The following is a 72,089-nucleotide window of genomic DNA, read 5'->3' on the forward strand; positions in this document are numbered from 1 at the left end:
TTCACTTGTTTTCGAGCTTAGGTGAAGCGTTGTTGAGCAAGTAACACACACACAATAACGGGGGTTCGCATGCACACTCTCAAAAGAACATGCTCGTACACATGCAGTCCAATACCGCACGGAATAAGAGCCTTACGCTTACAAAAAAAAAAAAAAAAAGTATCAGTGGAAGCGCGGGCCGGTGGTGGTGACAAACATTTATTTGTATAGGGAAGTGTTTGGACCGAGGCCCTTTTGAGGCCCTCACAAATCTAGGTGGAGCTTCTATTCCGGAGCCCCAATGGCGTCTAACGCCGCTCGCGCCCTGGTGACCAAGGTCCGCTGGGACTGTAGGGCCGTCAAGCAGTTCTAGCACCTGCCATCGCGTAAATTCAGCACTGCCTTTTCGATCAGACTGCACTCGCTAATTATCTGCACAGGGACCACAGTGCGACGGCTTTCTCGTCACAAGTATAAATGCATGTGGATGTTTCAGTCGTCGGCATTAAGGCGTGGAACCCCTTTCACAGAAATGATTTTACATAATACACTGCCTAAACGTTCGTGCTGGCCATTCTTGGCGACCAACGGGAAAGGCGCCTGTCAACGCGGAATTACGCCATTCCGAAGAGCCCTTGCAAACATTAGAGGCTGCGAATTCGGTTCTTGATCTTGAAAAACAATTCATCAATTAAATTTTATGAAAAATATTTAGAAGTAGAAATTGTGGTAGACATAGTATATTTTCGTGACTGCTCTGAAATCAGCAGGGGCCGAGAGAAGAGCACAAGAAGCTGTTGTCACTTTCTTAAGGGCGTTTGCATGTGTTTGGCAGCAAGCTCTGCCGAGTGTAATTGGCGACGCTGCCCCCCCCCCCCCCCCCCCATCCTAATTTTGAAACGGCGTACAATCTTGGAGAGTGCGAAAAACACCTCTTTCGATCGAATCTAACAGTGTACCGCCTCTACTGAACTGAACAGGAATGACATAACTCCGTTAGTGAATCAGACACGAATCAACTAGAGAACGCACCGAACGAAATATAAATCGGATATTCGCCATTTCTTCGAATAATTATACGAAACAAGCAATAGGGCGAAGCACTGAAATGCCAGAGACGGTGCTGGGGTACGATGTTATATCTTGTGTAGTTAAGAACATAAATTTTAAAAGGCTCATCACTAGTGCCCATTAAGAGGCGGCAACCCAAATTCAAACGTTAACTCTGTGACTGCCAAGCTATCCGTGAAAAAAATATGTATATCTTTTCCTGTTGATAACGGAAGTAAATAAACTTGAGTCAGACTTCAAAACACGAGACAGGTAAGATCTAGGTACGAGCATTGGGCTTCGAAATCGGGCCTCAAGCTAAAGTTTGTTGAAATTACCCTATACTTTCCGCTTCCTACAGGCTTAGCGGCTAATGTGAGTTTTACGAACGCTGCCTCACGGATGGATGGCGTAGCGGCATTGAACTCTTCCTGCCGCACATACTGATCGCTGCAGTGTGGTACGCAGCGTCGGCCTGGGCCCCGTTTTTTGAGCAGTCCTGGAGGTAAACTGGCTTTACTCGAAACTTGCGCAAATATTCGAAGAGTATTCGACAACATCAATACCAGATCTATTCGGTTTCAGTACATTTCAGCATACACGTTTTCACTAGTTCCGGTAATTGAACGCAAGGATATTCCATTCGCTTTTCGAAATTTTTTAGCATTAGCACACCTCTAATACACTACACTGCGTTCTTCTAACTCGGCCAGTGAGTTCAATGTATTTTTCAATTTTAAAGCGCAGAATCTAGAGAGGGGGATAGGGAGCACCACTGAAGTAGCCAATTGTATATTTGTTTTGTGATCAGCTATGGGGGGTTCTCACTTCTGGCTCTCAAAGCCAGTACTAGAAGTCATATGTACAATACTTAATCGTCAGATATGCCATTTGCCGTCATTATCTCAGCGTAAAGTTTCAGGCCTTCTTAGCACGAAATGTCCCTGCAATAATTGATCACTCTATCAGGTTGCGCAGAAAAAAAAAAAAAAGAAACTTTAAGCATTTTCTTTTTCCACAGCTGATGCGTTGTCCTTGTTTCGGCATTATTATTTCTCACCTCAACTTTTCGAAGTAACGAATAAATGTGTCTTGACCATATTCCCGCGCTGCGCTTCACAGTTTACGTATACACATGGTTGTTATATAAACCATTTGGTACTTCGTGTGCCAAAAGCAACTGTGTCTTGAAGCACTGCACACAAGGTTTACTCTGGTTGGCTTGAAACTGTTTTGTTCTTATTTCTTAAGCCAGGTCGAGTCACGCGCATTATATCAAAACAGCTGAGGAGGGTAAAATATTGAGCATTGTTTCTTATGGGAAGAAACATGCGCGCTCCCTAAAGTTAATTATTTCAACGTAAAGCTCCTTACTGTCGACTGCGCGTGCTCTTTTTGTAGCAGTCTCTCCAGCACAAAATGCCTTCATATCCTGAAGGTGCGGGTGAGGAAAGGTCATACGGGTGTCGAGAACACGCAACCGAATGTTCCATTTTGCCTGCGCAGTTCGCCTCTTCTGTACTCTGCCTGGCAGCCACCGCCAGTGCCGGAATCATTGCCGCCAGTGGAGGGCACAGTGTGCAGCACCGGAAACAGGACGTGAGTGAAAATTTATCTTCAGTGCTCTCGGAACTCATACACGATAACGAGAAATGGCGAGACAGCTTGATAACTGCATGCCATCCGATGCTCCAGGCTCACAATGCAGCTTCAAGAGTTATCAGCTCGCAAATCAGCAGTAAAGCGATATTTTACAGTTACGTGGATAATGACAAGTCATGCGAATTTCTGGATCAACCAATGAGAGAAGATAGATAGTTGAAAGAAGGTAGTTGAGATCAGACTGGAATAGAACGGAGTATTCTTCTGCACCTGTGTTTTTTCGTTCAGAGCAATAAACGTGACAGAAGGAAACTACACTTACGCAACTAGATATAAATAAAAAATATCAAATTGATCTCCATGTTTGCCACATATCAAATGAAGTAGGCATTTCTTTTTTTTTTTTTTGTATGAAGTAGTGCTGTAAAAAGACTGCGGTCGTTTTGTCAAGAAAAGCGCCATCAGATAGTAACATCATTTAACAATACAAAAGTCATTTCAATATGAAATGGAAAAGCCAATTTACACAAAAATGCGAGTTTTTGGTTCATTTTTCTTCGAAAGTTGAAAATGGCTTTTCGGCATTATACGTCAATGGGAAAACTAGTACGGAAATAGAAAAGAACATGGTTGTAATGCATAATTTTGAAGTAATAATTAACTAAATACCTCGCCCTTTGTTTTCTTTCATGTTTGAGAGACCTGTACAAATAAAACGTGCTATACCCACCTTGGGCAGGGGAATTAAGCGACCTCAAGACTTCATTTGGTCAAAAAAAATCGCCTAAGAAAGTTAAACAGTTTGTGCATGACATTAACAACTTTTCTGTTATAGTTCTGCAATAAAGGTAATAAATATTAGTATCCGCAATAATTTACTAGGAATTATGCAGAATATTAAGATCTGTTTCACATTCGTATTGCTTTCGCGAAGGTACCAATGACTGCCTCGCAGAGATATAGTGCAGAGGGTAAATCTTTTCGAAGTAAACTCGCCCTTGAATATTCCAGCAATAATATGCCATCATATTCAACATAGCCGCCATATCGCTTTATCTGCTAATAGCTAAGTCGTAATACTGTATAAGCAGCACCATATTTTAAGATCTGCCCTCTTTTCCGAAACATTTGAAGGTAATCCGCACCTTTGAGAGCATTCCCTTGCAGTTGGTAGAAGTAAAGGTCGTTTGTAAATCCGCGTACGAGTGTTGTAATCGTGAAGATATCGGATCAACCAGAGCTTGTATAGATTCAAAATGTGAAAATATGGTAAGGCCTGAACATAAATTGGAGTTCATTTTCAACTACAGTAAGCGAATTTCAATTATTCAGATTTCACTGCACTCATAAAAAATCGGTATATAAATCTAACCATTGCATAATTCGAGTCGACGAAATATTAAAAGCAACTCGCCACTTTTGCAAACCAAGGTTGGCAATAACACCGTGCTATAATTGCGTCCTTGTTACGTGCCGAATCCTGAAACACGCCATTGCAATGTCACAACGTTCATCTATTATTTGCAACAGCAAATGTATGTTCCTCGCTCAGGATTATGGCAACTATCAGTTTGGCTACGACATCGTCAACGGCTACGGAGCAGTCAATGGCCGCCACGAAGCTGGTGGAGCGTATGGCCCCGTGCACGGATCCTACTACCTCGGTGATATTGATGGCCGCCACCGGCAGGTGCACTACGTGGCAGACAAACTCGGGTTCCGCGCCGTCGTCAAGACCAACGAGCCTGGTACCAAGACCAGCGCGCCTGCCTCTGCACCTTATGTGTCGGCAAATGGCAAGGCAGTGCCCGCGGCCTCGGTCCAACCTGCTCCAGTAGCTATTGTGAAGCCTGTGATTGCTGCCTACGGCGGACATCTTGGCTACGGAGGTGGCTACGGCGGAGGCTACGGAGGCGGCTACGGTCATGGACCCGTCGCTGCTGCTGTAGTCGCAAAAGCTGCCGTTCCAGTTGCTGCGTACGCAGCTGCACCCCACTACGGCTATGGAGCTCTCGGAGCTCTCGGTCACGGCTATGGTCTCGGCTACGGCGGATACGGAGGTTACGGTGGCTACGGGCATGGTTATGGCCACGGCTATTTGGGATAAATGGTCACTTGCAAGCAAGCTTATTTATTGGGATAAAGGTGAGATGATCTGTATATTGACTTCTAGAATGTAGTGACCCCTATAGGACGTAGCGAAAAAAGGGATACGTACGTACATTTGGCCACCGAGTTCCGAACTGCAATTTGTCCATGTGATGGAGCATGCGAATTCAGATATAAGAAAAACCGTGAACCTACTTTTCAAATTTGTTCGTAAGTTTCCTTCCATGCGCTTACTCTAAACACGCACAATACAAGATTATTTGAGTTTTACGCTGGTCTTTCGAATATGCCTGTCGTGCTCTTGAACTGAGATAGTACTTTCGCTTGCAGAGACTACACAGACTTTAGTCTACACAACTGACGGGACGCTGGAAGCCTGAAACTTGAAGACGCGACAGATAATGTCGATTCTCTCGAAGCAGATAACGAGCGATGAGCACCAAGGCTGATTCTTTAGTAGGATGTCTCGAGTGCGCAATGCCGTTGCGAACGAAAAGTAGGGAAGAAGGATGCAAGGTTAAGCTTTATAGAAGCTAGGAAACACCTTGCTTAAATGCTGCCGTCTCCTTTGTCTCTGAGGCTTTTCGTTTCTACCCGGCAGTGTTAACACTGAGAGGTTGCCGCACGCATGTCCAGCTGCTCCCTTACCCCGTCGTTCAGGCGTCATAACGCTGCTTCTTCCTTCCCCCATTGCTTACTGATTGCCGGCAGGCATAGTTGGGCAGTAAAGCCAGTAACGCTACAGAACGGTGGCGCTCTCGCTTGTGCGCTTCATAATACGTCCTGGTCCCGGAGAAAGGGGACCAGCTAGAATGTGGCGCCTTCCCTATTTGCACCAGCGTGAATGCCACCTGGTTACGATGAGTAGCACTCGCAGATGTCCTTGGGTGCACGCGATTTACTTTTTCCGTTCGCACTGTCTCCAACAGTGGGGATATCTTCCCGCAAATGGGCGCAACACCGTAAGTAAGGTTCTAAGGCAGCTAAGATGGCGACGATGTGCTGAGCCTATTCACTGTCTCTGGCAACCTGTATCTAGCCCCAATTTATATCAAGTACGGTCCAATTGCATTTTCATGGTCTATTTTCAGGTGACGGCGTATTTGTCAGTGTATCAAGTGTTGCCAAAAGCAAGACTTCGTTGTTGTACATCTTCTGGTCCTGGTTCCTACATGGCTCCCTTGTGTGTGCCTTCACTTATCCTGTTCTGTTTGTCTACGTTTTGTGTAAATAAAACTGTTCTTTTGTTTCAAGTGCGTGCTTTATCCGAAGCTCTTTTAGTTGCCACAAAAATAAGGTACCTAGGTATGACTGGACGCAGCGATCATTAGTAAATAGAATCGGCGTTGGCGGTAGAGGGAATACGTGAGCTTAGAAACTGCGTCGAATGTGTGCAAATTACGAAGATGCTTCAGTAAGGCAGGCCCGAAGAACATAGCGACGGTGTCGTTCACCGCGACCTTAGCGATGCTATGTAGCGGGACTGATCGGTGGCGATAGTCACAAAAAATATTGTTCTGGTATCTTGCTAAGATTGGGAAGTGGGAGCTTTCAGCTTGAAGGAAGCAGCTTAGCAACGTTCAGTGCTTATTTGCTTTGCGGGGCCAGTGAGCATTCCATTTAATCATTTCATATGTCAAACGCCGCCCCATTTAGGGAAACTATTGAAAGCAGTGCAGTAGCGGTCGAAAGTTTTCATACAATGCACCGAATGAAATAAATAAGGTCAGGGACTTCAAAAGATGAGAAAATTGAGTCTGGGAATTTTGGTTTCCATGAGTGCATGTATATCTATCTGCGCGTCGGATTTTTTCGTTGCTTGAATAAATCGACTGCAGATTTTTTTTTATCTAATTGATGGTATGGGGCCATACTATTTAAAATATTTGTTTTCTCAAGCGTATTTCTCTCTGTGAAACAGGCAAACTGACGCCTGTTAGGTTTAATGCGCCAGAAGACATGCTATAATAAAAAGTTTATCTACGATGACATACAATGTGCTTCCATAAGTTGTACCTTTTGCACACTAAAACTATGCCGGAATGTAGAGCTAATGATGATGATACTTCGTGATTCAATCATGATTGTATGCACCGCTGAAACAGAGAACTATTATATGGTTCCAAAATTTTCGTTACAGCAATATTTGCCGAAATCCACGGAGATTTCCGAAGATGCATCTTTGCACATGGCTCCCATCGCTGGTGGTACAGCCACAATAGGAGCTTTGACACCATTTGTTGCCTTGTAATGCCTGCCATCACGAAAAGCTTCCATTAAGAGTAAACTTTAGTCATTCAGTAACTTTATGCTTACGAGCTTTTAAACTTAGTTTCCTTCTGATACATACTCACTTTGACTCTATCTGTATTACAGCGCTAGCGAATACCGGCGAACACTGTTGTTTTCAATTAATCATTTGCCCAATGTTAAAAAATGTCCACTAGAGGAAATTTTCTCTATTACATTCTTTGAAAAATAATATTTTGTGCACCTAATATGACAACAGCCCATTTTTTTTTTTTAATTCTTAATGCATTGTGGTCTTCGAAGTCAAACAGCAACTTAGCCTGGATCACATGGCCGCATTAACAGTACGGTTTCTGAGTTACAAGATCCCTTTTTACGGCGGCATAGCATTGTCAAGCAGTATAGCGCTGCACAATACACACAAAACGTGTAAACCAGTAGGCTGGCTAACTAATATCGATAGTTAACTTTTTAACTATTACCGTTAGGCTCATTATTTGAGAGACTTGTAACCTGCGTAATCAATATGCAAGTCAAATTTTGCAATTGCGAAAATGTTGTTGTCGTCGGCGCTGTAACGTGACCAATTTTGAGGCCTCTCTCGGGGAAAAGCCCAACTGAACAGTTGAAGGTAGCGCTCGCCTCCCCTAGGAGTGCGCATCGCATAGCGACACACCTGTAACGCGCTCGCCGCTACCAGCCAGGCACTGCGATAAGAGATTGAAGAATAGGTGCGCCAGCTTGCGACTCGGGCTCGTAGGAGTGGATAATTAACCTAATGAAAACGTATAAAAAAAATCGCGGATTGAAAAGGCGACGTTACGGGGGCTATCGCGGATACTCTCACAGTGTTCGCTCGTATCACTAGGTTCAAACCATGCTTCATCTTCCAGCACGCGGAAAGAAGTAAAATCTTATATCTTTGATCTGTATGTGTAATTTTGTTTCTTTCTTTCTTTGTTTTTTATTTTTTTTCTTCCCCGTCATTTCTTACTGCCTTTCTTTAGTTTTTAGTTTGAGTCTTGTGCAATTGACTTACTGTGCCGCCCCTGAGCTTGCTCCATTCTGCCGAGCGCTGCCCCACAAGCCCATTGTTGGCTTGGGCAGGCTCGTATTTGTATGTAATTTTTTGAAATAAATAAATAATTTATAAATACATAAAAACCGCCACCATTTTTCGTCCAGCAGCAGGCCGCTTTCAGTTTCTTTAGCTCCCTCATGCGCACCTCCGAGCCTGATAGCACAACATAGAGGGCCGTTCGGTTGCGCTTGCTCCCGAGAGAGACCCCGAAATTCGCCACGCTGCAGTGACGACGAGAATGACATCTTCGGAATTCCGAAAACTGATATAGATGTTACTTCCGGTGTACTAGAAGCTCCCCGGAAATAGCGAACCCAACAAAATAGTTACAGAGTTAACAACTACATGTTGATTAACCGGCCGCTAGTTAGAACGTCTTGCTTGCATTGTGTAGCACTATACCGCTGACAATCCTATGCCAAAGAAAGCGGTCTTCTAACCAAAAAACTTACTTTTCAAAATTGCGGAAAGTCCTAGGGGAAACCTTCTATCTTTATTGGTCCGAACGAGATCACATGATGCTGCGGGGGTGCCGTATTCGAGTTATCCTTATGACAAGGGGCTGCTACTGTCACCGCGACGCCCGAAACTCCACAAGGACCACCTGATGCAACATTTCTGCCTATGGGGTATAATATTTTAAATATGCAAACTGCATCATCTGCTATCTAACTCAAACTAAATCCAAATTTTTGGTGAGTAGTTCAGGCAAAAGTAAGACAACTTTAGGCGTACCTTTCGGTGACCCAAAAACCCCATTTAGCCGGATTTGTTGCTTTCTGAACTCAGCATCCGGCCTTCATGCGCCGTCATCTAAACAAAAGATGGCGCTGAAAATATTACGTTATTCTTGCAGCATCATGAATATATATATATATATATATATATATATATATATATATATATATATATATATATATATATATATATATATATATATATATATATATATATATATATATGTGTGTGTGTGTGTGGAAAGTTAAGAATTCTTATCATTAAAGCAACCATTAAGAATCTGCATTTTCTTCAAAGATTCTAGATAGCTATAAAATATTCAGTAATCTTCTGCACCGAAGGTGAGAAAGCTCGCGGCAATACTGGAGTGCTAAGATAAGGAAACATTTTGCTTAAAACAGAGAAGTTATGTTATTTCTGTCCAAACAATAGTAAATATTAATACGACACGAATAATATAATAGCGCTTGAACAGAGAGTGTGAATGTTCTACTGTTTGCCGACCGATCTGAGAGATTTCTTATTTGCTCTCCAGATCGGAGAAATTTATTGGTTATAACACGCTTCAGGGATTTGGAATTCTAAATTTGGAATTCTAAAAATGAAGAACTGCGCCTCTAGAACCAAAGTTATGGTTCCTAAATGAATAGTATTCTAATTACATCACTTTTAGAGCTGCATAATGGTGTGAATAATACATTGAACATATTTAGTCATAAAATAATCTTCTATCCGACGGGGCTCGCACTTTTTTCCAAAACATAAAATATTTCGTACGAAGCAAGGCTTATAATTTCTTAACTTAAGCTTAACTATAAGCAAGACATGCGCTGCAGTTAATTTGCAGTGAGTTGTAGCGCTTGTCTTTGACATTTTCAGGTTTCCAACCAAATAAACAAGCTATCACATCGGAAATCGCTATCTATCGGATGCAGTTTCTTTTCTCATTGTTGAGAAACCATGTGGCTGCTTTATTTTAGCGACATCGATATCTGGTTTATAGTAGTGAGCAGTTTACATTATTTGCTGCATCAGGTATGCTAAACAGGGCTTATTGTCCGTGACTGCGCGAATCAAGATTTAATGCTATAGAAACCATATGTGTGAAGCACCAAGTAATCTGGCATGTATTAAAAAGTTTGTTTATCCCCAATCTGCATATCAAAAGTAACGCGAAATAAATGAAAACGAAATTCAGGATAGCTATGGGAATGCTTTTCTGAGCATAAAATAGCCATAAAGTACTATATTGTGCAACGTAAAATGAAAGAACATGCCTATACTGAAGCTTAACGCAAAAATGTGCCAGAAGGCGTTTATTTCGTAGTATTAGTGCGTAATGCTCCACAAAAATTATAAATCACGTTTGGAACTACAAAGAAACATTAAAAGTGGCCCAGATACGTTCGCTGGGTGGTATATGGCGCTCGTCTGCTGATTATGAGGACGGGGGCGCGACAAAGCCGCGGCGGCTGAGTTTCGATAGAGCTGAAAAACACAGTGCCTTGTACTAGGCCGATATCGGTGCATTTTAATAAAAACCTAAGGTGGACGAAATTTCCGATGCCCTCCACCGCGGCTTCATCACAGCCGATGTCGCGAAATTACAAAAGACCGTGAATGTGACACTGGCTGAACTATGCGATATTTCGCCTTTGCCGCCCTTGGCTGCATACGGAGCGGGCATCAATGGCGGACGCCGTAGCAGACGACGCGGTTGTCTCCACCCTGCACGGCGGCGGTAGGAGCACGCGCGTATCAAGGCACACACACGTCCGCTCACTGCGTGTCGTCTGCTCGCCGCGCAGTTTGAGACATCGCTTCAAGATCCGATGCATACTTTCTGCTCTTACTGCGACCTCCACTTTTACACGGCATCTTTATTTGTCAACTATCTAAGTCATGCCGATGTAATTTTATTATTCTATGCAGCGGCCATTTTTAAGGGGAAGAATTACAACCAGCATTCTAAGCGGGATTTCGCCGGGGTGGCTTTAAAACCTCCTTTGAGCAATCACTCCAAGTAAAACTTGCCGCCAGTAACTGCCACCAGACACGGGCCGAGGTAAAAAGATTAACTTTGCTAGCCACAGTGCTAGATAGACCACTCCGCAATTTCGGTAGCCAGTTTTTTGGGTTTTTTTTTTTTCACGTATTAAGCTGCCAGTCTTTCAAGCTGCGCTTTGATCGAAGGTCGTTGGCTTCATCCTATATGACACAGTGGCACTAAAGACGTTAATGATGATGATGATGATGGATTTTAATGGCGCAAGGGCGACTCAGGCCAAAGAGCGCCAAACTCAAGGTTAATGGTGTACTCAAGTTTATATAATGGAATAGTTGATTTTTCATGAAGGGATAAAAAACAGTGGTGTATAGGGCCTAAAAATGTATTCGCTCTGTAATATCGCTAAAACAATGGTGCATAGGGCCTAAAATTCATTTCCGATATATCCTCCTGAGACCCGGCTATGGGGATTTGTCCAATATATTGGACATTAAGTAATCAGACAGTACTCCTATGCCAAGGCATTCATCCTCATAAAACCCTGCAGTCCAGTATATTGGACACCTGCTAGCGCCATCTATGCAACATAGATGAAAACGCATTGTTCAAATTCCCGCCAAAACTTTTCAAAAGGGCGACAATCAGCGGCGCGGCGTTTGATGGCACCTGTCGGCGAAGTAAGTCCTTTTTCTCGTATTTCTACCTGCTTTCAAAGCATATCTTTGATTTTATATTAAAGGTAATACAACAACGAATGTGCAGAATAAGAAATTTAAACTGTTCAAGCGCTTACTTTTATTCATGCGTCCTTTGATTTCGCGTGTCCACTGTGTTGGACGCTGGGACTCAACCCGGTCATTTTGACCGCGCTTTTGCCACGGCCTTGTTATGAATAGCAGACGAGTATTGTTGCTATTTAGCGGCTTGCGGACAAAATCGCCTCTATTTGTTGTGTAGCAGACCGGCCTCGCATGTCTGATGAGACAGGTGACGCAAGTTTATAATTTTATAATTTTAATTAAAAATTAAAATTTATAAATTATAGCATCATAAATTATAAAATTCAAAAGTTTATAATTGTGTAATATAAAACAATGTTCTTTTGCACCAAATGCCCGCTCTTCTGCATTACAAAGGACAGAAGATGTTTTGAAATTGCCCACAGAAAGTGAAGAAGCAAGCGAAAGTTTTTTTTTTTTTTTTTTTTTTGAGCAGACGAAGGCTCGCTTTTACGTTCTTTCTCACCATTTTACCTTAGAAGTTAATAAAAGAAATTGCACACGGGTTTGAGAGCATTATTTGCGGCATGTAAATACATACGCGTTTGGTGAAAAAAGAACGGGTAGAATCCCAGTGTCCAATATATTGGACATCGCACTGAGCCGATACTATCAGGGCTATTCAAAAAACGTTTAACACTTTTCACCTTCATAACCATACTGACTTATTCTGAAAGTTAAAGAAAAATCTGTGCACCCAATGCATTCCGGGTGTCGGGAGGATATAATGGATGCGCAATGTGTAAGTAGATGTGCCAAAAGATCTCATCCGTCCTCTCAAGGAGGAGCGGGCCGAGACCCACGTCGACAAGAAACCCCATGTAAAAAGCCCACCTGTGACAAAAATTTAAGCACCTGTTTTAAAAGAAACACCGGGCCGTCGCCAACAAAAATGGATGGGTGTGCAGGTATTTGATGAGTGAACAAGGAGGGAAAATGACGTCTTCTTTCTGGTTCCAGTTGTGCACATATGATTAAAACATGAATGACAGTGAGTCGATCACCACATCTCGAGCAGTGTGGTGCAGGAGAGTTCGTTAAAAGGTATGAGTGTGTAGTATGTGTATGACCTATTCTCAGCCTGCACAAGGCTACTTCTTTGAATCTGTCTCTTTTGTCTGTAGTGTACCTGCCTATGATAGGTTTTATAGTGTGTAGTTTATTTTCAGTCGTTGTGTCCCATTCCTCTTGCCACTGTTATCGAATTTTGTTTTTAATGTGTGGCTTGAGGTCCTGGTATATTATTTTGTCGATGTCTGTAGTATTTCGACAGGCAGCTGACACGGCAAGCCTATCAGCCGCCTCGTTACCTGGTATGCTACGGTGGCCTGGCACCCAGCAAAGTGTAATTTTAAGTTGTAATTTATGGGCAGTGATAAGGTTGTTAAATAGATTATTCAGGACTGGGTTCTTATTGTGCCATTTCCAAGAAGTTAGGGAGGTTAAAACATTAAGGGAGTCTGTGTAGATGACCGATGACTGCATTTTGTTTTCTATAATGTGTCTAACAGCTAACAGGATACCGTGGGATTCTGCAGTAAATATACTTGTATGTCTGTTCAGTGTTTTTGTTAGTGAAAATTGTGGTCCATGTGCGGTACATGAGACTTGAGTCGACTTTGAAGCATCAGTGTAATACTCATTACAAATGTATTTTGCCTGCAGAGACATGAAGTGCTGTTGTATGGCTATAGGAAGGGCATGTTTTCCGACTTGAAGGAATGTTAGGTCGCAATTAACAGCGTGCATTTCCCACGGAGCGATGAAGTCTTTTATGGAAGTTGTATGGAGGCTGCCAACCGGGATATCCAGATATTCAATATGAGTGGCTAGTCTTATTGGGTATGGTGGTGTTAGTGACGGTTTTCTTGTGAAAAGTTCTGTGTTAGCTGTGTCAAGCAGGAGCCGGCGACAAGGATGGTCCAGTTGAGACAATATTTTGGTAGCACATCTTACAGCAGTAAATTGTCTTCTTCGCTGTAATGACCATCGGTTAGCCTCAACATAGAGGCTAGCAATTGGGCTAGTTCGAAAAGCACCTGTTGCAAGGCGAAGGCCAAGGTGGTGCACTGGATCGAGCATTTTTAGGGCAGAAGGTGGTGCTGACCCGTAAACCATTGAGCCATAGTCAATACGAGACAAAACTACGCTATTCAGAAGGCTCAAGAGGCAGTCACGATCTGCGCCCCAGGACTGGTGGGACAGAATTTTTAGCAGGTTCATTGCCTTCAGACATTTTAATCTCAGCTGTCTTATGTGTGATATGAAGGAAAGCTTTTCATCAAAAACTACACCGAGAAATTTATGTTCTTTTTGAACTGCAAGGCTCTGACCACTCAGTGTAATGTTGGGCTCAGGTCTAATGCCACGCTGCTTAGTGAAAAGCACGCAGACGGTCTTTGCAGAGTTGAACTTAAACCCATTGTCGTTAGCCCATCTAGACAGTTTGTTGACGCCTAGTTGAATCTGGCGTTCACAGATGGCCAGGTTGCAAGATTTGAAACTTATCTGGACGTCATCGACATATAAAGAATAAGAGATGGTTCTTGGCAGCACGCCCTTTAGAGAGTTCATTTTCACAATAAAAAGCGTGCAGCTGAGGACACCACCTTGAGGGACACCATTTTCCTGTATAAACAGCTTCGAGTATGTATTGCCAACACGAACTTTGAAGGTTCGTTCAGACAAGTAGCTTTTTAACGTGTTCAACATGTTCCCTGTGATACCGAGAGAGAAGAGGTCGCGGATAATACCATAGCGCCATGTGGTATCATATGCTTTTTCAAGGTCGAAAAAGACAGATAGACAGTGTTTTTTGTGTACAAAAGCATCCCTTGCATAGGACTCAAATGCAATGAGCTGATCGTCTGTTGATCGCCCAGCCCTAAAACCAGCTTGGTTTGTGTCAAGAAGGCCATTGTATTCTAGGAAGTGAACAAGACGACGGTTTACCATTTTTTCGAAAAGCTTGCATAAGCAACTGGTTAGGGCGATGGGCCGATACCTCGCTGCAAGTGTGGGTTCTTTGCCAGATTTTAATATCGGGACAATGATTGCTTCCTTCCATGCTTGAGGAAAGCGTCCTGTGGTCCATATTTTATTATACAGGCAGAGTAGGGTTTCGAGGGTGTCCACATGGAGGTGCCTGAGCATTGCATATGTGATCCTGTCAGCACCAGCTGCTGTGTTCTTGCATGTGTCTAGTGCACTCTTCAGCTCCTGTAGTGTGAACGGGCTATTGTACCCTCCTGTGCATGGTCTCTTATCATGTATAGGTTTACTCTCTTCGGTCACCTTGTGCCGCAGAAAGGAATCCGTATAGTGTGCCGAGCTAAATATGTATTCAAAGTGTTTCCCTAGTGTGTCTGCTTGATGTTCTAGTGTGTCGCCACTAGTACTGACAACAGGTGTGAGAGTGTTATATCCTTTGAGTGCTCTTATTCTGTTGTAGACTTTGTGTGCGTCAGTATAAGAGTTCACAGACGAAAGGAACGAGGCCCAGCTTTCTCGCTTGGAGATGCGTCGAACACGTCTGCCATTTGCCTTTGCTCGCTTAAAGGTTATTAGGTTTTCGGCAGTGGGGTGTCGTCGCAAGTTCGACCATGCCTTGTTCTGAGCTTCACGAGCAGTCTTGCATTCTGCATTCCACCAGGGTCTTCGTTTGTTTCGTGGCTTACTTGACGTTTGTGGGATGCATTTTTCTGCAGCTTCTATAATGTGCAGTGTTATCAAGCGCTGAGTTTCATCTACATCTAGACCACTAATGGATGAACAAGGCAGTGATGAGTGTTCCCTGAACATCTTCCAGTTGGCTGCATTTTCTTTGAATTTTCTGGGATTCGACACATTTTCATTTCCGTTCCCAGTATATTTTATTAAGATCGGAAAATGATCACTTCCGTATAGGTTGTTAATGAGAGTCCACTCTGTAGCTGCCAGGAACATCGAGGAGCCAATGGCTAGATCTATGGATGTGTAAGAGTTATGTGCTATATTGTAGTAAGTTGGCTGTTTCGTGTTTAGTAAGCATGATCCCGAGGACAATAAGAATTTTTCGATTAGAACACCTCGGGAGTCCGTTCTTGTACATTCCCATAATGGGTGGTGAGCATTAAAGTCTCCGACCAGCAACCAAGGTTCCGGAAGTTGATCAATCAATTTTTCGAAACTTTCGCTACTTAGCTTATAAGTTGGAGCAATATACAGGGAACATACCGTTGTTATTTTACCATAAACTAAGCTTCTGATTGCCACTGCCTCTAAGTCTGTGTTGAGTGAGATGTTTCGAGAGGGGATTGATTTTTGTGTTACAATGGCAACGCCACCAGAGGAGTGAGAGCTGCCTTGCCTGTCGTTCCTGAATATATTATATTGCTTAAGGAAATTTGAGTCTGCTGGTTTTAAATGGGTTTCTTGCAGACAAAGTATGTTTGGTTGATAGTCCGCAAGAATTTCATATATATCATCTAAATTTTTAAAGAGTCCTCGACAGTTCCAATAAATGAGGAGCGCCATAATTAAAAGTTATTTAGGGGACAAGTTTAAACTTATGTTTGTAGGTCCTTGGGACCTGTTATTGGGATTTTTCCCCTTCTTTTTCGCTCCAGTGAGCTTTGCCGCCTAGGCAGCTGGGGTGAAGAAGTTGTGTCCATCGCATCTTCAGATGCGGTGGACGACTGTGCAGAAAGCACAGGATTGCCAGTTTTAGGCCTCGACTCATGGGTCGAGGCCTTTGGGCCGGCTGACCTGGGGGTCCGCGCAGCCAGCTTTGCGGGTGGTGGTGGAGTAGCGCTAGCTGACTCCACCGAGGGCGCAGGTGGCGCTGCCCTGGAAGAACTGTGTGCTTCCTGGGCAGGTGCCGACGACCGCTGTGATGCCGCGCCCTGCTGCGTCACAACGGAGTAGTGTGGCTTTTGAGGAAGAGAAAGCCGCTTTCGTGCCTCTCCGTAAGATATGTTTTCGGTGACTTTCAGTGTAATTATTTCTTTTTCTTTTTTCCAGTACGGGCATGAGCGTGAATAAGCTGGGTTGTTACCTTCACAGTTTGAGCAGAGAAGCGGCTGTTCTTCGCAGTTGTCTGTAGAGTGTTCGTGCGAGGCACACTTTGCACGTGTGAGTTGGCCACGGCAACTCTGAGAGCCATGGCCATATTTCTGACATTTGAAGCAACGGCGTGGGTTAGGGATGTAGGGCCTCAGTTTTATCTTTGTGTAGCCTACTTCGACAGATTCTGGGAGAGTGCTTGCAGCAAAGGTGAGTACAATGTGCTTTGTTTCTATCTCTTTGTTATCTCGTCTGATCTTTATCCGGTAAACATCTGTGACATTTTGTTCCTTCAGGCCTTCAAGAAGTTCTTGTTCACTCACGTACCTAAGGTCATCATCAGAGATGACTCCTCGGGCAGTGTTTAGTGATCGGTGTGGGCTAATCTGTACCGGTATTTCTCCAAATGATTCGACTGCACTTAGCTTCTGATACTGATGATTGTACATTAATTCTAGTAACAGGTCACCGTTTCCAAGTTTCTTTATCTTATAGCCCTGGCCAATGGCCTCAGTCAACGTTCGGGAAACAACAAATGGGGACACAAGTCGTGCAGTGATTTCCTCGTGGTCACTGTGGATCACGTGGAAACGAGGAAAGTTGTTTATGTTCTTTGAGAAGAACATGGTGGTCTCGGTGCGCCCCCTTTTAGAAGGAGGACGATCGGGGTTAAGGAGTTTAGATGCCATAAAAAAGTGTATTGTTCGGCTTCAGTGCCAGCCACCCACCATGGAGCCCAACGAGGGGACGGGACAGAAATTGTCAATTCCTGCCCACGCCAGCTGTACACCGTAACTATAACCCAATATGGCGTAACTCAGGGTAGCTGGCCACTCAAGGTTAACCCTCGCCGCCTGGAAGTAGGAAGAAATGAGGAAGGTAAGAGAGGACAGGACAGTTCTAAGAAAGAAAATAGGAAAGTGAAAGATGGAGGAGAGAACAGGAAAAGGCGACTGCCGATTTCCCCCGGGTGGGTCAGCCCGGAGGTGCCGTCTACGTGAAGCTGGGGCCAAAGTGGTGTGTTGCCTCCGCCGAGGGGCCTTAAAGGTCCGAACACTCGGCATCGGCTCAACCACCAGGATCCCCTTTTCCCCGGACACAGCGATGCCACGCACGGCTAAGCGTGGGTGCTGGGGTCCGTGGTGTCGCACGGTACACCAAACATCTGCTTTAGCAGATGCCCCCTGCGGGGTAAAGACGTTAATTAGGTCTCCTTAATCCTAATGAAAACCCAAGGAACTATTTAAGCACTTAGCTAAACGTGTCAAGGCATGGCATAACAAAGCTACAGGAGGCAATACTTTTCTAAACATGAGCTGTAAACATTGCATGTATATCCGTGCAGTAAACCACCCCTCACAGTGAAAACTTCTACACCCTTAAGGGTGCAATTGGCTTGTTGCGTGGGGAGCACTCTAAATATGTAAACTTTAACACCCTTCTGCTGCAGCACCCTTCCACGAAGGAAGGGTGCTGCAGCAGAAGGGTGTTGCAGCACCGTGTGCTACATCCTTCCCCAAGGAAGGGTGCAGCACGCGGTATACGTGCTCGTGCAGCAATCCCAACCTGAGCATTCCAAATGACTTTGTATGTCCCTCATAAAGCAAAACGTACGCTTGAGCACAGTATGCGTGCTTATGTCCATTATTGCGAAGAAATGAAGTAAATAAAAGTATAAATGGTGTATGGGTAACTTGACCCATATGCATGTAAAATGCAAACCTGTTTACATTCTACAAGCAAGAGCATTGGTCAGACATCATCTGCATCCAAGCACCAGACCAGCTTCTAGCACCAATGTGCTTACTCTATATGCTTAGTTGGCTGGACCTGAAGAATGTGCCTATGGAAAAAACATTTCTTTGAATAACCAGCCAGAAACAATGTACTTTCACACTTTCAACCCAAAAGAAAGTTAAGGAAACAACAAGGCTGTGGCAACTTCCTAAGCCAGAGTCCATTTGTAAAACACAGTAACAAAACGGCATTTGTAGAACCGTCAGAAATTTCATTTATTGACACTTAACAAATGTATCTCGCCCTTTCTTGCCCACACGCCATCAAGAAAACTAGTACACTTGGTTTGCATTGACTCAAATTAGAGTCCTCAGAACTAAGTAGTGCCCAGTACTTTAATATAAAGAAGAATGTATAAAAGTACCATAAAAATTTGCACTTATGAACACTGAAATCGCAACCACATCATGAATTTTTGTTTTCACAATCTTGTTCATGAATTTCATCACAACTGTTCCTGGTGTATAAAATTCATCTTCAAGAAGAGTTGCTCTAGGACAACAAACTCATTAAATGCTTAAGGTTAAAAACGCATTTTGAAGAGCCAATTTTCTCCTAGGAAACAATCTCCTTCTGCATTGCCTGTAGACAATAGGCGCTGGTGCTCAACGAAGAGGTAGAAAAAGTGTTTCTTCAATGCGCTCGCTACAGTAGACTACATAAATGTGAGGAGGTTCTTTAATAACCAGGAATTAAAGGGTTGATTTTGTGGGATTAAACAGACACACGACCAGACCGGTAAAACTAGGAACATCTTTTTATACAAACACATTAGACTAGACTAAAAAGCAACCTAGCAAATAACAACCTTAACAGGCAAAACAAATATGAATATGAACTGATAACAGTCACCGAACGCTAGAAGAAGGAAGTCCATGTGGACGTTCCCGGTTGCGTGGGCTCGGAGTGTGCGGAACGCCCAGTGTCCACAAACGCTTGGTTCAGGTCAGCGGGTGGCTTGGCGGAGGGAGACACTCGGTCGAGGCGAGAGGTCAAAGGTTGCCGTAATGCAGCAGACTCTCTAGATTTCCAAGTGCGTCAGTTAGCGCACGCAGCACGACGCTGAACGTCCGTGCTGGCTAAGTGCTCCAGGAGCACAACAGGAGTTGGCCACTCCCAGGTCTGGTCATCTGGATCATTGGACAGGTGGGATGCGATTCGCAGCTCCGCGGCAACTCCCAGGTCTGGTATCCCGTGTCGTAGGCCAGGCGGGACACGATCAGCCGCAGCTCCTTGACCACCCGTCCTGCTGCAACGCTGCTTCGCCGATCTTTCTCTATACGTGTCACTCTTCGTTGCGTGGCACCTCCCCGCACGCGCCACATCTTGCGTCGTCGTCTTCTCTTCCTCGTGCCGGGAGTTGTAGACATGCATGTGGCGCTATCATACAGTAAAGCGTGGCGAGAGCTGGGGAGTCTTGATCCTGCAGTAAAAAAAGGTAAATTTGTAATGTATAGGTGTTAATTGAATCAGTACTAAGCTGCTTTTACTTCGTTAAACTGAAAACATCTTTCGACAATATTTAGGTCTAGTCTGATAACAAAAATATCAGAACCAGCTAGTAAAAGGACTTACCTGATATTATGCAAACTGAATGCATAATGACATGGTAATACATTCCTATTCTTCAGGAAAGCTCTTATAGACTACAGTACAGTAATCAACTTTTTATGCGTGAATAACTAACAGCTGTGAGATGCGAAGTATATAAAAACGTTACTGGTGCCATTTTCTCCCAACCTTGTAAAGTTAAAGGTAAATTCCTCGGCTACAAACACATTGTTTAACTTTCCTCGTTGTACAGCACATATATCATGCGAGTCTAGTTGGTAGGACTTACGAACTCTTGTATGAAAATGGCTTGGAAAGCTGTGGATTTTCCGACGCTCAGCGCGGTTATCCTCATGACTGCGACATCCAGTCTGAAAAAGGATGCAAATATGCCACTTTCTGATTGAAAGCAAAATTTGTCTTTTAAGGAAAGGCAATCAAGTCCAGCGAGTAAGACTGTACTCACACCACACCAAGTTAATTATCATAAGAGCCCGAGAATCCCAGTTTATTTTTGAAAACTACTGCTTAATGTGGTATGCTGATAAATTACATCTCTCTTTTTGGCGAAAAGGACATTTTGGGTCCTGATTCAAACTAGGACTTGCAGTTGATGCCAACATATCGTGTAAGAAATGTGGGAAATAATTTTTATGCTTTTCAAAGAAATGTTCAGATAAATAAAGTAAATTCTGTGCAAAAGCTCACATTTTTATGCAAGCTCACAATTTTACTGCATAAAATTCGCAGGCAAATTCATGGGGTTTAGATTATATAGAAAATTTCTCTCTCACAATAATCAAACCAATAGTTTTTCTATACATTTTAAAAGCCCAATTAACATATAAAAAATCTTTGAGGCATTGTTTAGTGCAATAAATATAATAGCAAAATTAAAAACACAAGCCAATATGTTGAAAGTGAAAGCAAGGAACAAAAAATTCTGTTCGAGTGGCTTCAAATATTTTTATACTTATTCTGTTCTGTACTTGTGTCCTGCTTTGTGCAGCTCCATCCGCGGGGTCTTTGCTAAAAATTGCGGAATTGCTTCAGTACATGCAGTTTTCTATCTTCCCTTTCAAGACTAACTGTACTGTCACGTCATGACAAATGCAATCAGGTACATTTGACCTTGTGACCTTTGTGAAGTCTTTTCTAAACTAAGGGAAAGAAAAAATTCAAGCCTATTGGTCTTTGCAAGTGCGTGAACCAATAGCGCTATTATGAAATGGCCGCAATTTTTAACATACAAACCTTTTTCTGCAGCTGTCCTCGGTGATCAGTTATGCAATCATTTTTTTTCTTTAGTAGGATAGATATAGAGTCCATTTCAATGTAGTGTTTACATAATAACCTAGTTTTTCCAGATATTTTTGCCTTCATATTGTGTGATTATAAAAGCAATAAAATCAACATCTGTTTAAAAGTTACTTTGAAGACAACAACAACACAACAGACTTGATTAAATGTCATTCTGTGAGCAAAGAATAGTTTAAAAAAGTGCGCATTATGTGGTGTTACACACTCTACAAAGGCATGCGGGTACTTGCTGTCAGTTACGCACCAGAGGCAAAGGCTCAGATTAATGATTCGGGACTTGGGTGTCAGCAGGGTGTAATGCATTATTCGCCATGTCTGGAATTTCATCTCCTTCTGCCAGGTCAACACAGTCTTGAAAATGGGCATCAGCATCTGCATAAAACTTTCCTATAAGATTATAAAAACACTACAAATGGCCAAAAGATATTCAAGGGTGAGTTCAGACGAGAACTGCAATCGAGGTCCAATGACCATTTTTTGTTTGCAAGGAAATATTTATGTGTGGTGGACAAAGGTCTCAACACAAAGAAATGGGCTTTAGTTTTGCAAATTACGGCATAGTTTTCTCGCAAAGAAAATCGCATATAACTACAGGTGGAAAACGCTGTTTTTGCAATTTCATGAAGTTGCAGGTTTGAAGACCTGCTGCTAGCGTACTAACATTTTACCACTTATTTTTTTACCCATTGAATCTGTGTAACCTTTACTTTGTAGTTATTAAAAACATGTTTTGTTATTGCAGTCGATTGAGAAAAAGATCACAAACATTGCTCCAGAAGCAACTTGCTACACAAAAGTCAATTTTCAACTTTACATACGGGTATGGACAATGGACAATCGCTATACTGCCAACCTTCTCGAGTACATAAGCACAACTGGACTTCACTCCTTCTTTTAACTTTCTATCTCCTGCATCCCATTCCCCCTTTCTCAACTTATGCCTTGTGGCAAACTCTTCGAGAAAAAAAAAATACGGGTATGACGCGTGATTTTTCAGCATTGAGTCTCTTTCTCTTTATTATTCAGATAATTTTCTAAATTTCAGGTAAAATTGGGAGCTCTAAACTGCTAGGTGTGTTGTCCACAATGCATAAAATTCGACCAAGTTTTGTAAACAGTAATATTATTAAAAGGAGTAAATTTCATGCCAATTTAAAACAAATCATCGATATTTATGAAAATTCCTCTCAAGGCTCCTCAGTACCTCAAAAATATTACAGCCTGAAAAAGTGTTGCATTATATTGTTTAAAATTATAAAATCAAGTATAAAACTGAGGCTGATTTTGAAAATTGTTAATTTTCAGCCCTACATTCTGGCACGACTTAACAAAGTGCTGCAACTGAAACATTTCCCCTCTATTATCCCGGCCTGGTTGTCTATTTCTAGAAACATTGAAAGGTTTAGACGTGTTTGTTCTTTATCCACATTATTTTAAAATCGGCCAAAGTTCAAAATAAAAACCGAACAACATTGACTTGAATTAAAAACTGCCATATCTTCGATTTTTATCGAAGGCTCATGAAAGAATCGTAAGTACTTTATAAACATCATGTACTAAAATATACTGCAATATTTAAATTGAAATGTAAAAGTAAATATAAAACTGAGCGCTTGTTGTCATTCTATAAAAGTGCTTATGGTTTGCCCTTATGGTGTTGACGTCAAAAGTTCGATTTATTTGCTGAATTTAGCTATATTTTAACTAATGCAATATCCAAAGCCTTCTCAATGCTTGTAATGTCGTTTTCTGCTTGTTGGTAGTGTTGATGATTGCTTAATGTGGAATAAATTCGCTATTATGTGGTACAAAGCATGGCTAACAATGCATTACAGCCTGCCTACACCCAAGTCCCGAATCATTAATCTGAGCCTCTGCCTGTGATGCGAACTGACTGCAAGTAGCCGCATGCCTTTGTGGAGTGTGTAAGTGACGGCAGAAGTTTTCTCCATCCTGTGCACACACACACACACACACACACACACACACACACACACACACACACACACACACACACACACACACACACACACACACACACACACACACACACACACACGTATATATAGCGAGGTGATGTGCTATCCCCCCCCCCCCCTCTAGTTTATAATTATGCTATTTCAGTCCTCCATAATGACAAACGTTGAGAATACCCTATTTTTGCAGACCATCTTTCTAATCTGCACATAATTTGAATCATAATCAAAACACTTTGCGGCATGACAGTTTAGGTAGAATTTTATATTTCATTATAGCAGTAGCACAAATGAGCCGAGATGGCGAGCTTTCTAGTCGACAGAGGTATATAGCCCAGAAAAAGGCGAGCTAACGCAGAGCAAAACCGCCGTTCACCTAAACTACAGGTTACATACACTTTACAGGTTAGGTGGACAGGGGGTTCACTGCGTGTTGGTTCGTCTTTTTTCTGGGCTAGATGGCTCAGTCGTCAAGAATGCTCATCATCTCAGCTCATTCGTGTTGCTGCTATAAATAAATATAAAATTACAACTAAACTATCATACTGCAAAGATTGTTGCTTATGATTCTAATTATGTGCCCATTAGAAAGATGGTCTTCAAGAACAGAGTATTTTCAATTTTTCTCTAATAGGAGAAATGAAATAATGTAATTAGAAACCGGATGGATTAGCTCAGCTCTTCGCAAAAAAAATAGGATAGTGAAAAAGTTCATCACTGACGTTGTCCCACGAAATTGCTAGAAATAGCGAATTCATTCCACTTTAAGCAATCATAAGCACTGTCAGCAAGCAGAAAACGACTTTAGAGGCATTGAGAAGGCTTTGGATATTGCATAAGTTAAAATGTAATTAAATTCAGCAAATAATAAATCGAACGTTTGACGCCAACACTATTAGGGCAAGTCATAAGCACTTCTATAGAATGACAACATGCGTTTAGTTTTATATTTATTTTTACATTTTAATTTACATATTACGGTACAATTTAGTGCATGATGTTTATAAATTACTTAGGATTGTTTTCATGGACTTCGATACAAATTAAAAATGTGGCAGTTTTTCAAATTCGAGTCAAAGTTTGTTTTTTATAATTTTGAATTTCGGCCGATTTCAAAATAATATGGAGAAAGAACAAACACGTCTAGACCTTTCAATGTTTTTAGAAATAGACAACCAGGCCGGGATAATAGAGGGGAAATGTTTCAGTTGCAGCACTTTGTTAAGTCGTGCCAGAATGTAGGGCTGAAAATTCACAATTTTCAAAATCAGCCTTAGTGTTATACTTGATTTTATAATTTTAAACAATATAATGCAACACGTTTTCAGGCTGTAATATTTATGAGGTAGTGAGGATTATTGTGAGGGATGTTCTTAAATATTGATGACGTTTTTCTTTAAAGTTGAGTCTTTTTTGCTGTTTTCGAATCTTGGGCGAATTTTATGCGTTGTGGAGAACACACGTAGCAGTTTAGAGCTCCAAATTTTACCTGAAATTTAGGCAATTATCTGAATAAAGAACGGAAAAAAGACAATTTGCTAAAAACATAATGCATCATGCATGTATTTAAGGTTGAAAATGTACTTTTTTGCCGCGCGTTGCTTCTGCAGCAATGTTAGCGATTTTTTACTAAACCACCTGCAACAACAAAACCTGTTTTTAATAACTCCAATGCAAGTAAAAGTTACATAGATTTAGTGGGCAAAAAACAATAGATTACAAAATTTTAGTACGCTAGCCGCAGGTCTCCAAACTTACAACTTTTTGAAATGGCAAAAATTGCGTTTTTCCACCGTAGTGAACAGTGATATAGGATCTTTTTTTTCGAGAAAACTGCACCGTATCTTGCAAAACTAAAGCAAATTTCTTTGTGCAGAGACATTTGCCCACCACATACAAAAATTTGATTGAAAAAAAAGGGTCATAGAACTTTTCGTACTGTTCTTATCTGAACACACCCTTAAAGAAAAAATGCATAACGAAAAAATATTTGCATATTCGGCACGCACAAAGTTTCTTGCAATGAATCACGTGAAACTGCTGCAGTGTAAAGTTGTGCAAAAGTCACAATGATGTTCAGCCAGCAGAGAGACTCCACAAAAAAGGTCCAATCTCCGGGAATGATTCGCGGACATATCATGCGACTTTGGGATAGCGACTGGAAAAGGCTGTGTCGTGTTCGCTAGCGCTTTGTCGTCAAGGAGGGAACTCAGCGGGGGAAAGTGTTACTGATAGTGCCGAATGTTTAAGACAAACTTGCAGAGGTAAGCAAAGCGGCTTACAGCATTAACCTCTGTGAGCTATTAGGAACTCAAGGCAAATAGGTCTAGAGCCATAGAATTAGTCACTGGCCGCCTATTGCTAGTCGTAACCTAAACCAGAAACAAAAGCGGCAATTTTGTTTTTCTGCATGTAGTCACCGCAGAAAAGCAATCACGAAACGACAGGGCGCACTCGCCATAGAGATCAATGTGTCTGCTGCGCGGCACGCTGCCCGTGCGCCTCTATTTATGAGAACGGTCGGCTATTCGAAGCCCCGAATTGTAACTATAAGGCTGTGGCTAAAGGTACGTCCGACGGACCCGATCAGTGGTCTTAAAGGTACGTCCGACGGACCCGGTGCGTTTTTCTTCGGGATCCGTCGGACGGATCCGGGAAATATTTTTCAGAGGTACGGCGGACGGACCCGATCGGTAGGGTTCTTCCGACGGACCCAACGCATTTTTCTCCGATATGGGCCTTGGGATCCGTCGGGAAAGCCGGACGGATCCGAGATCCCCAGATGTGGTTGTAGCAACAACATGGTAGCCATATGTAGCCAAATCGAAGTTGGTATGAGGTGTACGCATGGTGTACATACGTACGAGGTGCAAGAAGTATGTATACATACTGCATGCGTGAAATGTGAAATTACAAAGAATAGTACAGTGGCAAGAATAGTGCCTAGAATGGGTGATATACTACGTGATGGCATGATGATAGGTTTAAGTGAGTTGGACCGCGGCAGGGTGGCAAGCACGACCAGAGCGCAAGCGCATGTAATCGCGGTGTTGACGGCCAGCCCGCGGCCCGCACGCCCGCTCATTTGGTCCTCGTTATCATGTGTATTAACGTCTACGACGGTCGTTATGTAATTATGTAGTTTTGATTCTTCAAAGTTTCCTCACTTCCATATGTGATGAGATGCGTCACGTAACGCATCGCTTTCTGCTCGCATTGAGGTTTGGTGCTGCAAGTTCTACGTAGTACAAGCGGCGCTGAAAAAGCTGGGCACCGCCGGCGTGTCTCTAGCCCAAGCATCGCGTCATTCGTGTTTGTTGTACAACTGGAGGTGTGGTTTGTGCTTACCGTGAGATGCTGTGATTACGGATTACGTCCTACTAGAGTGCTGTGTGAGACTACGAAGAGTGCTGTGATGAGTGCGCCGATGCCCGGACGGACATCAGTGTGTCCGTTTATGATCGGCGATGTTGCACGTGCATGTCAGTGTTTATTAGGTGCAGTAGTAATTTATTTACACGCGCTCTGCAACAGTCAGACGAAAATAAGTCATCGACAATTTGTTAGCCTGTACTACAGAGCTCAAAACTCGGAAAATGGGAATGCACATGATGCAGTTTTCGCATGTTGGAGTGGACCGAAAAATAAGTGCCCAGCCCACACCGCCGGAATGCGCATTCCTACAGGTGAAATGGTTCAGGTTTCTGTAAAATAGCTGCCTGGCACAGCACCTTTCGAAATTTTCAGGCTTTGTACTATTGTTGAAGGCCACTTTATCATTAATAAAGGAACGAATATGCTTTATGTGTTAATGACTAGTGTTTTTTCAACATATTATGTTCATTTTTTTTCGCTTTTCCTTAATTTTCTTTGTTTTTCATGCTAGAAAAACACAAATAGTACACTTTTAAACTTGTCAGTCCAAAGCTGAACATGAATATCTGCCATGCATGTGACAGCTTTAATGCTAGAAAGGTTGACATGTATAGCATGTACGTACACGCTGCGACATCTTAGTGGCACGTTCGGCTACTTGCCCCAAGGTCGTGATGTTTAATACCAGTGATGGCAGTCGCACTTTGGTGCAGGTGAAATGCAAATGCTTCTGTTTTCTGCAAGATGTCAATGCAAAGTACAAAGCCTGGGCAGTCAAATTAGTCTGGAGCTCTCCACTACGGTATTCTTCATAGCTACATATGTCACTTCAGGATGTGAAACCCTACATGCCACAGGTAGGCTGCATTGTTTTTTAGATTTTGTAACCTCTCATCTATGTTTTGCAACATTTGGCTAATTTTAGTTCCCAAACAGTTGCTAAAGATGAAACTGAAGCAGTTCTTGGCATGGTTTGCTGCTTAGATTAATTTTCTAATTGCAGTTCTTTGAAGGCTGTGGCTAAAGGTACGTCGGACGGACCCGATCGATGGTCTTAAAGGTACGTCCGACGGACCCGGTGCGTTTTTCTTCGGGATACGACGGACGGATCCGGGAAATATTTTTCAGAGGTACGGCGGACGGACCCGATCGGTAGGGTTCTTCCGACGGACCCAGCGCATTTTTCTCCGACATGGGCCTTGGGATCCGTCGGGAAAGCCGGACGGATCCGAGATCCCCAGATGTGGTTGTAGCAACCAGTAACGTTGGTAGCAACAACATGGTAGCCATATGTAGCCAAATCGAAGTTGGTATGAGGTGTACGTGCGAGGTGCAAGAAGTATGTACTACATACTGCATGCGTCAAATGTGAAATTACAAAGAATAGTGCCTAGAATGGGTGATATACTACGTGATGGCATGATGATAGGTTTACGTGAGTTGGACCGCGGCAGGGTGGCAAGCACGACCAGAGCACAAGCGCATGTAATCGCGGTGTTGACGGCCAGCCCGCGGCCCGCACGCCCGCTCATTTGGTCCTCGTTATCATGTGGATTAACATCTACGACGGTCGTTATGTAGTTATGTAGTTTTGATTCTTCAAAGTTTCGTCACTTCCATCTGTGATGAGATGCGTCACGTAACGCATCGCTTTCTGCTCGCATTGACGTTTGGTGGTGCAAGTTCTACGTAGTACATATACAAGCGGCGCTGAAAAAGCTGGGTGCCGCCGGCGTGTCTCTAGCCCAAGCATCGCGTCATTCGTGTTTGTTGGAGGTGTGGTTTGTGCTTACCGTGAGATGCTGTGATGTACGGATTACATCCTACTAGAGTGCTGTGTGAGACTACGAAGAGTGCTGTGATAAGTGCGCCGATGTCCGGACGGACATCAGTGTGTTCGTTTATGATCGGCGATGTTGAACGTGCATGTCAGTGTTTATTAGGTGCAGTGGTAATTTATTTACACGCACTGTGCAACAATCAGACGCAAATAAGTCATCGACAATTTGTTAGCCTGCACTACAGTGCTCAAAACTCGGAAAACGGGAATGCACATGATGCAGTTTTTGCATGTTGGAGTGGACCGAAAAATAAGTGCCCAGCCCACACCGCCGGGATGCGCATTATTACAGGCGAAATGGTTCAGGTTTCTGTAAAATAGCTGCCTGGCACAGCACCTTCCTAAATGTTCAGGCTTTGTACTATTGTTGAAGGCCACTTTATCATTAATAAAGGAACGAATATGCTTTATGTGTTAATGACTAGTGCTTTTTCAACATATGTTCTTTTTTTTTTTCGTTTTTCTTTAGTTTCCTTTGTTTTTCATGCTAGACAAACACAAATAGTACACTTTTAAACTTGTCAGTCCAAGGCTGAACATGAATATCTGCCATGCATGTGACAGCTTTAATGCTAGAAAGGTTGACGTGTATAGCATGTACGTAGACGCTGCGACATCTTAGTGGCACGTTCGGCTACTTGCCCCAAGGTGGTGATGTTTAATGCCAGTGATGGCAGTCACACTTTGGTGCAGGTGAAATGCAAATGCTTCTGTTTCCTGCAATATGTCAACGCAAAGTACAAAGCCCGGGCAGTCAAATTAGTCTGGAGCTCTCCACTACAGTATTTTTCATAGCTACATATGTCACTTTAGGATGTGGAACCCTACATGCCACAGGTAGGCTGCATTGTTTTTTAGATTTTGTAACCTCTCATCTATGTTTTGCAACATTTGGCTAATTTTAGTTCTCAAACAGTTGTTAAGGATGAAACCGAAGCAGTTCTTGGCATGGTTTCCTGCTTGGATTAATTTGCTAATTGCAGTTCTTTGAAACTTGCATCAATGCTGGACAGTTCAAATAGCAGGCAGTTAAATTACAGAAATGATGTGGATCGTGCATTTCACTTCTGACAAATGGAAAGTAACAGTCCCCTCCTTGCATGCATAGGTGCCCTTAGACAAATACATACTCGGGTGTGTGATTGTGACGCATATCAAGGGTCAACAGAAGGCCATGTGGAGCCAGTATGATATTCTTCATGAAGGCTCAAGTAAAATTGTACAACAGCTGCTGTACCATGCAGAAAAAAATTGATCATTTAGTGTATGATTAACTGACCATGAATAGCATCTTACTCAGAGTATGATGTGATATATATCTGGTTTAGCATCCCAAAATAACTATGGCTGTGAGGAACACAACAGTTGAGGGCTCCGGTATAATTTCGACCACCTGGGGTTTTTTTACATGCACTGACACCGCACGGTGCATGACGGCCTATTGTTTCGCCTCTATTGAAATGCCCCTGCTGTGGCTGGAACCAAATCTGCATCTTTCGGTTCAGCAGCCAAGCACTCTTAACTACTGAGCCAGCACAACGGGGCGAAGTATCAAAATGCATGCCATTACATTTCCTTCTAGCCAGTGGTTTTCTTCACAGAACTAATGTATACAAGGAAAAGTAAATAGCAAGAAAACACTAATTTTATTGCACATTATATTCACATTTCAGCAAACATTCTCTAGGAAAAAATTTCTCAATGTTTGCATGGAAACCATGAACATCTTACAAAAACAAAACAATGCACTTACTCCACTCCAATTATTAATGGGCAAGGTTGCATCTATGCTACTACACTGCACTTATCACAAAACCACAAGCCCCATCTGCTTTGGCCAATCACTTGATGAAACTAACGGAGCCAGATGTCGCACACCACAGACTGGTCGTTCTCGCAACATATCTCTGCATATGTTGCATTTCAATTTCATGCCTTTCCACTTAGCTTCAACTGTTGCCAGCATTACTAGTCACCCATCTTTTCTGAAGTTCCTTTTTACGCTGTTGGGATCAGCATCCTTGTTAACGATGGTCTCGGGAATTTTCGATGCTATCATTTTCAGATCTTCCTCATCTGGAAGAACAAAGGAAATGACAAGCTTTGAGCAGAAAAAAAAATTAGGGAGACTCCTAATCTCCACCTGTAAGGGTATGGTGTGCCAGCGTTAATGGTTCTTGTCTGCAGATCCCACTGTGGATTCCCGTTAATTTACATGCCCTTTGCTACAAACATAATTACTAATTCCTTAATTCAGGTCTCTGTTATCTCAGATATACTCATTAGCATACGGTCGTAGGCTGCCCTGTTAGGTGATAGACAACCTGGCATAGACCTCTGTAAGCCTCAACCTTTCTTAATTGGAGCTGAAACGTCCCAGAACATATTTCAAATATAACTTTGTAAGCTTGACTTAACAGCTCCTGCCATGTCGTGCGGCCTCGTAACATTTGGCTCGTGGCACTTTTGGCTTGTGCACAGGGGTCATCTGTTAAATACTGGTTAACATGCATGAAAAATACATTTTCACACAAACTGGTGGCAAATGGTCAAGTGGCGCACTGCAGATTCTGAAATGTATACCTATATGCATGCAAGGATCACATCATCATATAACATGATCAAGAGTTCTATCAGTACCTGTAGTTACATAGCATTTAAATGCCCATTAAAGGACCACCTCAGACAATGGTTGCTGTTACCACAAAGCCTGTTCTAACAGCATACTGATACCATTCCACTGAGCGATGGACATGTATATGCATACCCTAGATAGCTCATGATTGTGGATCTTATTTATTTCTATGACTTCCAAGGCGTTCCTGAAATCAGAAACCCTACACTTTATGAAATCGGGACAGCTGTCTTGAAAGGTGATGAAAAGAAATAACCAGGTTACCTTGACGCAATGCTAAATTACAGAGGGTGAATATGCTGCATGAAGATAACAAGCTTGTACAAAGAAAAGTGAGAGTGAAATGGCAGGATTTTTGAAACATTGAAATAAACTACAAACTATACTTGTCAAACCTGTCATTAAGGAATGGAAATCATGCAGTAATCAAAAACACAACATGGAGGCCATTAGGTCGTCTTCACAAAACACATACCCACACCTCACACACAGCTTCATACTTATGAAAGAGGACAAACCAATATGTAAGGAGTGTGGGGATGAACTAACAATAAACCATATCTTACACGTGCGCCAGAGTCGAGAAAAGAGGAAGCATTTTGTACAATTTTGCAACAGATCCCTTTCCATCCCAGCATGGTTCTAGGAGAGACGTGCAAATTTCCTGCATTTTTGGTTTCCTAAAATGTTCCTAAGCAAGCTACATCCTAAAGAACATTTTAGTCATTACACACAAAATAAATACAGTAAACCTTGTTCTTGGTGCATGGCAGCATTAGTCGCTTATGCACCATAAAAATCAACACAATGCTGTAAGGTTAGCTATGTTATATGACACAAGCTTTCGGTCTGGTGTGGTCCTTATTCACGTGACAGCGCTGTCATGAGGGTCTATGTCCCAGCGATCAGAAAGTGACCTATTCCAATAATTTTACAAACTGAAAGCGATTCTACAGATTTCTAAAGACTGGAGTGCTCAAATGTTTTATCAACGTCCGCCTGCTTTGACAGCCTGGAGTGAAACTGTTGAAGAGAATACATTTTTGTACATTTAACGTGTTTCTGAAGGCGTTGCTTTCAATTACGGGGCCCACAAAAAGCAGCTGAATGTCAAACGCCGCCTAGGTAGGCTTTCTAGCAAGACAGCGGTGTAGCGTGGAAAATCGCTCCGCCGGTCCATCGATGACGCCGCTAACTTGACAGGCGAACTGTTCAAACTGACCACACCTGAAACACTAAATTGCGCATGATCAAGGCAGAATTTCTCTAACACTGAGCACTGGTAGCTATCGATTTCGCGCCCAATATTGTGAAAATCTGTCCTCTCTTCGATCATTGATACGTCCACGGTTGAACATTTATGCGCCTCGGGGTAGGCCAGCCGTTGGAACATGGATGCGTGGTTGTAGCAACGATCACTTGCATGGCACACTCTGAAAAATTCCAAGAGTCAGCTTCTGCAACGAAATGTGCAGCGCACATTTTCTACCCCGTACCTAAGTCCGGCGATGCATGCATATCGATCCCGATCGTTTCAAAGCTGCGCGGCCGTTCAGTCGGGTCACGCTAACCTCGAGCATGCGGGGGTTTAAACTACGTGTACGCAAAATTCAACGACAAGAAAAAGATGCAGGCTAAGCACTTTAGTCTAGTCTTCCCCTAAATACCAAAGAACATTGCTGTTCACAGGGAATTCGGATCATTCGCGCTTCCGGCTTTCCGGTTGTGCACTTTTGCGGTGCGGTGCAGTAGGTCTTCCCCTCGACGAGTCGATGTGCAGCTCGCCGCAGTAGCAGCGCAGGCCTCTAGTAGATTCGGCATGTCTTCTGCCACGGCTCTGAGGTAGAATTTAAACGAAGAATTTAGCTAGGAACATCCTGTTTCCTCGGTCTGCATGTGAGGAACGAGCATAATGTCATTTCACATACATACTTCGGACTGCCGAATGTTCTGCACGGCGAGGTGTGTGTGTGTTGTGCCGGCGCTAGATCTTCGGAGGTCGATGCAGGACCTAAGACAGCGTAAATGCTAGGAATAGCTCGCTCGCATCACGGGCAGATCGAGGTGACAGTTTAGAGCGAAGCGCTGCTCGTGAATGTGCGTATCTCGATGCCAGCTGGTGGAGCTGGTGCAGTACGTAGCATCGCCTGCAGCTATGTGCGTGACAGCGATGCTTGCCGTACACAACCCTACGTGAAGACCGTGATCTATGTTAGAACGCGGATGCACTCTTCGTAGCACCTCATCGAGAGTTGCGGCTAGCTGATATATCATAGAGGATAAGATTCATTCACGCGTAGCAAGCGGAATGTGGCCGTGTTCGACGTGCATATAGCCATGAGCCTGTATATCGACGTCCGCCGTATCTTTACGAGAATCGAATGGATACGTCGGACGTACCTTTAGACACTTCGTTCTTTGAAACTTGCATCAATGCTGGACAGTTCAAATAGCAAGCAGTTGAATTACAGAAATGATGTGGATCATGCATTTCAGTTCTGACAAGTGGAAAGTAATGGTCCCCTCCTTGCATGCATAGGTGCCTTTAGACAAATACATACTCGGGTGTGTGATTGTGACGCATATCAAGGGTCAACAGAAAGCCATGTGGAGCCAGTGTGATATTCTTCATGAAGGCTAAAGTAAAATTGTACAACAGCTGCTGTACCATGCAGAAAAAAATTGATCATTTAGTGTATGATTAACTGACCATGAATAGCATCTTACTCAGAGTATGATGTGATATATATCTGGTTTAGCATCCCAAAATAACTACGGCTATGAGGAACACAATAGTTGAGGGCTCCGGTATAATTTCGACCACCTGGGGTTCTTTTATATGCACTGACACCGCACGGTGCATGACAGCCTATTGTTTCGCCTCTATTGAAATGCCTCTGCTGTGGCTGGAACCAAATCTGCATCTTTGGGTTCAGCAGCCAAGCACTCTAACTACTGAGCCAGCACAACGGGGGCCAAGTATCAAAATGCATGCCATTACATTTCCTTCTAGCCTGTGGTTTTCTTCACAGAACTAATGTATACAAGAAAAAGTAAATAGCAATAAAACATTAGTTTTATTGCACATTATATTCACATTTCAGCAAACATTCTCTAGGAAAAAATTTCTCATAATGTTTGCATGGAAACCATGAACATCTTACAAAAACAAAACAATGCACTTACTCCACTCCAATTATTAATGGGCAAGGTTGCATCTATGCTACTACACTGCACTTATCACAAAACCACAAGCCCCATCTGCTTTGGCCAATCACTTGATGAAACTAACGGAGACAGATGTCGCACACCACAGACTGGTCGTCTCGCAACATATCTCTGCATATGTTACATTTCAATTTCATGCCTTTCCACTTAGCTTCAACTGTTGCCAGCATTACTAGTTACCCATCTTTTCTGAAATTCCTTTTTTACGCTGTTGGGATCAGCATCCTTGTTAACGATGGTCTCTGGAATTTTCGATGCTATCATTTTCACATCTTCCTCATCTGGAAGAACGAAGGAAATGACAAGCGTTGAGCAGAAAAAAAATTAGGGAGACTCCTAATCTCCACCTTTAAAGGTATGGTGTGCCAGCATTAATGGTTCTTGTCTGCAGATCCCACTGTGGATTCCCGTTAATTTACATGCCCTTTGCTACAAACATAATTACTAATTCCTTAATTCATGTCTCTGTTATCTCAGATATACTCATTAGCATACGGTCGTAGGCTGCCCTGTTAGGTGATAGACAACCTGGCATAGACCTCTGTAAGCCTCAACCTTTCTTAATTGGAGCTGAAACGTCGCAGAACATATTTCAAATATAACTTTGTAAGCTTGACTTAACAGCTCCTGCCATGTCGTGTGGCCTCGTGACATTTGGCTCGTGGCACTTTTGGCTTGTGCACAGGGGTCATCTGTTAAATACTGGTTAACATGCATGACAAATACATTTTCACACAAACTGGTGGCAAATGGTCAAGTGGTGCACTGCAGATTCTGAAATGTATACCTAATATGCATGCAAGGATCGCACCATCACATAACATGATCAAGAGTTCTATCAGTACCTGTAGTTACATAGCATTTCAATGCCCATTAAAGGACCACCTCAGACAATGGTTGTTGTTACCACAAGACCTATTCTAGCAGCGTACTGACACCATTCCACTGAGCGATGGACATGTATATGCACACCCTAGATAGCTCATGATTGTGGATCTCATTTATTTCTACGACTTCCAAGGAGTTCCTGTCGTCAGAAACTCTACACTTTATGAAATCGGGACAGTTGTCTTGAAAGGTGATGAAAAGAAATAACTAGGTTACCTTGACGCAATGCTAAATTACAGAGGGTGACTATGCTGCATGAAGATACCAAGAAGCTTGTACAAAGAAAAGTGAGAGTGAAATGGCAGGATTTTTGAAACAATGAAATAAACTACAAACTATACTTGTCAAACCTGTCATTAAGGAATGGAAATCATGCAGTAATCAAAAACACAACATAGAGGCCATTTTAGGTCATCTTCACAAAACGCATATCCACACTCACACACACAGCTTCATACTTATGAAAGAGGACAAACCAATATGCAAGGAGTGTGAAGATGAACTAACAATAAACCATATCTTACACGTGCGCCAGAGTCGAGAAAATAAGAGGAAACATTTTGTACAATTTTGCAACAGATCCTTTTCCATACCAGCATGATTCTAGGAGAGACGTGAAAATTTCCTGCATTTTTGGTTTCCTAAAATGTTCCTAAACAAGCTACATCCTAAAGAACATTTTAGTCATTACACACAAAATAAATACATTACACCTTGTTCTTGGTGCATGGCAGCATTAGTTGCTTATGCACCATAAAAATCAATACAATGCTGTAAGGTATACCTTGGTTAGCTATGTTATATGAGACAAGCTTTCGGTCTGGTGTGGTCCTTATTCACGTGACAGCGCTGTCATGAGGGTCTATGTCCCAGCGATCGGAAAGTGACCTATTCCAATAATTCTACAAACTGAAGACGATTCTACAGATTTCTAAAGACTGGAGTGCTCAACTGTTTTATCAACGTCCGCCTGCTTTGACAGCCTGGAGTGAAACTGTTGAAGAGAATACATTTTTTAACATTTAACGCGTTTCTGAAGGCGTTGCTTTCAATTACGGGGCCCACAAAAAGCAGCTGAATGTCAAACGCCGCCTAGGTAGGCTTTCTAGCAAGACAGCGGTGTAGCGTGGAAAATCGCTCCGCCGGTCCATCGCTGGCGCAGCTGACTTGACAGGCGAACTGTTCAAACTTACAGCTACTGACCACACCTGAAACACTGAATTGCGCATGATCAAGGCAGAATTTCTCTAGCACTGGTAGCTATCGATTTCACGCCCAATATTGTGAAAATCTGTCCTCTCTTCGATCATTGATACGTCCACGGTTGAACATTTATGCGCCTCGGGGTAGGCCAGCCGTTGGAATATGGATGCGTGGTTGTAGCAACGATCACTTGCGTGGCGCACTCTGCAAAATTCCAAGAGTCAGCTTCTGCAACGAAATGTGCAGCGCACATTTTCTAACGCGTACCCAAGTCCGCCGATGCATGCATATCGATCCCGATCGTTTCAAAGCTGCGCGGCCGTTCAGTCGGGTCATGCTAACCTCGAGCATGCGGGGGTTTAAACTACATGTACGCAAAATTCAACGACAAGAAAAAGATGCAGGCTAAGCACAAAGAACATTGCTGTTCACATGGAAATCGGGTCATTCGCGCTTCCGTCTTTCCGGTTGTGCACTCTTGCGGTGCGGTGCAGTAGGTCTTCGCCTCGACGAGTCGATGTGCAGCTCGCCGCAGTAGCAGCGCAGGCCTCTAGTAGATTCGGCATGTCTTCTGCCACGACTCTGAGGTAGAATTTAAACGAAGAATTTAGCTAGAAACATCCTGTTTCCTCGGTCTGCATGTGAGGAACAAGCATAATGCCATTTCACATACATACTTTGGACTGCTGAATGTTCTGCACGGCGAGGTGCGTGTGTGTTGTGCCAGCGCTAGATCTTCGGAGGTCGATGCACGACCTAAGACAGCGTAAATGCTAGGAATAGCTCGCTCGCATTACGGGCAGATCGAGGTGATAGTTTAGTGCGAAGCGAAAGCTGCTCGTGAATGTGCGTATCTCGATGCCAGCTGGTGGAGCTGGTGCAGTACGTAGCATCGCCTGCAGCTATGTGCGTGACAGCGATGCTTGCCGTACACAACCCTAAGTGAAGACCGTATTCTATGTTAGAACGGATGCACTCTTCGTAGCACCTCATCGAGAGTCCGGCTAGCTGATATCATAGAGGATAAGATCATTCACGCGTAGCAAGCGGAATGTGGCCGCGTTCGACGTGCATATAGCCATGAGCCTGTATATCGACGTCCGCCGTATCTTTACAGGAATCGAATGGATACGTCGGACGTACCTTTAGACACTTCGTAACTATAATGCCACCCGTTTCCCACGCATAACTCTCCCCTTAAAACACTCACGCTATGAATTCTCTTCTAATTTCCTTTCTGTGACAGCTTCACGAGGGCGAGCAGTGCTTCTAGAAAAAAAAAAGAAAAAAAAAAAAGCTCAATTGCTATCTGCAGTTGTGCTACGTGTTACCTTTATAAGCTTTTACTGTCGCGTAATGCGTTCTTGAAAGCCATGTCGATTAAAGAAATTTTTCGGCAGGTCTAGAAAATACTTTGACAGCGCTCAAGTGTCGTTCGTACCCACAGCACTACCGGCCAACAAGCGTCATGACCAACTATCTCACTTGCGTGTGTCAGTGCCTAACTGAATGAAACATCCACAAAGCACAGATAAAATTTCCACAAACATAAGCCTACCTCATTTCAAGATTGGTATGTGACAAAAAGAGGGCGTAATATAGGTTTGCTTACCTGAAATTTAACCGACGACGGTGACGACGGGTTGACGAGACCTCCACACAGCATGATGCTGTTCTTGTGTCAATCATGCTAGCAGCCTTGAGAGATAAACATCCTCTTCGCATTGACATAGAACGCAGAAACCAAGCAAAGCAACGCACAAGCAACATTTCCATCTGCGAACGGCCGGCGACAAAGAAACTTGTTAGCGCAAGCGTCAGCAACGGCAGCACCAGTTTGAAAAACGGAGGGATGACGGGAAGGATCGCATCGCGTGATCAGCGCTTCAGTTAAACACCGCAGCGCCCGCAGCGCTGTTGACGTGTGTAAGGGAAAGCGGGAAAGGAGTCGGCGTCATGCAGCGCCCTCCTCTCCACCCAAGCAGAGAAGGCAGAGCTAACCAACATGAGGTTGAGGAAAGGAGCGACAAAAAAAATAATAATAAATAAATGGCCAGCGTCTGAGAGCGCACAGGGCATTTCGTGGTGCTTTGAACGCGTATCACTCGGATAGAATAACTTGGGGCCTTTGTGCACGGCGGCATAGCGTCACTGTCGGCTCTTGGATTACCGCACCGGTTCGGTTTCACGTCACCGTTCTCTGCTGTACACCTGAAGCCTTGCAGAAACCGCGAAAAAACAAAAGTAAAAGGCAGTAGAGAAACGCAGAAACACGAGCGCCACGCGTGTTTTGCTGGCGCACGTATGCGCTTTGGCAGTTCGGACCGTATCGGCTATCAGCGAGCGCACGTTGTCGGCTTTAGCAAAGCTGTTCCGCCCCTGTTTTATCATGTTGCAGCTAGCTGTTGGATATATATGTATCATTGTGGAAAGCGCTGCAGGTGGCCGTTTTTTTTTTATCCCTCGATGATCGGCTGTTCAATCGCCTTGAACCTTTGACGCCCCAGCTTGTGTCTTTCGAGCTTTCTTATGTTGTGCGAATTGAGGTTTTACTTTGTTAATAAGTTTAGTTTGTATTTTCAAAAACTTATACAGCGCTGTTCTGTCGTTTCTGTTATTACGCACCTACTAGACCGACTCGGCTCTCTCCTTATCTTTAGCAGATGCATTCCAGGCTTCGATACGATATGCTGTTAAGGTTGCAAATAATCTGTTTAATGCTCGACTGAAAGATGTTACAGCTAATCAGACCCAGTTTTCACTCTTGATTCAGGTCGGTTCTTGTACACTCAGCACGAGATCAGCGTTGGCCTAGTACTAAGCGCTAGTCCTGCACCGAAAATGTTGTATCCAGTTCGTTGTTTTGATTTAGAGAACTTAATTGCAGTGGACGAACAGGTTCTCCGGCTTCAATTTGCGCAAATGGTGGAGATGAGGCTGGATAATAACTTTGATGGCGTATGTTTTTTTTTTTTTCTCGCAGATAAACTATTTTTTGAAATAGTTTGTACATCCTACAGCGTGATTCCATGAAGAGCGGTATAAAAGCAGTACAAATTAAATATAGCCTTTTTTCATTGCACATGTCAGGTTTTCACTTTTTTTTTTCGTGACCGTAGGTGTGACTGTCAGATATTTTTGCCGGGGTGTCTCCTCAGGCATCTTCTCTCTTATTTCCATGTTTTATGCATTGGTTTACTACATATGAACAAAATAGTGATTGTTGAAAGACATTTCTTTGCGCCTGATTGGTTAGCTGAATTGAAATAAAATGTAAATTTAATCATCAAATACTAGAATCTCTCTAAATGCAAAGGTCACAGTCAAAAAGATTATATCCATTCTTATATTGATGGAAGAATAACTGCAACTTACATGAATATACACATGACGAATATCGCGTTAGAAAGAAGAGAGGTAATAAAGTGGATGATTGTTGGCATAGCTTGTTACATGCCATTAATGCAGTAAGATGGCGCGTTCGGAATGCTCATTATGGCGAGCGATCTTGGAAAGCTTATGCTGCGAAGATAGTATTCCAGCATGTAATTTAGACAAATTATCCTTTAGAGCTGCGCTTTGGGAAAACTGCACTTCACTGGTGGTTCTTTAACTGCGGTTCCGGCCTCGTTTATTTTTGTATAAGGTATATGTAAGTACTGAAATGCAATCTGTACTCATTTCTGAGCAGGCTTTTAGCACCCTTTCAGCACCTTTGCTACAGCCTACATAAAATCAAGGGTGCTTAGAGCAAAAGCACTCTTTTGAACCGAAATGAAGGGTTTATATATGAGAATTACGGTGCTAGAAGGGTGCTCCAATGAGTGTATTTTGCAGGAGCACCCTTTTAGCACCCATAAGGGTGTAAAATTTTTTACTGTGCTGAGTTTTTTTTTTTTTTTTTCACCGTGAATTTTGTTGTTTTTCGAATAGATAGGTGGGGAGCAGCTGAAGAATCACTAAGGGATAGTAGTAATTTTGTTTTCGCAGTTGCTGTCTTGCTTCGCTACTGATTTTGCCTGGGCGGCTTAATTTGGCTCTTTTTCTTCTGTGAGACAAGAAGAAACACCTCTGCTGCACAGCGAAATTTTATCCTATAATTGATTAGCATGCACTGAAGCATTGGGAAAGTTTCTAAATTAGCGCCATTCTTTTTTCAGTTCTTCAGCGGCGTTATTTAAATAACTGGCAGTTATCATTTTCGTATCAAGAGCTCTGAACTTCACGACCGTATTGGGTGGAAGACTTTAGCAACCCGAAGAAAAATCTGCTGGCTGAAGTTCTTGTACAGCATTTACAATGATTGTACCGATATTAATAAAAACACTTATCTTAAGCAGCCATATTACATTTCGGAGAGACTAGACAACACGAAAAAGATTGAGATATCAATGCCGCAATAATGCATTTAAGTATTCGTTTTTCCCTAAAACAATTCTGGATTGGAATAAGCCTCCGAATGATGTAGTTTGTGCACCTGGCTTCCAAAGTGCTGTTGAAATGATGTTGTGATATATTTCTTCCAGACCTCGTGCATTTACCAGCGCTGCGTTTGATGTATGTTATGTTATCCCTTATACTACTTGTGAATTCATTTAGTGTTCTATTAATGTGTTGTGTTACCTTGCTAACAAGTTTCCCGATACCTTCTTTGTATGTGTTATAGTATGTAGTTGTGTCCCCCCCCCCCTACAATATTGCCTCATGGGCGCTGTAGGTACTCACACTAAATAAATAAATAAGGAAAACACCGGGAGCCGAGATGTTTGCAGGCTATGCTTAAATGAAATTCTATAGCTGCACTCATTTCGTGTTCACATTCGATGCTGTCAAGCTAGATATCAGATATATCAAGCTAGACTTTAACAAAACATCTACCCCTGAACGCTGGTATATATATATATATATATATATATATATATATATATATATATATATATATATATATGGGGTAGATGTTTTGTTAAAGTCTAGCTTGATACATCTGATATATATATATATATATATATATATATATATATATATATATATATATATATATATATATATATATATGGGGTAGATGTTTTGTTAAAGTCTAGCTTGATATATATCTGATATATATATATATATATTACCTACTTCAGAATTATTACCCACTTCAATAGCTTAAACTCGACCTGCCGAAAGCCGTGTCGAGCTGTTACATAGCGAACACGTCCGTTCCTCGATCGGCGCCCAGGAGATCCCGATCAGCGGTTAGGCGCACACTGCACGCTACATTCAGTAACACCCCACTGATCTCACGAACCTTTATGACGTAACAGAAAAGTCAATGCGTGCATGCATGTGATTAAAAGCCAGTTTATGTTCAGAACTGGCCGTCAGGTCATCAGGCTCCTCACATGGCAGTGGCCACAGCCCCTTAATCGTTATATGTCGTCGCCTTTATGGCAGTGCTGAACGATGGGCACAGCCTCACCTTATGATTATTTTCCTTGAAACAGTTTTTGACACATGTATATCAAGGCACAGTCAGAAAAATGGTCCAGAACACGCCGTACAAAGGGGCCACCCACGATCGTTCTATCAATTAACATTAGCAGTTGTGCCGTAAATAACGTGCCAAAGCTGACGTAACAGTAATTATTTTCCAAAGCAGCTCGCAAATAGCAGCGTTGCGCCTTTCAACAATTTCGCACACAGAACAACTATTCCTAGTACGATTTGTACCCGCTTTTGTAACGAGGTACAAAGCAATGACTTTGTCGCCGGCTCATCATACACTGTGAGGCAGAATTTGCACCAAAAAGCAACGCAAAGCGCCCACATCCCGTGCACACTCTACGGTTCAAGCACGCGTTTCATGCGCCGACCTGACGTGTAAGCGAGAAGGTGCGCCATCTAGCGGAAGCATCACCAGACGGCTCCAATGCTCCCCATAGGCGTCGCTTGGCGGTAATCACACTTTATTCTAGCCACTGTACAACTTTTCACTTAGTCCGCGACGGCAAATTGGTGTCCAAATCCACACTTGTCTCCTGGGTTGTACTCTGCGTGGCGTCGTCGTAAGTTGTATCGTCGGCTGTCGGTACGCTGTTGGTCTTTAATACGCAGACGTGCGAGTCGTCGGGCTTCCTCTGCACGCTGCAGGTAGGCGGCGACGTCAAGGTTGTCCTCGTTGGTTACGTGCGGCAGCATTGCGTCGAGCGTCGTCGTGGGCTCCCTGACGTACACTAGCTTGAACGGGGTCGCTCTGGTCGTCTCCTGGACTGCCGTGTTATACGCGAAGATCACGTACGGCAAGATGGCGTCCCAGGTCTTGTGTCCAGCGTCAACGTACACGGCGATCATGTCCGCGATCGTTTTGTTCAGGCACTCCGTAAGGCCATTGGTCTGGGGATGCTACGCAGTTGTTCGTAGATGGCTTGTATGATTGTATTCCAGGATGGCTTGCGTCAGTTCTGCCGTAAACGCCGTTCCCCTGTCCATGATGAGCACTTCTGGGGTGCCGTGTCGGAAAAGAATTTGTTCGAGAAAAAATTTGGCGACTTTTGCCGCGGTACCATTTGGTAGTGCTTTTGCTTCGGCGTAACGGGTAAGGTAGTCGGTGGCCACGATGATCCACTTGTTACCCATAGACGAAGCTGGAAAGGGGCCGAGGAGATTCATCCCAATTTGTTGAAAGGGCAGGTCTGGGGAGGAATCGGGTTTAGTAGTCCTGCTGGTCTGATAGGCGGCGTCTTGCGTCGTTGGCACTCACGACATGTCTTCACGTAGTGGGCAACTTCGGCAGGCAGTCGCGGCCAGTAGTACTTCTCCTGGATTCGATGCAACGTGCGTGCAAATCCGAGATGGCCTGCTGTGGGCTCATCATGCAACGCCTGCAGAATTTTCTGCCAGAGGTTTTTAGGCACTACAAGGAGTTGCGCAGTCCTGTTGAGTGCGAAGTTCTTCACGAGGAGGCCATTGCTTAACGCGAAGATAATTGTCGCCTGAACACACCAGGAGGGGAAGCGGTCTTTCCTTCTAAGTAATCGGCTAGCGCTTTCAGCTCAGGGTCTGATCGCTGTTGTTCTGCGAAACTTCTGGCGCTTACCGGTCCCAAAAAGGCGTCATCGTCATCGTCCTTCGAGGGAGAGTCGACGGGAGCGCGTGATAAGCAGTCTGCGTCGGAATGCTTCTGGCCCGACTTATAGACTGCAGTCAAGTCAAATTCTTGAAGTCGTAGGCTCCATCTGGCAAGGCGGCCGGAGGGATCTTTCAAATTAGCCAGCCAGCAGAGCGCGTGATGGTCGCTTACCACCTTGAATGGACGAAACTTAGAAGTGGCCCAGATGATCGCGAGGCACTCCTTCTCGGACGTCGAATAATTGACTTCGGCTTTTGTGAGGGACCTGTTAGCGTAGGCGATTACTTTCTCCTCTCCGGCCCTCTTCTGGACGAGAATGGCTCCTAGGCCGTTTCGGCGTTTTCATCAAAGTGGCCAAGTACAGGAGGGCACTGTAGGCGGCGCTTGAGTTCGTCAAAGGCTTCCCCTTGCGGCGCTTCCCATTTAAAAGGTAAGTCAGCCTTTGTAAGCTGCGTCAACGGTTCGGCGATGCGCGAAGTTTCTGACAAATCGTCAATAATAAGCGCACAGCCCAAGGAATCGGCGCACAGCTTTCTTGTCGGCAGGCGGTGGGAATTGTGCGATTGCAGCTGTTTTCTCCGGGTCTGGGTGAATACTATCCTTTCTAACAATGTGACCTAGGAACCGCAGTTCTTCGTAGGCGAAGTGATGCTTCTCTGCTTTTAGCGTTAGTCCCGATGACTTGATGGCTTCCAGCACTGTCTGCAGTCGTTTTAGATGGTCTTCAAAGTTTGACGAGAAGACAACAACGTCGTCCAAATATACAAAACAAATTTGCCAATTCAAGCCTGCCAGGACTGTGTCCATTACTCGTTGAAATATAGCTGGTGCGGAGCAGAGGCCAAATGGCATCACCTTGACTGTCTGGTGTGATGAGTGCGGTCTTCTTGCGATCTCTTTCGTCGACCTCAATTTGCCAATATCCGCTCTTCAGGTCCACACATGAGAAGTACCTTGCATTGCAGAGCCGGTCGAGAGTGTCGTCGATGCGGGGAAGCAGATAGACATCCTTCTTAGTAATGCTATTCAAGCGGCGGTAATCAATGTAGAAGCGAAGTGTGCAGTCTTTCTTCACCAAAACGACTGGTGCCGCCCAGGGGCTCTTCGATGGCTGGATTACGTCATCACGCAGCATTTCCTCAACTTGATCGCGTAAGGCCTGGCGTTCTCGCGGCGATACACGATAGGGGCTTTGGCGCAGAGGTTGGGCGTGTTCGTCCTTTATAATGCGGTGCTTGGCCAGTGGTGTTTGTCGTACCTTCGATGATGACGAGAAGCACTCCCCGTAGCTTCGAAGAAGACTGAGAATCTGGTGTTTCCTGCTGTGGGTCAATGCCGGGTTGATGTCAAATGTGGGCTGACGGAATTGGTCCGGTGCGTCTTCCAGCGTTTGGTTGTGGAGGGTGAATACGCCTTTGAGGTCCGCTAATTCGTCGAGAAGGTTGTACAGGCCTATGCACCTACATGTAGTTATGATGACCAGGCAGTTGAAAGCTTCTATGAAGATGTAGAATCAGCAATGCGAAAAGTAAAGACGCAGTATACTGTACTAATGGGCGATTTCAATGCCAAGGTAGGGAAAACACAGGCAGGAGACAAGGCAGTAGGTGACTATGGCATTGGTTCTAGGAATAGCAGGGGGAGTTACTAGTTGAGTTTGCAGAGCGCAATAACTTACGAATCATGAATACCTTCTTCAGCAAACGGAAGAACCGGAAATGGACATGGAAAAGTCCTAACGGAGAGACTAAAAATGAAATCGACTTCATAATGTGTTCAACCCCCGCCATTATGCAAGATGTAGAGGTAATCGGGAAAGTGCGATGCAGTGACCACAGGATGGTGAGGTCCCGAATTAGCCTAAATCTGAAGAAGGAACGCAACAAATTAGTAAGAAAGAAACCCATCAACGAATTAGCGGTGAGGGGGAGGGCAGAAGAGTTCAGGATCTCGCTACAGAATAGGTTTTCAGCTCTAACTGAGGATGGCGACATTACCCTAGAGGCAAGGAACAATAATTTCAGAGATATCATTACTGAGTGCGCGGTAGAAGTAGGCGGTAGGATAGTTAGAGAGGATACCGGCAAGCTGTCTAAGGAGACGAAAGATTTGATTAAGGAACGCCAGAGTATGAAAGCTTCCAATCCAACACACCAGATCGAATTGGCCGAGATATCAAAGCTAATCAATAAGCGCAAGGTGGCGGATATAAGGAAGTATAACATGGAGAAAATTGAGCATGCTGTTAAGAATGGGGGAAGCCTTAAAGCGGTAAAGAAGAAATTGGGCATAGGCAAAAACCAGGTGTATGCGATAAGGGACAAGGCGGGCAACGTCATCATTAATATGGAAAAGATAGTCAAAGTAGCCGAGGAGTTTTATACAGATCTCCACAGTAGCCAAAGTAGTCAGGACCGTAATGAGATTGGCGGTAGGGAAAAACAGTCAGACTTTCCACCAGTGACGAAGGACGAGGTCAAGAAAGCACTAGAAACTATGAAAAGGGGGAAATCAGCTGGAGAGGATCAGATAACTACAGATTTGCTGAAGGACGGGGGGAATATCATGCTAGAAAAACTGGCCACCCTGTATACGCAGTGCCTGGTGTCATCGACGGTACCGGAACCATAGAAGAATGCAAACATTATCCTCATTCACAAGAAAGGGGACTCTAAGGACCTTAAAAATTACAGACCAATCAGCTTACTGTCTGTTACGTATCAGGTATTTACTAAGGTAATCGCTAATAGAATCAGGACAACCTTAGACTGCAATCAAGCAAAGGATCAAGCAGTGTTTCGGAAACGGTACTCTACTATCCATCATATCCATACCATCAATCAGGTGATAGAAAAATGCTCGGAATATAACCAGCCCTTATACAGAGCATTCATTGATTACGAAAAAGCATTTGACTCAGTTGAAACCTCGGCGGTGATGCAGGCATTGCGAATTCAGGGGGTAGACGAGCCGTACGTGAAAGTGCTGGAAGATATATATAGTGGCTGCACAGAAACCATAGTTCTGCATAAAGAAAGTAACAAAATTCCCATAAAGAAAGGTGTTAGGCAAGGAGACACAATCTCCCCAGTACTATTCACAGCTTGTTTAGAGGAAGTATTCAGAGACTTGGAGTGGGAGCAGTTAGGTATAGCGGTAGGTGGAGAATATCTCAGTAATCTGCGATTTACTGATGACATTGCCTTGCTGAGTAACTCAGGAGATGAACTGCAAAGAATGCTTGATGACCTAGACTGGAAAAGTAGAAATGTAGGATTGAATATCAATATGCAGAAGACTAAGGTAATGTTCAACAGCCTCGGGAAGGAACAGCAGTTTACATTAGGTAGCGAAGCACTGGAAGTAGTAGGCGAATATGTCTACTTAGGACAGGTAGTAACCGCAGATCCGGACCACGAAAAGGAAATAACAAGAAGAATACGATTGGGATGGAGCGCATTTGGCAAGCACTCGCTGATTATGACTAGCAGCTTACCGGTATCGCTCAAGAGGAAAGTATACAACAGTTGCATCTTGCCTGTACTCACCTATGGGGCTGAAACGTGGAGGCTAACCAAGAGAGTTCTACTTAAGTTGAGGACAACCCAGAGGGCTATGGAACGAAAAATGGTAGGGGTAACATTAAGAGATAGAAAGCGTGCAGAGTGGGTCAGAGAAATAACTCAAGTTACCGACATTCTAGTGGAAATTAAGAAGAAGAAATGGACATGGGCAGGACATGTAGTGCGAAGAGAGGATAACCGATGGTCGCTGAGGGTAACAAACTGGATTCCAAGGGAAGGAAAGCGTAGCAGGGGGCGGCAGAAAGTTAGGTGGGCGGATGAGATTAAGAAGTTCGCAGGGATCAAGTGAATTCGTCGAGAAAAGCGAATGATGAATTCGTCGAGAAAAGCGATTGTCGTGCCCTTGTTGAGATGCCGGTATTCTTCGGTGAAGTTTTACCAGCACCTGAGCTTGACCTCTCCGGAATTTCGTGATGCCTCTTGCGATGCCGACACCTCGTTCCAAGAACAATTGGATTGTAGTAATCCCGATCGCCATCAGCTCGCGCGCCAACCCGGAGAGGTAGACGAAGTGGAGCCGGAGCTTTGTTGGCATTGCACTGTTGATTCGAACGCTACCCCCGTCGCTTTGGTTTACGGACGTTGCTTACGGTCTTGGTGCTCCAATAAACACCTTACACTTGGTGGAGGTGTCTCGGTCGTCGCCCCAGTCCTCCTCGCAAATTTCACCCTGGAGAGAGAGAGAGAGAGCAGAACTTTTTATTGATTCCAGCGGATGAAGAGGCTCCGGCCCTCCGTCGCTTGGGATGGATGGCGGGTGCCCCGCCTCAGACGCAGGCCGGCAGACGTTGTTGGCCGGCGGCGTCCCAGGCCAGCTGGATGGCGGCTAGCTGGAGCTCAGGGTCCGAGCAGCGCAGCATGGTCTCCCAGAGTTGCGGCGTCAGATTTAGACCCCTCCCGGGAGAAAAGGGGCAGTCCCAGAGGATGTGTTCGAGGGTCCCTCTCGAGTCACAGTTTGCACACAATTCAGATCTTTCTCCTGGGAGCATATGGCTCACCAGGAGCGGGTGCGGAAATGTCCCAGTCTGAAGGCGACGCCAGGCGACGGCCTGCCTGAAATTTAGGGTAGGGGCTGGCGCAGCAGCCACCCGTCTACTGAGTCTATAATGCTGCAGAATTTCTGTGTAAGATTTGGCACACTCTATGGTCCCCGCTCCAAGTCCGCCCTCTCTGCCACCGGCCGCGGTGGTAGAGCCCTCGAGCCATGGCATGGGCGGATTCGTTGCCGGGAACGCCAGTGTGCGATGGAGTCCAAATCAGCTGTATAGTTCTCGAGATTGGTGATTGCTGTAATATTCGTATTGCCTGGGGAGCAATAAACCCACGACTGTAATTTCGTATGGCAGTTTTGCTGTCGCAGATCACGAAACGCGCCTTTGTCTGGACGCAGGCTAGAGCTACAGCCACTTCCTCAGCTGCCTCAGGAGATCTAGTTTTCAGGGTGACCGCGGTGATCGGTCTACCCGACCCATTCGATACCGCTGCAACCATAAAGGAGCTTGCCCCTCCGGCAGCATCTACAAAGGCTACTTCCTCCGGCGGCAAGCGGCTAAATTTCCTACTGAGCATTTGAGCTCTTTTTTCCCGACGCTCCGTATGGTGTTCGGGATGCATGTTTTTTGGCAGCGGAGGTATCCATAGCCTGTCCCGTACAGCCATGTCTATTTCAGATTTTGTCTGAGTGCCTCCCCAAGTGTCGATGCCCAGTTTTTCTAGAAAGGATCTGCCTGCGGCGGTTAGGCGGAGCCGTTCTACCTGTGAAGTGCGTACCGCTTCCGCGATTTCATCCCATGTGTTATGGATGCCCAGTTGCAGGAGGCTAGCGGTGGAAGTACAGCGCGGGAGTCCAAGGGCTCTTTTAATACTTGTGCGGATGAGGCTCTCTAATTTCTGTCGTTCTGCTGCCTTAAGGGGTAAGTATGGCGTAGAATAGCTGATTCGACTAATGATAAATGCCTGGATTACGCGCAGATTTTTTTCCTTTAGTCCTCTGCCTTTACTCGAAACTCGGCGGATGAGGCTAACTGTTTGAGATACATGCCGCTCAAGCTTTTTAATAGTTTCTCCGTTGTAGCCGTTATCTTGGAGGAGACCTAATATACGGATCTGCGATACCTGGGGAACTTGATGTCCTTGTACCGAAATCTGTATATCCAGCAAGGCGCCCGTGTGCTGTGCGATGTCAGTGCACGTTAAAGAACCCCAGGTGGTCGAAATTTCCGGAGTCCTCCACTACGGCGTCTCTCATAGCCTGAGTCGCTTTGGGACGTTAAACCCCACAAACCAAACCAAACTTTACGCTCTTTCCGCAGGCACCGTGGATTGTAAATTAAGAATTCTGATTTTTCCGGCGAGCATGTAAGTCCACGTTCTGCTACAAACCGCACGATCGTGTCCACCGCCTCTTGTAGCGTGTGTTCAATTACGGCATCGCTACCCCGGCTGATCCATAGTGTAATGTCGTCAACATAAATACTAAAATTTAAATGAGGGTAACGTCGTAGTTGTTCTGGTAATTTTGCCATTGCTATGTTGAAGAGAAGAGGCGAGAGTACCGAACCCTGAGGAGTACCCCTACTGCCTAGAGGGAAAAGTGACGATGTGCTATCGCGAAATTTAAAGCGGGCACTACGCCCACTCAAAAAGTTTTTGATGTAGTTATACGTTTTTGTCCCTACATTCAGGAACTTCGCAACCGCACGCTACCGCCTTCGGTCACAACCATGCAGGACGCTCCCAGCCAACCATCGGCGCCCATCCTTGCCACTCCTGCCACCATCTTCTGTCCCGGGGCACAACGCCCCCGTGACCCACCTTTCTTCAGTGGTACCGACGACAATGACGTTGACGACTGCCTGGCCTCTTTCGAGCGCGTCAGCACTTACAACCGCTGGGACGATCCCATAAAACTGAGCAACGTCCTCTTCTACCTCACGGACGTGGCGAATCTGTAGTTTCGAAACCACGAAGCCGATCTTCCGACGTGGTCTGTCTTCACGGATGTCTTCGGCTGTCCTGCGGTACGTAAACTCCGCGCCGAACAACGCCTCCATGCACGGCTTCAACTTCCAGAGGAAACATTTACCAGCTACATTGAGGACGTGGTTGACCTCTGCAAGCGGGTCAATCCGTCCGTGCCCGAGCCCGAAAGAGTCACGCATGTTCTAAAAGGTCTCACTGATGATGCGTACTATATGATGTCGGCCAGGGACCCTACTTCCGTATCCGACATTATAACACTGTGCCAGATGTTTGACGAGCTACGAAAGCAACGCGCTTCTACGCGGCGGGCTGCCGCACCTGCCGGCATTGCTGGCTTGGCACTGGCTACGCCGTCTGCGGAACAGTCAATTTATGCAGAATATCCAAGACTTCATCCGCGAAGAAGTTGCACGCCAGCTGTCCCTCCTCCATCCAGTTCAGCCGACCGTCTGCACTTCGCAATAACGGCCGGCCAACGCGCCATCCATCTCGCCGGCTATCCGCCAAGTTATCGAGGAGAAAGTCGCCGAAGCGCTGCCTTCTAGTGTTCCCATCGCTCCTGTGCAAGCCCCACTCACTTACGTTCAAGTAACCGCTGGAACGCGCGGTCCGCTTCCTACATCGTCTTACCAGAACGGCCCTACATTTTTGCTCCACCTCGTTTCATGGCCCCTCAGTCTTCAATCCCTCGACCGCGACGCCGCATTACAAACCCATGGCGAACCGCCGACAATTTGCTACGCTTGCGGGCTCCCGGGTCACGTCGCTCGCCTTTGCCGTCAGCGCCCGCTTCATCCCGAGAACACACTCCGTCAGTACCACTACGATCCCGAGCCGCCCTTGAGCAACGTCTCTTCTGGAAAGTCTCCACCTCGGGCTCAGTACTCGACACGCTGTTCGTCTTCGCCTCGCCGACGTTCCATTTCGCCAATGCTCCGGCGACAGGGCCCTAAGCAAGGGGAAAACTAAATGCCGCAGTTCCGGAGGCAAGAACTGCGCGTTTGACGAACTCGTTAAGTCCTCCGCCTTCTCCCGCCAACTTCATTGAAGTGTTCGTAGAAGGTTTTCCCGTTCTTGCGCTGGTGGATACAGGTGCTGCCGTTTCCGTAATTAGTGATGCCCTTCGCCGCAAAATTCGCAAGGTCACGACGCTGCTTTCTGCCTTTTCGCTTCGTACTGCCAGTTCAGAGCGCATCACCCCTGTGGCAGCGTGCACGGTACGAGTTTGCATCAAAAACATTACGTATCTCGTCGAGATGGTGGTGCTTTACGACTGCTCCCACGACATCATCCTCAGTTACGACTTTCTGTCGACTCACAGTGCTGTGATTGATTGTGCCCGTGCTGAAGTTGAGCTTTCCCCTGTGTGTAATGTTTCCCTGTGTGACCCGCCTGTGCGCCCTGCTAAACTCCTTGTAGCTGCAGACACCGACATTCCTCCCTTTTCTTCTGTTCTCGTTCCCCTTATTTCGACATCTGCCCTCCCTAGTCCTGTTCTCTTTACGCCCAAACTCGCCTCCTTCCTTTCGCCGTTCTAATGATTACTGATGGCAGCTGTGTCATCTATGCTTCCAACCCTTTTCCCTGCCCAACGGCTGTTCGTCGCGGGGAGTGCCTCGGCTACATTGAAGAGCTGGACCCTGATCGCACTTACATGTTCTCTGAGCCTGAAGTTTTTCCTCACGTCGCTGCCCTGACGTCTTGTGCTGCTACGAGTGATGAGCTTCCTGTCGACGCCCTTCATCGAGCTATCGCGACCGACCTTCCGTCCGCCCAACGGGACCAAATAGTCGCCCTCCTTCAGCGCTTCAGTGCATCTTTTGACGTGTCCCAGCCTTCCTTGGGCCGCGCCTTGACCGTTTCTCATGCAATCGACACTGGTCCTCATGCTCCCCTGCGGCAGCGACCATAGCAAGTGTCGCCCACTGAGCGCCGCGTCATTCGTGATAATGTCGCCGATATGCTTCAACGGGGCATCATACGACCATCTCATAGCCCTTGGGCCTTCCCCGTAGTGTTGGTGACGAAGAAAGATGACACGATCCGCTTCTGTGTGGACTACCGGCGTCTGAATAAGATAACCCGCAAAGATGTTTACCCACTACCACGAATTGACGACGCGCTAGATTGTTTGCAAGGAGCGGAGTTCTTTTTGTCGCTAGATTTGCGCTCTGGCTATTGGCAAGTACCGATGGCTTCCGCTGACCGCCCGAAAACAGCCTTCATCACTCCCGATGGCTTGTATGAATTCAATGTGATGCCGTTCGGACTGTGCAACGCCCCCGCCACCTTCGAGAGAATGATGGATAACATTCTCAATGGGCTCAAATGGAAACGTGTCTTTGTTATCTAGATGACATTGTCGTTTTCTCGAAAGATTTCCCTTCCCACCTTCTGCGCCTTCAGCGTATCCTTACGTGCCTTACTGAAGCCGGCCTACAGCTAAACTTGAAGAAATGTCAGTTTGCCGCTACCAAGCTCACAATACTTGGTCATGTCATATCCAAGGATGGCGTTCTACCGGATCCTACCAAACTTCGTGCCGTCGCAGACTTCCCCAAGCCCACAACCTTGAAAGAACTTCGCAGTTTTATCGGTCTATGTTCGTATTTCCGCCGTTTTATCCGCAACTTCGACAGTATCATCGCCCCTTTAACGCAACTTCTCGCCGGAGGCCCGAACCTCTCCTCTTGGTCACCAGCCTGTGATGCTGCGTTCAGTACACTACGCCGTCTACTGGTCTCTCCCCCTATACTCCGCCATTTTGACCCTGCCTGCTCGACCGAAATACACACTGATGCAAGCGGCGTAGGTCTGGGCGCTGTTCTTGCTCAACGGAAATCTGGATATTCCGAGTATGTCGTCGCGTACGCTAGTCGTACCCTCACGAAAGCGGAATCGAACTATTCTGTGACCGAAGAGGAGTGTCTGGCCATCATATGGGCCATTACCAAGTTTCGTCCTTATATTTACGGTCGCCCATTCTACGTTGTTACCGACCACCACGCGCTCTGTTGGCTATCCTCCCTCAAAGACCCCTCCGGCCGCCTCGCCCGCTGGGCGTTACGTCTTCAGGAGTACGATATCCATGTCATCTATCAATCTGGACGCAAGCACACCGACGCTGATGCCCTTTCCCGTTCACCGCTTCCTAACGACTCGACGGCTGGCTTCGTTTGTGCCTACGATATGTCGCCGCTCAAGATTACCAACATGAAATCTGAGCAGTAGAAGGATCCATGGATATCCTCCCTCTTAACATTCCTGTCTACGCCCGCAGAGCTGTCTCCGTCACGTGCACTTCGTCGTCAGGCCCATCACTTCGCCACTCGTGATGGACTTTTATACCGCCGCAATTACCATCCTACAGGGCGAAAGTGGCTTCTCGTGATTCCGCGACATCTCCGTGCTGAAATCTGCGCCTCTTTCCACGCCGATTCCCAATGCGGCCATGCAGGTGTCGTGAAAACCTATTCTCGACTGCGTATGAGAGATTACTGGCGCGGCACGTACCCCTTCATTCGTCAGTACATCCGATCCTGTACCGCCTGCCAACGTCGCAAGAATCCATCCCCTCAGCCAGCCGCTCCGTTGCAGCCATTGCCTCGCCCCAGCCGCCCTTTTGACCGTGTCGGTATCGATTTGTATGGCCCGCTTCCGACCACGTCGGCTAACAACCGCTGGGTCATCGTAGCCGTTGACCACCTAACCCGTTACGTGGAAACATCGGCCTTGCAGTCTGCCACCGCACGGGATGTTGCTTCGTTCATTCTGCATCGCCTCGTTCTTCGTCACGGCGCACCGAAAGAATTGATCAGTGACCGTGGACGTGCGTTTCTTTCCGACACTGTCGAAGCCCTCCTCAAACAGTGCCAGATCATTCACCGGAGCACCACAGCGTATCACCCCCAAACGAACGGCATGACTGAGCGATTTAATCGCACTCTTAGTGACATGCTAGCCATGTAAGTTGATAGCGCTCACTCTAATTGGGACCAAGTGCTGCCTTTCGTAACGTACCCCTACAATACGGCTACGCAGACTACGACTGGGTTCTCCCCCTTCTTTCTTTTATATGGTCGTGAACCCACGTCCACCATGGATACTATCCTGCCCTACCACCCCGACGCTTCAGAGGCCACTCTACTGTCTGAAGCGCACACATTTGCCGCAGAATGCCGACAATTGGCGCGCTCCTTCACAACGGAGAACCAGGCTCAACAAAAGCATAACCGGGACCCTACAAATCCAGCGCCTTCATATCCCTCAGGTGCCCTCGTTTGGCTCTGGGTGCCTTCCTCTGCACCCGGCCTCTCATCCAAACTCCTATCGCGCTATAATGGACCTTACCGCATTCTCGAACAATCTTCTCCCGTCAATTACGTAGTAGAGCCCTTGAACCCATCTCCAGATCGTCGCCGCCGCGGCCGAGAAACTGTACATGTCGACCGCCTCAAGCCGTATTATGATCCCCCTACCCTTTCCTCACCATGAGTCGCCAGGATGGCTCCTTTTCCGCCGGGGGGTACTGTAGTAATCCCGATCGCCATCAGCTCGCACGCCAACCCGGAGAGGTAGACGAAGTGGAGCCGGAGCCTTGTTGGCATTGCACTGTTGATTCGAACGCTACCCCCGTCGATTTGGTTTACGGACGTTGCTTACGGTCTTGGTGCTCCAATAAACACCTTACAGGATATTTAATTCGGTGATGCCTTCAGCGGTTTCGATGTCTGCGCTACCTACACTGACTGCGACGCTTGATCGGGGTGGCACGGTAAATTCTCCGTCGAGGACGTTTAGAGCGACGTGTTGCGTCGAAGTCGTCGTTGCAGGAATGGCTTTGTCTGCAGAGAGCTTGATGAGCTTGGATTGCAGGTCGATGATAGCCCAATGTTCATTTAGGAAGTCCATGCTGTGGGGATTCACAATCTCCTTCCTCCATTATGACGCCCGCGCGTAATTAACACGCGTGATTACGCACGCTGGCAGAGAGGTTGGCGGAGGAGAGGGCATGCTGGCCACCCCCAGCCGCCTCCCGGGCCTGCGGCGACGGTGCCGCGGGCTTCCCTCTTTCCTGCCGGCGTAACCAGGAGGCCTCCTCTCCCGTTCCGTGTCGAGGAGCGCGACTGTAGCAACTCGCTCGGGGTTCTTCGGCGGTTGGGCGCGCACGCGCGCGGTATATGATTTCCGCCGAGGAGACCACCGCCGTCACCGAGAATCGCCCACTAACCGTAGGCACTTTCCGCAACGGGATGTGAGCGCGAAGCCGTGTCAGGTGAGAAGACTCTTCCTCTCACCTCCTTGGCGCGCTTCCCCATTAGGTGGTTTTTATTTCACCCCCGTACGCGGCGTTCGCTCGCTACACGGTGGTTGTTCTTGATTGCTATTCTTGGTTGTACAGGGTGGTTGTTCTTGATTGCTAGGGAGCCGAGCGGCACGGCTGCGGCGCACAAAGGGCACGCTGGTATTGCTGCCTGCGCGGGCGCTACGCAGCTTGTATTGCTGTGAGCGCGTTGGATCCCTGCCGTTTGTAATCCTATAGCACCTTGCGCAATCCTTTCCCCACGCGAAGGATACACATGAGTCCTTCGAGGTTGGTCACGCCACGCTGAGACGAGCTATATCGCACATGTGCATCGCTGAGCATGCGAGAGGCCCTAAGACTTTTCTTCAAGTTGTGTCATTTCGCTGCCTAGTGATGTGCATGGTGACGTCGAATGGGTAGAACTTGCTCTATAAGTTCGCAACAACGCCACGGTTGCTGCGTTGGGCACACGCCGACGCGCGACAGAGCTGCAACGGAGCTAGACTTTACACAAAGCGCACCGCAATCCGAGCCCCGTTGCGTGGACCGAGGAGGACGCACTCCCCCACCAGCAGGCAGCTGCAGCTAGAGGCAATGCTTGGGATTTCGAGTATCGCGCCTCGTAACGACTTGCGCCCACAGCAGACGTATTCTGACCAATGCGCAGGGAGTAATTTCTTGTGTTGAATATTGATGGGACGCTCTGTTAATATTCTTCGCATTTTGCTTCCAGAGAAAGCACGCGCTTTCTCTTGGAAAAGATCGAGTGGGGGTAGATTTGAAAAAAGAAAAAAATCTAACTGGGGAGAAGACAGCATTGCAACCAGCAAGGAGGGGAGCCGGCGGAGGCCCCGACGACCGTTGCAGCAGCGAGGGGTAAGCTGTCCAAGGAGTGGCCGCGTTCCTGCACCCAGTCACCTTCAACCAGGCCAAGACAAACGGTTTCCGGTCGGCTACGGAGCGAGCCAGCCGGAGTTCGTGGAACGGGCCCATGCGTCTAGCACGATAAAAGCTGCAGCAAAGGGACCGCCTCGGTGCCGTTCGGTGCTCGCGGCCGTGGCTTCACCAGCGGGAGCAGCTTGGCGCCCCGCTGCCCTCGCCATCGGCGGTGTCAACGACGGAGGGAAAAGAGGCCGGCCGGGAGCGAGCGGACGACCCGCTGAGAGGGGCCTGCGGCATGCTACGCAACGCGAAGACGCAGTTCCTAACCGTTCCCCGGCAGGCTGCCCTGGCTGACCGACGATGAATGCAGTAGCGGGCCTGCAGCCATCTACACTTCCAAGCCTGGCCGAGTGACGGTGAAGAAGCGAGACCTGCGGCCGCCGCACGTGTGTCCCCAGCTCCAAGGTCGTCTCCTGTGGTCGGCGGCCTTGCCTCCCCCTCCGACACACGTGGCTGTGAGCTGTCTGCAACGTTTTATATATTGGCACTTTTCTTTGGGTTTAAACGGTTTTCTCTGAGTTTAAAAGTTAAACGGCGTTTAGCCGGCCCCCTCGGTATATCCCTCGGTGAACGCGTCTACTTTTAGCCGCACGGCGGATGTGGGATTCACAATCCCCTTCCTCCATTATAACGCCCACGCGTAATTAACACGCGTGATTACGCGCGCTGGCAGAGAGGTTGGCGGAGGAGAGGGCATGCTGGCCACCCCCCGCCGCCTCCCGGGCCTGCGGCGACGCTGCCGCGGGCTTCCCTCTTTCCTGCCGGCGTAACCGGGAGACCTCCTTTTCCGTGCCGTGTCGAGGAGCGCGACTGTAGCAACTCGCTCGGGGTTCTTCGGCGGTTGGGCGCGCACGCGCGCGCTACATGATTTCCGCCGAGGAGACCACCGCCGTCACCGAGAATCGCCCACTAACCGTAGGCACTTACCGCAAGGGGATGTGAGCGCGAAGCCGTTTCAGGTGAGAAGACTTCCTCTCACCTCCTTGGCGCGCTTCCAGATTAGGTGGTTTTTATTTCACCCCCGTACGCGGCATTCGCTCGCTACACGGTAGTTGTTCTTGATTGCTATTCCTTTGCCGTGTACTCGAGCACAATAAACTATGTTCGAGTACGTAACTCGGTGTTTGTCCCCTCTGGCCCGAAACCGCGGCAGTGGCGATTTCTCGCACTGCGGGTTGGGGGTCACAGCTCTGTCTGCTAGGGCTGGTACGTCGGGACTAGAAGGTGACTGTAGCGTCTAGCCCCCCGTGACGCATTTCTGCGAGAATGAACCCCCATAATGCTCAAAATCACGTCGCGAGAGCACTGCTGCAAGACCACAAAGCTTGTGCGGTAAGTACGTCCATTTACGATTATTCTTGCAGTACATCGTCCAAATGGAGTAATCAGGTTGCCACCTACAGTGCGAATCAGCGGGCCATCCAAAGCGGTTGTAACTTTCCTGAGATGAGAGGCTAACGGTCCACTGATGACTGAATAGCCAGCTCCGGTGTCTACTAGGGCAGCGACTCTGCGACCGTCGACATCAACTTCAAGGTCACTTGTTCGCGTCCTCGCATTGCAGGTGGGCCTTGGTGTTCGATCTCGGTTCCGTTATTTCTTCAGGTCATGGCCGGGGCATACCGTTGTTACTTCGCTGGGCGGCGGTGCCGGCTTGTACTCTGGTCGTGTTGTCGTCGTGTGGAGCGGCGGTGGAATGGCTGTGTCGTCGTTAGTGGTCGTCGGCGGCAGAGGATGTTCGTCTTTTCGCCGTTGAGCAACCTCACTTCCAAAGGTTGCTCTATTTAGTTTCCCCTTTGCGGGCTTGGAGACCTTCCGCGCACACTTTAATCGTAGTTACGGCCTGGCGATGCAAAGCGGGCCCTGTACGGCAATGGAGACCTGAACCGACGGCTTGGTGGCGCAATCTCACCGCTACGCAGATAGTTGTCGATTTCTTGCGGTCGTTCACCTGGGCGTGGTCGTGGAGCGTCGACTGCAAATCCGCGGAGACCGATTCGTCGGTACGGGCAGTGGTGCGGAATGTGGCCGGGCTCACCGCAGTGGAAGCATAATGGCCGGTTGTTTGCTATCCTCCAGGCGTCGCACTTCCTGGGGTTTGGGGGTCGTTGGTAGGCTTTGCGGGCGGGGGCCAAGGGGTGGTTTTCAGGAACAGGACGGTAGCGACGAGGGCTCGGAAAGTCATCACGTCGGGGCGCAGGGCGACGTAATGCAGCAGCATAGTTCATCGCTGTTGCCTCTTGTGCTGGAACAGTCGCAGCCGTCGCTTGAGGAACGCCCAGCGCCTGCTGGACTTCTTCACGGACGACGTCCGCAACCGTCGCCACCTGGGGTTGTTGCGAGGATGGCATCAATCGGCGGAGCTCCTCTCGCATGGATCTCCCGAATCAGGTCCCGAAGGTTCTCTCCGCTTGCAGATGCGCTGGGGTAGTGGCTTGAGTAGTCTGGCTGAAGTGGACGCTCGTAGTGGCGCATCCGGGTGTCTGTCTTCTCGATGGCAGACGCTTCAGTTTCAAATTCCGCCACGGTTTTTGGCGGATTTCGAACAAGACTTGCAAAAAGCGATTCTTTAACGCCTCGCATTAAAAATTTGACTCTCTCACTTTCGGTCATGTCAGGGTCGGCGCGGCAAAAGAGGCGTTTCATCTCAACATACGCCAGGACAGGCTCGTTAGGAAGTTGAAGTCTTGACTGAAGGAGGGCCTGGGCTCTTTCCTTTCGGACGACGCTTGAAAAGGCAGTCATAAACGCTTCCTTGAAAATCTCCCAATCCTTCATAGCTGCCTCATGATTTTCGAACCAAACTCGGGCATGTCCTTGAAGAAAAAAGTAGACGCGTGAGTTTCGCGGCGTCGTTCCAGCCGTTGAATTCTGCCACACGGTCGAAAAGGTCCATCCAGTCTTCTGCATCTTCGTCCGGTCGTCCATGAAAGCAGGGGGCTCACGGGGTTGAACGAATACAACCGGTGCTGTAGGCTGGGCCATTGTCAGCGTTGATGACATCCAAGATCGAATGGGGTCCGGCAGCAGTGTTCAGGTTGGAGCCCTTGAAGCCGGCGACTGGTTCGGTGGCCTGTTGGCTGTTCCTCCAGAATAACAGGAACAAGAATGGGGTCTTCGCTTGAAGGATCAAAGGCAGCACCTCCACCAAGATGTCAGGTAGTAGTGACAAGGTCGATGACACAAATGAAGGGTCGATGATTGCACTGAAGAAACTCTTTACTGGGTTGACTTGCACCCGCAAAAGAACTAGCAACTCGGCGGCGGCTATAGTGAACTAGAATACTTTCTAGTGGCGCGAACGGAAGGAAAATGGGCGCCTCTTGCACGCCGGCCGCCACTGACCGTCACTGGTGGCGCTGCAGTTACGTCTACTAGTAGCTACTAGGACCGCGTGCCCCTCCGCAAAGGGAAGTCAAGGCTTGGCGCGCCATGCAGTCTGCACATTCTTGCGATTTTGCCCTCGAACTTTCAGTTCTGCCTTTCATCACAGCAACTAAGAAATCTCAGCTCTTCAAAAGCACCATGCGCAGTTCGAAATGGCCAGGAAAAAGACCAACTCGCACTGTTTTGCTCCGAGATGCCGAAGCGCGGCTATCCGGATGCTCCAGTCACCTTTGTTTGCTGCTCCGAGGGACAATAAACATCGCACAAAGTGGAAACGAAGCTTGTGAAGGCAGGAAAAGCCTCTCACAGAAACATTGGCAGTGTGTGAGCATCATTTCAAGCCACATCTCATCCTGCTGCGTGACTACGCATATATATGATCAACGGCAGAAGTGAGGATATACCGCGTGAAAAGCCATCACTGGCACCTGATGCGGTGCCTATACACTCTAGCCGGGTTGTCCGGCATATATTACCGTCAAACCCGTGAAGCCAAGGCTGGATGTGGGCAATATTGATTTTGCAGAGAGTTGTGCTCAGTGCAGATTCTTGCTATTAAGCCTGTGGCACCAAACGATAGCCGACATATTTTATACCGCGTGTCCAAGTTAACTTCAGCCAAGGGTTAAAAATAAACCATTTAAGATAGGCCAGAGAAACCACTTGCTGACAGCCACCTGGCGCACCAGGTCTGAAGAAAAGGAAGACTTCGGGGGAAGAAAGCTTCGACTGTTTGCGTGATCTCGAATACTACCACTGACTCAATAAAGCAGACAGCTCAGATTAAATTAAATTCAATTCCGCGTAGTCATGGTATATCCTTGGATCTCTAGCTGGCATATTTATTTAATCATTTAATCATCCTTCATATCATACCCTACTGATGCCGTAAGACAATAAATATCGATAGAAAAACGGTGCAGGCAATTTTTCAATTCTAATTTACTAAGTATTGCGTTCAAACAAATGTGATTTGCAAAGTTGGGGAGGACTTTCTGAAACCCCCATTTCATTTATTCCCGATAAAGAAAACCTCACTTGCATAGTTTTTCCCACCTCTATAGAAAGCCCGCGAAATAAAAAAAAAATCACGTGACTGACGCATTCATGCGCTACGATATTGTAGTGCTCCCAACCGTGCATGGTTTGAGTGACAGAAATTGGCTGCGGCTGTGACTCAACAGCCCAGTCTCAGCGCTATACAGGCTGATAATTTTTGTATTTCGCGGGCTTTCTTTAGAGCTTGGAAAAACGATGAGGCTTTCTTTATCGGAAATAAATGGAATGGAGATTTTAGAAGGCGCTCTCAAATTCTGCAAACACAGCTATTGTCTAAAGGCAACTGTTAGGCAATTAAAAAATAATTACTAATTACTTAACTTCAAAAAACATTGCCTGGGGTGAGCCAGTTGGCTGGCAGCTGTATACAATTGTGGTCTTTCTATCCTACCTCAAACTAACTGTGAGGAAGGCTTTAATCTTTTTCTGAAGAGAAAAAGATGTCACATGTATTAAACTTCGTTAATTTTACTAATTTTAAGGACAACAGAGGCCTTTTGTACCCTTCAAGAGATACCAGTTTGTGGCTGACCTTGAGTATGTGTTTACAACCTGCTTCAGTCTAAATTCAAGCAGACAGCTTGTACACAGTATACGCTACTGGCCAAGCAAACCTGCTAACTTGGGTGCTCTGACCACTGTCAAATTGGTGCAGCTGAAATCACTGCTTAAGTACCCGCGTGCACTTTTTCACAAAATGCATTAACCAGCGCAATGTCAAGCTTCAAAGCACCTGAAGATGAGCAGATGGATGCTCTTAGGACTGTTTGTGTAGTCAATAATTTCACAAAACAACTCATTGTTAGGACTGTTTGTGTAGTCAATAATTTCACAAAACAACTGATTGTTGATGGCTTGTGTCCCATGCAAATAAAATAAAACAGCAGTGGAGAAGCCTTGTGAAGTACCTAAATAAAACTGCTCTGCCCTCCTCATGTATGTATTTTTGGCATATATGTTATGCATATGTGATGATGAAAGGATTTTAATTAGCACCTGGCTTACAGCGATGGTTTATAGTAGATATTGCTGCTGTGAACAGAGAATAATGGTAACATACCACAGAATATCTCCGGAGAGCTCGTTTCAAAAAACTTTTTTTTTTTTTTGTGGCCACTATCTGCCAAAAAAACAACATCCTGAAGTGAACAAAAGAGAATATCCACAGAACATCGTCGGATGGCTCGTTTAAAAAACGTAGTTTTTTTTTTTTTTTCGTGACCACTTTCTGTTTAAACTACATCCTGAAACTGCTCCTCACTTTTTCATTTGGTAAATTTCCTAATGCTACGCAGATCTCACGCTAAAGTCAGTATTTCCTGGTTACCAGTACATACCGAACAGCGCAGTTTACTATCCATCCTTATTTGGCTCAAGGAAAGTTACTGCGACGCGCGAGGCTGAACAGAGATGCGAGAATCCGTGCATGCGCACAGTGCCTGGCCACTCTGCTACCAGTCTGCTGCTGACAGTTGAGTTTTCTCTTTAATAAAGCGGGTTCTGCGGGGCTCAGAAAGTTACATAAGTACAGAACTCATCCCGCATAAGCCGTAGCAGACGCCAGCGAAATAAGAGCGCTTTCGCACTAGTGCAGCCGTGAAAAAAACAGTAATTTCGAATGAAAAGCCAAACTTCTGACATAGGTGGAAGTCTACATACATCAGCACAGGGAAAAATAAGCACTTATTACTATATATACGCGCAAAAGTATCGATACTATGTCGCACTATTGCAAAAAAGCATTGAAAAGTTGACTAGAAGATGTTTCAGTTGCGCCACCTGGCGGCGTCAATGAGAAACGGCGTGCCCCAGCGGCGTCGTTCGCGCTAGTTCACTATAGCGGCGGCGATAGCAACAAACGTGCTCGTCGAACAAAGAATGCCCGTCACACTCGTCAACGCTCAATTTAAAGGCTGCTCAGAACACTAGATGACGTCGCAAACTGCTACTAGTACACCCTGGAACATTGTGGAAATATACGCAAGTGATCAGAATCTTCAAGACAGATCTCGGCGAATCTTTCGAGACAAATAAAATAACGCGTCGCATCGCGACAACGAGCATGAACAAACACGTGATACAGAATTGATACGCATGCCAGAATCGGTGATAAGGCCGCATGCGCTGGGCTGTTAAAAAAACAACAAATACAGTTTTGAAGGTTTCGCGGCATTACAGCGGGTGCACGGCCTATCCGCCACCCGCCGATTTGCTGCCAGCTCCATCTCTGGAGGAGTGCGAGGCTGTGCTATGCTGCTCGGACCCGGCCATCTAGGCTCGGGTCACTGAGTGGGCAAGAGATCGCCGACAGGACGTAGCTGGCGGCCATCTGGCGCGACCAACAATCAAACTGGACACTTACCTCTTAAAGCCGATGATAAATTTTTCCCATCCCATCCATGCCGTCCGTACAGCTGTTTGCTGCTTGTTTTTTTTTTTTTTTGCAACATGTGAGCGGCGCTGGTGGTTCGGCAGTAAGCACATGGAAATAAGTTAAGAGCGCTGGCTTGATGTCATGTGAGGATCCAATCATGGTAGACGAATATGTTGTGTGGTGTTAAATAATACGGCTTTTATTCCACATGTAAACAGCATGCACACTTCTAAACACACAAACATATTTACACAACATACACATACAGAAGCAACATATGGACCAGTAGATGATACAGTCAAAAGGAGATTACACCATACATGGCTGTATAGCTTGCCTTATACATGTGCATGTGGCTGTTTTGTACTTTGTATGCATGCATGCAGACATGTATATACTTCCTAAAAATAATAAACGGATCAAAAGTACCAAAAATGTCGAGTTACATGAATAGAAACACCACTTTAGCTTGTCTATCAATACACACATAACATCAATACATACTACTATCAATACATAACATTACACCATGCGCATAACATTTATATAATGGAAATATTGATCATGGGAAAGCATACATGTACAAGAATGAACATAACAGAAAATGAGACACATACAAAAATACCCGATACACACTGAAAACTAAATGTATACATTATGATAGTGGGTATAATCGCAAAGAAAACAACTTCAATTGCGAGTTCCCGACCTTTTGGAGCCCGAATGGCTGTTCTGAGCACTATCTGAGGTCTGCGATAAAGAAAGGGCTTGTCGTTGCAACACCCGAAGTGCCATACAAAATATGAGAATTGAAATGGGCGGGGAACTCTTCCGATTGGTTTGAAACCTTTGCAACGTCCGCGCATGTCCTAGCCAACCCAAACTTGACATGTAAGACACTTCTAGTGTCTCGTTTGTCCTTCTATTCCCGAGCTGTTTTTGTCAGAAACATTTGACTGAACACACTGATATCGGCGGTGTCAGAGGGAGATGCAGGTACACTCGCTGGCAATATGAATTCGGTTAATGTGCGGCGGAAAACGTTAAACGGTAAAAATCTGTTCTTTGGCTCTCAAAGCCGGATTTATTCAAACAGCTTCATGTTATCCGGTAATCGTTTTAGCACACTCTTGATACATGCCAAAAGGAACGTTCAGCTCCGCTCTAACACATTGAAACCTCGTTATAACAAACAGTTAAAAAATCGCAATAGTTCGCTCTATCCATAATTCGTAATACAAAATTTCATAGCAAATACATGCAAGAGCAGCAAAATTCAATCAGAGAAGGCACAGCAACTTGGAGGGTGCCTACTTGGGTCACGTCCATCTATTTACGCGCAAAGAACTGCATTATCACGGCCTTTTTTTTGTTGATCGCGTTCCGTATCAAGCCGTGTTCTGCAGTTCGCAAACACTCAGCAAGGGCAAACCCACTGCTCTCAATGGCACTGCAGTGGCGGCGTAGTAAATCCAATGCAGCAAGTGCTTCTTGTGAAGTCGGAGTGTTCTCATCTCCTGCAGGGTCAGCCTGAGCTTCGTCTGCGGGGTGTTCAGAAACTTCCACAACGATTTTGGCGTCCGTCAGTAGAGCCGTGGTCACCGCAATGTCGTCACAGTCACTGTTGCGGGCATGTCACCAACAAAATGCAAAAAATCGTTCCAGGCCTCATCGAGCTCGCAGAGCTCTGCTTCGTCGGGATCATCCCCATTGTCACTTGATGCATGGGCCTCTGCTGGAACAAAACCTGCGTGCCAAAAGCAGTTGGCAATCGTTTCGCCTTTCACGCTGTCCTCCCAGCAAGTTGATCTTCAAGTCCTGCTTCATACGAAGTTTCACGAGAAGAGTGTCAATCAGTCTCCTCTTGTAAACTGCCTTGAAGGCCCTAATACTGGCTGCTTACCTGAACAGGCGAGGTAAAGCTGAGGATTAGCCACCGAGAACTGGGGAATTCGAAGAGGCAGCGCCGAGGCGGCGCTGAATCAACCGCTGCCGACCATAGCGGATGCGTGGCGCTGGCGTTGCTATGATGCGAACGGGTTTCAAGCGACAACCGAAGTCAAAATTTTATCTCGAGCTTGGTCTTTAACATCAGTGCTGCTCTTTTCACGTTCACCGCCATCACAGCACTAAGCACACCTGCGCACCACACTCGACACGACGCAGCGTCGGCCATGCCGTGACTAACACTAAAACCAAAAAACACGAGATGCAAAAACTAAGAGGCAAAGCAACGTTTCATCACGGCGGTGCAGAAGCGGCGCTGTCAGCGATTGTGAGATGCGAACAATTTCTCATGGCCTCAGAAATCACCTCTGCGCGCACAAACGCACGCGGGGGCGATTGATCTCAGAGGCCATGGATTTCTTTGGCTGTTAACTCTCAATGCCGTCGTGGCATCTGTGGCGCTGTCAGCGCCTTCGAGGTAGTCCTGAACATTGCTGCGCCGCACAACACACTTGCAGTGCAATGAAGCCTGCCTCCTGCTATTAAAGTGAGGTAGTGTTTGGCGTCGCGAAGTTCTTAACATCCGTTTTATGCCGAACTACATTCGCTATTGGAAGTTAAATATACATGTGTTTGACAGAAATATTTCGGAAGAGTTCGATATATTCAATAATTCATTATATGTGTGTTCGTTACATCGAGGTTTGACTTAGTAGTCTTAGCACATTTCTAGAGAGTCGAGGAAAACTGATCCCAGTGTGCAAGCTCTAACATGCATTACATGACTTTCGCACTCGATTTTCCGGTGTTGAGTAAGACGGCAAAACTATGCGTGCCATAAGTTCTTTAAAGAACAAGCTTCAATCTGCATAGTTTTACAGGGTCCGGATCTTCAGATTATTTACTTTGTCGAAATCGTCAACAATGGGATTCAGAAATTTAATAAACAGCAAATTCTGTTTGTCGCTGAACATTTCACTCAATACCTTTGCGGTATAGCATTGTTCTGCCGTTTTAGCCGAGTCAAAGCTTTGGGATTTCAGGGCATCCCATTGTTTGAGGACCAACCATAGTGCTGGTGCTATGCTTAGCCAACGCGTACACAACAAATGCCGATGAGTTTGCTTTTTGGTTAACATGACCAGCGTTCATTGATGTATGTAGGTAGTTTTGTACACCTGCTGTCTTTTTGGAGAATGCACGAATTGACTAGGTGAAGGTCTCCCGGACAATATAATTTATATGTGTAGGCAGCACATCAATTGTTTCATTACAAGCCGGTTGCAAGGAATTGTAAAGGTACCTGACCAGTAGAAGGGGACGATTTCCCTCTTTCAATCACCCTGCTACCTATCGCACCGTTCTACCCTTCCTTGGTAGTTGAAAATTAGTTTAGTTCTTAACAAAATTCACCTCCCAACCTTCTGTTCTGATCAAGTGTTTATAGGTACAACTAAAGAAAATCGAAGGGCAATGAAATTTCACTATTGAACTTTTATCTCGTGCTCTTATCCCAAACAAATTCACTGTATGCATCTGCAAACCCGATGAACAGTCAAGAAAAATTAGTGTCATGTCGCTCTACTTTTAATTTGCATTTCACTATTTTTATAAGATAAAGGAATTTCTGTTTGCATACCCCATAGGAGAGAGGGCTTCTACATGTCAAAATTTTTAATGGGCTTGACGTGTTCGTGATGCAGCTCCTGTAAAGTGGCCTACATCGACAACAGCTGGGGGATGACAACGAAAAGAAAGGAAATATGCTTCAGTACTAGAAGAAATAATCATCAAGATATGTTAAGGAAACAGAATGCAGGTTATTACATGCGTGAAAAGGATGTCATTTTTTTTAAAGATGTGATGTCACGGGTGTGCACGACACCAAAGAGAGGTGAGGGAATTTTCAGAGTACACCACCATTATCCACTGAGATTATTGCTTTGTACCGCACGTGCGTCAGTGAGGCATGGCTTAACAGACCTTTCCAAGGAAGCAGACATGTTTTTCTCTTCTCGTTATAAGATGGTAGTTTTTCATATTGCATTATCAATGAATAAGGTAGCAACCATGTCAAAATTCGTTGGCTGCATTCGTAGGAGGAATGCGTGTCTTCTGAGGCTGAGTTGGGCCTTCCATGGCACCTCATGGTGGAGATCAAGCATTCCACTGTGCAAGGCGAACGTAACGGCACCCTCCTCTTGGAAGCCAGAGCATCATGGGTTGATGGTAATGACCGGAACTAGTGCTGAGTACTTTGAAAGAACTCCGCAGGAAATCTTCAAGCTGCCTGCCTCACGGACAGATTTACGAGCGCAAGTTTGCATACGCCAGATAAGAGAGGATGCTTCATGGTTGGATAGCTCAGGTGCCATAGATAGAAATGTGCAATAAAAAATGAAAATCCTAGGGGTTGCCGACCAGAACTATCTAGTCCAATGTTCTGATGCACATGCCCCCCGTTTTCGAACAAAGTCCGATGTTACCCATTATTTGCGGTGCACTGATTCAGGTAATTCTGCCTCTAGTTAAACGCCCCTGGAAGAGTGTGTTGTGATAAGGGTATGCACGGGACCTCTTCCAGAGAGATCCACAACTACATCAACCACGTGGAGGCTGGCATGAAGGTCGAGCTGCGGCAGTGCGAGTCCCAAATCCAGGTGCAAGCGCTGCACGTACCACACCTCGAGCAAGAACTGCAGCATCACCAGATCCTGCTGCACTGCTCAAGGCATCAGACTGAATACTCTGGGACAGATGAGACAAAGATTGCTGGCCGCTGCCGACACCTTGACGGAGACGTTAATGCGTGAACTGGCTAACCGCATAGCATACTCTTTCTTACGCACACACTAAGTCGAGGCGAATAGCAGGACTAGCGGACCTGGTTCCTTCAAGGCTTAACGTAGAGCTCTAAACTATAAGTGGGAAAGCAATCATACACTTCCAAACGACTGACCAAGAAAACTGTCTGGCCTTGTTTGTGCTCTTGTTTCTGCCTACACTCCGATTGCCCAAGTTCTTTCATGTGGTCACAATGTGGCCCCTTTAGGTAATTAAAACTAATTGTGGTATAGCGGCTCCAAAGCACGAGTCTTCCTTAGGCGTTTTATATTCTCCAGCCAGCAAAGAGCGTGGTGCAGCAATGATATACCAGGTTCTTACCATGACCTCTTTGTACTTTGACACTTAAAAAAGAGAGAACATCGGAGCGAAATAGAATTGGTTGGTTTCGAACCCCGGTATTCTCAATTCGTAGCAGAGCTTCTCAACCACGGAGCAACAAGTCTCATTTTTTTTAAGGCGAAAGCCTTTAATGGCTCATGCTGTCGTGGACAAAGTATGTCCCGCTTTTTCGGCGTTCTGATTGGCCGAGGTGAGATGCATCCCTGCCATCTGCAATGCCACATTTTAACGTGCGCCAAGGAACGCCACGCGACAGGAGCGATGGTGTACTGTCTAAACTCGCACTTGCCAGAGAAAGTGTGATAGATACTGCGCCTTTCTTTGCTCTAAGCCAATTATAATTATATATAGCACTGCAACGACTGCCGACAAGAGGTTAACGATGGGATGCAAATTATACAATAGGAGGGGTAGGCTTTTGCCATTTTCCTCTTAAGAGCTATCTAAGAGACCCTTTATTTTATTTTGCTGTCTAAGCTAAAAGCTGCAAGAAACATGTCATAAACTGCAGTTCTTCAGCGGCACGTGGTTCTTGGTTGTTGCAAGATATAATAACAAAGCGAAAAAGTGCATGCAGATGTGACGCTTGAGCCAATGTTACTAGACTGTTTTCAAACTATCCATTCGAGCCGTGCATAGGAAATGGCACACTGTTCAGCTCCGTCGCCAGATGGCGGAGGCGTGTTAGCAGGCTCCAAGAGATTCGCGCCGTCTGCCGCACGGAAGCCTTATTTTCAGCTTCACCTCAGAATATGAGCTGTGATTCTTATCTTCTTGTGCAGAAAAATGGTCAAGCATGAGGCTGGTGAAGAGAGGACTGAGACACAGATGTCATGCTAGTTTAATTTGCCTAGCTCTCCTTATGCCGCAAATATTTAGGCCATTTGGCCCGAGTTTCCTCTCCTGCACAGCACAAGCGCTGCTTCACATTTCATGAAAACTAGCGCTCAGAAACACGGACAACACGGAGACTACACATGCTCTTCGTGTTGTCAGTCTTTCTAAGCACTAGTCTTCATCATGAACAACAAAAACACCCAATCTGCCAACTGCACATTTCGCCTCCCTAAAAAGCGGCCAGGAATTAAACCTGCGATCTCGAGGCTAGCAGCGCGACGACACTACAGGGCCACTATATTAGTTAGTGCTTAGAGTATCTTTACTATTATTTGGGCAAGTTCGCAGCCACCTACCCTATAGTAAAAGAGAATGAAGAATGAAGACTGCTCTATATCTTACAGGGAATTTTGTGCAAACATTATGTACAGATACAGGTTTCAAATGATTCATAATAAAATATCTTGCTGCATGAGTTGACAGAGCTTATAACTTAAACTAGAGCAAAAAGAAAGGATGACAGCAAAATAAAAACGGCAGTCAGAGACCCAGCATTCACCTCTTACCTCTGGCTTAGTTTCTTTTCGCGCATATAAGCGTGCTAGGTTACAGGGTAATAATTGAAACTCATACTGCTTTATCACAATATATTGATGCTTGGCAAATCAACGCTTTGAGACTTCGAAATGCATGACTGATCTTGAGGCTATTTTAAGTCCACGTGGTCACCGCAATTTTCTTCACGGGCTTTGAGCATGCTCTAGAGTTTTCCTTTTCCCTGAGCCTTCCTGCTGGTAGCTTTCCCATCTCTGCCGGTAGCTTGTATAAATACCCGGCACCCCAGGTAGCACATGCGACCGACCCGATATTGGAAATTGATTGGCGACGTCTGGTCCACCAGTGGCCCGGCATTGCTAATGCGTACCAATAATGGTACAGCCATATGATAACATTGACCACCCTTGGACCAGTGATTAGCATGTTCCCCCCATGATTAGCATTCATGGGCTATCAACGGGCAATAATGACTTTGCATATATAATTGCTTGCCAACATTGTATACACGATATATGAAGCCCAATATTACCCAGCCATCAGCAATGTCTTGTCCATAATTCACAAATCATGGCATACATTGGTAAATATTTTCCTGCCAGTATATATGGCTTGTCGACATTGTATGCATCTTCAGTTCCAGTGGTCGATATTGCCCAACAAGTGGTGGCCACTGGACTACATTGGACATATCATGGCATGCATTGGTAATTATTGTGCTGCCAGCATTGACAGCTTGTTAACATCAAATATATCTTGGCATACATTGGTCAATATCCCCCTGCCAATCGTGACGTCTTCCCAACATTGTGTATATCTGCAGATAAAATGGTTGATGACATACAATAAATGTTGTCCTGCCTGTATAACTGCCTTATCGCATTTAATATATCTTTGCATATATTGGTTAATGTTATCCCACCTTGGTGACTTCCCAACAATGTATACTTAGCTCCAGTGGGCAATATTGCCCAATGAGCTGTGGCGACTGGCCAGCATTGCACCTATCATGGCATACATTGGTGAGTATTGCAATGCCAATATTAATAGCTTGTCAGCATCGAATATATCTTGGCATACATTGATCAATATTCTCCCACCAATTGCAATGTCTTCCCAACATTGTATATCTGCAATTACAGTGGTCAATGTTGCCTGACGAAGTGTAATGGCTTGCCAAAATACCATACATCTTTACATAGGCTAAAATAGCCACAATTTAACAAAACGACGCCGCTGCTGCAATGCTTGTGCTTTGGAGTTAGGGATTAATCAATATTCTCTTGACATCATTGATGGCCTGTCAACTGAAATATTTGCTGCCATACGATGGTCAATATTTTACTAGTAGAGATGGTTTCCCAATATTCTATCCATCTTGAGTTATTGTGGTCGATATTTTACAGGCAGCTGCGATGGCTTGCCAACATTGCACGCATCATTGTATGCAGTGATTGATATGATCCCGTTAGTATAGCTGGCTTATCTACATTGAATACATTTTGGCATACAGTGGTCGATGTGGCCCTGCCAGTTTTGGGGACTTTACAAGAGGATGGGTTATAGTGGTCGATATTGTCCGAGTTTTAATGGATGGAAAAACATTGCGCATATCATGACATGTTGGCCGGAATTGGCTTGCAGATATTAACAATCAATTCTCAACCTGTATATCCTGATATATTTTAACGTTCCACACAAGTCGTGTCCTGCGTGATGGCTTTCAAGTAAGTTTATACATTGTCAACGATATAGCAACAGTAGTAGGGAACATTTATTCAAGAAAAAATGGTTTAGACGGTAAAGGCATGGTTGGTATAGGATCCTCTCCCATTGCTCCGGTGGCTGAACCCCTGCCGGCGTAAGGCTTAATTTTTTTGATGAATCCATGCCATGAGATAAAGGCAGATTCTTGAGCCAAAACATTTAGAAAGTCCCAAAATGAATGATTGGGTGGCACTACGCATGAAAGCAGGCCAATGTTGCCATTGAGTCGGACACGTGGCTTATGCCGTCTACGAAGCGCTTATACCCTCTTTACATGGCCGGCTTAACCACGGTTACGCTTAACCGAGTTTACCGAACTTAACCACGGTTAACCACCAATCGCGGTTAGCTGTGCTTACACAGCTTGCCACCGTTCTCGGTTACGGCCGCCATTGCCCATAAAGTACAACCGATGCGATACGGTGATCTGTAGAACGAAGCAGCATTTACACATATCTTATTTATACCATAGTTTCCGGAGTGCCGTCCAACAAGGCGTCAGCGCGGTCAAGCCCCGCACGATGGCAGCACCTCATCAACCACCGTAAACACTGCCGCGTTGGCCCCTCCTCCCGCAAGATCGTACGTGGATTTGGCGGCT

At 45.7% G+C, this 72,089-nt stretch overlaps 1 protein-coding gene and 2 long non-coding RNA genes across 3 annotated transcripts in view; 1 reads left to right on the forward strand and 2 right to left on the reverse strand.

The window, feature by feature from the left end:
- LOC146203987 (uncharacterized) overlaps nucleotides 1-4,738 on the forward strand; it is a 7,820-nt gene extending 3,082 nt beyond the window's left edge. The window contains exons 2-3 of the mRNA XM_084603864.1: nucleotides 2,431-2,628; nucleotides 4,184-4,738. Of these exons, the coding sequence (XP_084459990.1) occupies nucleotides 2,431-2,628; nucleotides 4,184-4,738 (753 nt within the window). The remainder of the gene's footprint in view (nucleotides 1-2,430; nucleotides 2,629-4,183) is intronic.
- A 13,894-nt stretch (nucleotides 4,739-18,632) lies between these two features.
- On the reverse strand, nucleotides 18,633-38,324 carry LOC146203988 (uncharacterized). Its single transcript, XR_014703935.1, has 3 exons — nucleotides 38,065-38,324; nucleotides 21,552-21,679; nucleotides 18,633-19,779 (listed from the first exon to the last, which is right to left on the reverse strand). It is a non-coding gene; the product is annotated as an uncharacterized LOC146203988 (long non-coding RNA).
- Nucleotides 34,192-37,606, reverse strand: LOC146203989 (uncharacterized). The gene is made up of 2 exons (XR_014703934.1): nucleotides 37,130-37,606; nucleotides 34,192-37,034 (listed from the first exon to the last, which is right to left on the reverse strand). It is a non-coding gene; the product is annotated as an uncharacterized LOC146203989 (long non-coding RNA).
- Nucleotides 38,325-72,089: the final 33,765 nt, after the last annotated feature.

The sequence above is a fragment of the Amblyomma maculatum genome, chromosome 1 (assembly GCF_055883805.1).
Source record: "Amblyomma maculatum isolate TAMU_Amacu chromosome 1, ASM5588380v1, whole genome shotgun sequence".
Classification (NCBI taxonomy): domain Eukaryota; kingdom Metazoa; phylum Arthropoda; class Arachnida; order Ixodida; family Ixodidae; genus Amblyomma; species Amblyomma maculatum.